Source organism: Pipra filicauda, unplaced genomic scaffold, assembly GCF_003945595.2.
Source record: "Pipra filicauda isolate LSUMZ 115617 unplaced genomic scaffold, ASM394559v2 scaffold80_size11013439_pilon, whole genome shotgun sequence".
Taxonomy (NCBI): Eukaryota; Metazoa; Chordata; class Aves; order Passeriformes; family Pipridae; genus Pipra; species Pipra filicauda.
The window spans coordinates 5,050,394-5,122,482 of record NW_024104987.1 but is presented as its reverse complement, the minus strand read 5'-3'; the positions used below and the strand labels follow the sequence as shown (position 1 = coordinate 5,122,482).

Below are 72,089 nucleotides of genomic sequence, written 5' to 3'. Positions count from 1 at the left end.
GGTCCAGTTCTCATTAGTTCCTATGGAATTACATTTGCAAGTGAAGGGTAGTTTGACCTCATGGTTATCATTATTCCTATTCACTCTGCAATTACCAGCACAGATCAATCTGGAAAAAAGCACGTACCTGCTTTAACTTTCATTAACAGCTGAACCATACCATGTTTCTAAAGGGGTAAGGACTAGTAAGCACATTTCTTGTCTCTCTTCTACTTTATTTTTAATGTCACTTGAATGCTACAGACACCTCAGTAGGTAATCAGGATATCCTTAATTAGAAGATCTACTTAATTGGGATGTCTTCCAGGAAAATGAATTAAGCCTAGTGGTATTTAATTATATTGCTTAGGGAAGCTTCAGTTTTTCTTATCTACACTTTCATCAACAGTGTGTTTTTGGAAATTCTTCCCATACTCCAGATAGTGCTGACCTGGGGCAAGCTCTGGTGATCGGAGTGAGCGAATCCTGCTCGGAGGTTCTCTTCAGTCAACCTCTGCAGCTGCCAGAGCAGCTCCTTCAGTTCTGTGCAAACCAGGATCCTAAGCTAGGTCTGGCCAAGGTAAAATTCACCATTGAACAGAGAATTTGGAGCAGGGTGATGCATCCCCTCGGTTCTGAGCGTGGCTGAGGGTGAAGTGTTGCACAGGCTCCTGCAGCTCTGGGGTTTAGCTGTGGCACTATGAAAACTTTTCTGCATGAGCTGACTTTTTGTTCCTTAATGCCATTCCTCACCAACTAAAGCTGTGTGGAGCATATCATAGTACTGCTTGATCTGAGCTTTAAATTGGATCAGAAGGTATATACCTGTTTGATACATAAAATTACATTCAGATCCACACCTCAGTGTTTTCCAGGGTTGTTGATTATGGCACAGGATGATGGCCCATTACTGGAATGGAAAGGAGGGGAAGGGAAAGGTTTAGATGTGCCACTTCTGACACTAAAGCCACACATATGACAGTGAAAAATGAGAATTCGAGCACCGGTGCTACTGCTGGAATTAATTTGTGGTGCACAGTGTGAGCTGTTGTGTGTGATGATTTTGTATTTATGTTAAAAATGTCATTGCAATAGAACAGTGTTTAGTTAACTAGGTCCATTTTCAAACGAAAGCATCAAACTTGCAAATCAAGCAGTTTGTTGTTAATTGCTGCATTTTAATGTCTCTTCTAATAAAAGATATTGTCTCTCTCTGCATAATTCAAAACTTTAAAAATGCTGAACTAGAATGTCTGGAATATCTGCCAGCATTAAGGCTTGTTTTTGAAGATGTGGTGCTAAAATAAAATAAATCTGAGCTTTCCTCAAATTAACATGCATGCATCTTAGTGATGGAAATGTTATTTGTTAACTGAGATGTATATACTTCAAACAAACTTTCTTTTAATGAGTCTTGTGGCATCCCTGCTTTCTTGATTTCTTAGCTTGCCTCCAGCCAAAAACTTTTTCATAGAATCAGTAGCTTGCAATATTTGATTAATTTGCATCCTCTTGCTTTTTAAGGACAAACTATGTGGTCAATTTTGACTGAAACCTCTTAGTTTAAAAAGTTAACATTTACAAAATCAAATACCAGTGACTTAGTAATTCCAGTGTCATTATTTGCACTAGAACTCTTGTTGCTCTTTCTCTCCCAAACGAGAGAGAGCAAAAATCAAACACTGCAACCTACAGCAAGTGCATATGAATTAGGAAATGGAAAAGATCCAAGATAGTTACACACAAAAGTGAAGCCAATTAGGCTGTTTCATTTTCTGGGGAAGAGTAACTCAGAGAAGTTAAGCATCATAGCAAATTTTCAATTAAGTACAAGACTTACTTTTCTGTTTTAACAGTCACTTTTGGTACATGACTGGTATAATTAGTGACATACCTGCCATTTTAAAGAGTGTCACGAGTAATGTAAAGGCCTTTATTTCAGCCTTCCAGTTGCAATACTTGGCTTTTATTCTTAACGAGTGCATAAGATCGGGTTTTGTTAGTGCTTCGTCTGCAAAACAGGTGGTGCTGCTCCTTTTGAGGAACAGATGTCCAGCTACACTAAGTGTTGAAGTGTTTTGACCTTAGGGGTTCTATAGCAACCTCAGCTCTGCAGCTGAGGGCACATGCAGAGGTAGATGAGCACAGACTCCAGAGCTTCCAACTCCTGAGCCACCCTCAGGAGCTTCCAGGCTGGTGAGGTGCTGCTGCTTCCCCACGTGTGAGCCACACTGACCATGTTAACCTGGGTTACCCACACAACAACCGCTCCTTTCCACCTCCCTTTTACACACGTGCTCCTCACAAAATCTGCTCCTGCTGTCCCTGTGGGTTTTTGAGGTTACTGACAGGAGCAGCCTAAACCAGGATGAACTCAATTTAAACTGGCATAGCCAAAGAGCAGGTTGCCCTGAAATGAATTGGATTTTTAACTGGCTTAAACCTTGCACAACTGCTGAGTATAAAGAAAGCTGGGAGTCAAGCTTGAGTTTGTGCTGTTCCATTTAGAAGCAGCTCCCTGGGAGCACAGCCTGCCTGTTGCAAGACATTTCTGTTGATTTTTCACGGAAATTGTCCCATTGATAGTAAGGGCTGTCCTGCCATCATGAGGTTTGAAAAGTAGCTTGAAGTACATTCAGCAGCAGGCAAGCACTGGAGCCAGGCAGTCAGCCAGATTGCTCCATCCATCTTTAAACAGAAAGCCATATTTCCCATAATATTTTGAGTGAAACCATTAACCAAGCTCAATGTTTTGCGCTTTGAAGTACCTTGAAAATCAATCTGCCTCTTAATCTTTTCATTCTGGTTTTCAAAAGCTGCATTAAATGCTAGTTTTGGAGATGAGGAATTGCAGCAATTTCCTTGGACCTGGCCATACCTGGAATCCTTTGAGACAAAATCCTAAAGCAGTAGAGGAGGGAAGGGGCTGGGGGGGTGACACAGCTGGGCTCAAACCTTAGCCCAGGCTCCCTGGGAGCCGGGGCAGCTCCTGCTCCCGTGGTAAAGATTTCTGGCAATCAAAGAGCACAAACGCAGAATGAATTTGGCTAATTGCATCCTTGCTTATGCACAAGTGGTGCATAATAGATATTTACAAATCAGGCTGCTTTTCAGACATCAACACAATTTTATGTTTGGAAGATGGAGTTGTGCTAATTTCATTTTGTGCTCCAAAATGAGAACGAGTAAAATGAAATGAGGTTCAGAACTGATTCTATGCAAACCTTTCACTGTAGATTGTTATAAACAAAAGAAGTACTTGTAACCCTGTTTGTTTGGCCTTCGTGAATGAGATCTGAAACAGCTTTTTATACATTGGAGTTTGTGATGCTGGGTAGCACAGATGTGCTCTAATTCAAAACAGAGCCATGAGGGGGTTTTGATCACGGAGGCTTTTTCCACCGCTGGTTTGGACTGTGTTGGGGAGCAAAAATCTTTAGGTTAAGCCTTGGCTTTGATAGCTATTTACCTGCTTGTTCCACTGGAAGTGTTTCTGAAAATATATATTTTTGAGATATGCACTATTCCACACTGGACTGGGGAGAAGGGCGGGGGGGGGAAGCGAGATTCAAATTATTGATTCTTGTAAGAGTTGTTTTAGTTTCACTCTGTGTATTGAAATAGGGCACTTGACTACTCCCTCTGGATGTACTGCTTGATTTGGCCTTTGGGGGTTTTCTGACAGAGGTGATCAAATCCTGGAGGAAGGTGGAAAAAAAAAAACCCAAGCCAAATGCACACAAAAAGAATTGGCAACAATTCTGGCATATTAATCTTAACTATTTCCTTGAATCTCCACCGGAGCCACTTTGGTGGCCCCGGCAACTTGTAATTCCTGTTTCCTTTCTCTGTGTGTTCAAGCAATCAGATTTTATTTGCACAAGTGCCTAGCAGAAGCACTTTTGCAGCTGTTTTAGACATACTGTGGTAGAACACGGGACAGGGACACTTTCTGAGGCAGTAACATCATCTCCTCTCTTCTGCTCAGGTTCTTCTTGGCCTCATCCCACCTCTTCAAATCCTACTGACCCCATATCACACAATATTTGCTCAGGAAATAAATTCTTTTGAAGGCATAAGGCAGTCCTGCTGCTCTGGGTTGCCCTTTCCCCTGTTACAGTCTGTGAATAACACCCCTGGAAGAGAAGCTACTCATCAGCTGCGGTGGCAGAGTGGGGTCCCAGGGTTTAATCCAGTGGCTCAGTGCATTGTGATTTTAAAAGGCTTCGAGAGAGAGAGAGAAAATTTTTTTGAAAGTTTAATACTTTGTAGAGATAAACTGTTCCTTTTAAAGTCATTGTTGTCCTGCTCTGCTACATCATCTCGGAAGAAATAATTCAAAATGCTTTTGTGTCTGTCTCTGTGCTGCCTGCAAGTGAAGTATTTAAAGCAGGTTGTGTGCTCTAATACTAAATGCAGAGTAGGGACTTTTGTGGGTTTAGAGCTCACATCTCACTCTTTTTCCCCAACTATTTTTGTCCTCTCTGTGTTTCCTTTTTTACTCATATTAACCTAATGTTACAGGAGGTCAGAGCAGACATGAAGTACCCTTTTGAGAGACAGTTATTCAGCAAGGAATGATGTAAACCAACAGCAGCAGTTCTGTGAGGAACTTGGAGCTGCATGAGGTGCTGCTGGTTCTCCCCTCCTACCCAGAGACAGCAATAGGAATGTTAGAAAGGGCCCAGCATCAACATTTCCTAGGATATTGTATTAAAAAAAAAAAAAAAAGAAAAATCCAAATGGAAATGAAAGCAAAGAATCTCCCATCACCTGTAAAATTAAATAATTTTAGGTCTGTTGGAATATTTAACATAAGCAGTGTAGTTGTGCCACAGAAGAATTATCTGAACGGAGCTACTTGAAACAAGAGAAATTACTTCTTTGGAGGAGATCAAACTGAAACATCCTAATTTTTACCAAATCCTCTTATTTTTGTCCTGAAGGGAAGTTGCCTTGAAACACTCACCTGCTGGGGGAGGTGTGTTTCTAACAAAATAGCTTAGAAGAGGATCTTCTTATTGAGTAACCAGAAAAGATTTTAAATATAAATGCAAATATTTATACAGTCTTGTTGCTGTAGTACAGAAGTCAGCTGCATATTGCCTCAGTTTAAGGGAAAAATCACCTCCCCACACAGCTGATCCTTTAGTCTATGTTCTCTGGGATGTCTTACATGTACTCCTAAAGCCCCTGGCCTTGACTCTGAGCTGGTTGTGCCTCCTCAGTGTAATCCTGGTTCCTTCTGTCCCTGAAATAACCTGAAAAATAGGGAGAAAATGTGAAGTTTTATTATTTATTATGGTGTTCTGTATCCACCTGAGCCACGGTTTTGAAGGTTGACAAGAAATCCTTGTTGTGCGTGGTCAGATGATCAGATTGGCAGTGCCACAAGTGTGTCTGCACCCAGGAACTGGCCTGGATTCCAAGTCGTGCCTTCAGCCAAAATAAACTGGGAAGTTTTGGGTTTCTCCATGAACAGTTATGGCCAGAGGTTGAGATGAGTGGTTTGCAGGCACACGAGCAGATTTCCAGTGGGTAGAACAAGCAGAGGATGGAATGAGACCAAACCTGAGTAAATCCTTTATTAAGGATGTGCATCTTAAAATGCACAGCACCTGAGGTCTTGTTCAACACTGGGCAAGTTTCCAGCAAAAAAGGACAATTACACTATTCTGGCAACCCAAGAAAGAGGAGAGACATCACTTCACTTTCAGACTCTGTTTTTCAGACTTGGGAGCTGAGAGCTTTTACATTTGATGGGGACTTAAAACCCACGGGTGATGTTTTTTTCTGGCCTTTTTTTTTTTTTTGCACTAAAAGTTTCCACATACAGTAAGCTTTGAAAGCTGCAGAGTTTTGCTTTAACAGCAAAATCACATTTAAATTGTGGGGGCATATAATAGCCCATGGAAATGTTAATGCTGTTTTTCTGCTGTTTAAATGGCAGCCAGGAAAAACTGAGCCAGACACTTATGGATCCCCACTGAGCAGCCCAGTTTTTTTTTTTTTGCTCTGGGCAAGGTACAATTTTCTCACTAATTTGCTAAGAAGAAAATCATTTAGGGTATAAGCCCTAAACAGAGGACTTAAACTCAGTCACAGTAAGACCATAATTGTGCATACCCTGTAGTTTACAAACAGTGGGGTGGGCAGGCCATATTTTAGGGATTCATCAGTGAAAATGAATCCTCTTGTGCATTAGAAAAATGTACTGGACTAGGAGATAATCACAGAAACCTCTGTCTTGACATAGGACTGAACACAAACAGATCAGGCTTACAGATGACTTGAGTTCCTAGTTTGGGGCTGCTAAACTAAACCTCATTGGGATGCACTCAGCCACGCCAGTTGGAAGTTCTGCAACACAAACTTCGGCACATTATTCTTTCATGAGGGTATGACTTCCCTGTCAGGCACAGAATACAAGCAGAAACCTCAATATTAGGCACAGGAGCAGGTAACTTAAATGTTTCATGTGCCCTTGGCATTTCTGTCAGTCCCCTGTCGGCAGCTGCAGGCGAGGGCTCGGAGAGACACCAGGACAGGGCATGGCAGGGTCTCAGTGTGCCCTGTGTGTTCTTAACAGGTAGGATGTTGCCAACCCAAATAATTGAAGACTGAGCCTGGTCTCCCTTTCTATCCCTAAATAGATGGTGGGTTTTTTTTTTTCAAACTCCAACTTCAAAAAAAAAAAATTGTTCTAAGACTCTGCTACTGTTTAGGCTGATTTTATTTTCTTTTCACTTTTTTTTATCTTGTATTTGTTTTATTTTTCTCAAGGTACTCTAGGAAGGAGTGTACGTAAAACTAACTGAACAAAAATGCAGTGATTTAAAAAGTAGGAGGCTCTTAATGGCACTCTTAAGATTCCTGTGATCCAAGTTCCATGATCCTCTTTCTTCTTTTATACCAATATTTTCTTTGATTTCCTGAAGCCTTGCAGCCACTGGACTCAATAGACAGCCATTAGCAGGAAGGGAATAAAATAATTGGGGTTGGGACGATCACATTTGATTTTTGTGTAATTAGAAATAGTCTTTTTAAGAGTAGGAAGTAGTAGAGAGTAGTTTTGCCACACTCCTACGTATTTGTGGTTTTATACATTCTTAAGTCTTTTCCTGTTTTAATAAATCTTCTTTAAGAAGAAAAAAAATTAAATCCATGGACTTTATGTGAAAAAAATGAAGTCCACAGACACCCTCTATGTGGTACCTCTATTCCTTGTTAAAAATTCCTTGTCTCCATGAAGGTGTATCTTTTTAAAGCTTTAGAACCTCTTCACACAGGAAACTGAGACAGGCCTGATGAATCAGGTCAATGTTTCTGCCATATATTTGAAAGCAGTGCATGTATATTTAATATGCTCCTTTGCATACCTGACTTAGCTGGGCTATGTGACATAACTCTCATTTGATGCCCGGTGCCACTGGAGCTCACAAGAGGTACAGATGGGTGACATCAGCTTAATAATGCATAATATCTGTGAGTCATTTCTAAAAGGAACTGGAGGTGTTCAGAGGATGGGCCTCCCTTCCTGTCCTCCTTCTACCTTCAGAGAAGCAGGCTTTCTCTGAGTGATGAGCTGATGCTGGGTGAGGCTTGTTCCCAAAGCAGATGCTGTTGGTTGGTGCTCAGGTCCAGCAACACGCTGGGGGTGAAGACATTGCCAGTGTGTGACTTGCTTCAGTGTCTGCTTGAGCAGGGAGGATGAGAGTGCTGTAGAAGGCAAGAGATTTAGTGGTGCTTCCTGTTACTAAATCCCTGGTGCATCGATCCAGGTGCTGCCCTAACGTGGCTCCATCAGCCAGTGAACATGGGATAGGGCTGGGGGCATGAAGGGATGCCCTGTGTGACCCGTGTGGGCACACACACCACCCTCTTTGCCCTGTGGTTTAGGTGCACAGTGCAATAACCATGAAATCCCCCACAAGAGTTGGAGGAGACTGTTCCCTCTTCTCCTGGTAACTGAGGCCCTGAAATGGCTTCTGCTTTTCTGCTGCCTGGGTGCAGCGTGACAAGGAAAGAGCGATTTCCACTTGGATGCCTGGAATCTGTGGCAGTTCCCATTGCAGTGTCCTGATTGCTGGCATGGCAGTGCTAAAGAAAACAGCAGGTGACAGGTAAGCATTCAGGTGCACTCCCTGTGAGGAGGAGGATGGGTCAGAATCACCTCTGTTGTCATTTCCATCACATTAAATTCCGACGCACCTCGTGCACCTTCCTCCAGTGCTGATCCTGAGCATTAAGGATGAGGCTGCTGGGACCTCCTCAAGCAGCTGTTTGGTAATTCTGGCTGGGAAGCACCTTCCCTGAAAGCAATATCACACTCTGCTCACTTTGTTAAATATATAGAGAGGGATTTACAGGCTCAGGCTGGAAGAGATTGGTAGTGTAGAGCTTTATCATGCAAAAAAAAAGACTGTGCCCCTAGATATAAGAATCCTTTCTAGAGTTCTGTGGTACAAAAGGATGTTGGGTTCATGTTTCCCTGCTGTCAGCCAGCGTGCAGAGTAGAATGAAGCATACTTGCAGCCTTTCTTATGCTCTTCAAAGAGAAAAGACACAGTATAAGCAGGAAAAGTGCATATTTCTGTTGGTGATGTCAGTTGATTCCTCGCTGGCAAGACTGGCAATTGTTCTCCAGGGAGAGAAAATTTCTGCCTCATTTATTCTGGCCCTGCTCTGCCCATGTGCCAAACTGACCAAAGCAGTGGTTAGACACTAAAAACCAAATTCTGCCTGAACTTGGACATACATTTGCAGTTGACAGGTTGTATCTAGTAGCATCTCCCTGTTCAAAGAAATAATTTAGACAAACACAAACCCTTTCTCTTTGTTTTGGGAACTTTCTGGGGAAGTGGCACTGCTCAGCAAGAATGAACTGTTCAAATCCAGTTCCTCATGTAACATTAGAGCACCAGGGGGCCAGGCAGGCTGTTGAATTGAATTGGATCTTGTGCCTTTTGCTGTTCTCACTCAAGTAATCAAGCCCCAAGTGAGCGTGTGCATTTGCCAATATATGTGCTGTGAAAACACCTGTGTAGCTGTGTTAAGAGGAATTCTTCCCTTTCATTACAGGTTACAGTTTTTCTCAGTTGCTAGTAAGTTTTTGCTGAATCTTGAAAATAAGGATCAAATTGCCAATGTGGGCTCTGCTGCTCTAACTTCTTCTCTTTCCAGGTCTTTCCTTGAATATTAGCTGAATATTATTCTCTTTAACAAGGCCGACACTGTAAATATATTCTTTATTCCCATGCAAACAGCCTTGAAAGAAAAAGTATGAGGCACTGATGATAATAGGAAGGCAGTATCATATGTGCTAATTCCAGTTTACTTTTAACAGTTGTATTGAAAAAGCAGCGGGCTTTTTATTTTTGTGACAAGGCCTCTGACTCGGCAGCATAATTGGTGCAAAATAGACTGCCTGGACAAGCTTGATTTAAATAGGATCTAACTCTAAGAGGTAGGGATGTTACACTGTGCAGAATCTAGTTTTTAAGAGTTTTTGGAGAAGTCTGAAGCTGAAAAACTTTCAAAAGTGACTGGTGAATCACAGGGTAATACTGTTTTTTTCTTTATGTCTAAGAAGAATTTAAAATTAAAAAGCACAAAAATAACTAAGCCCCTTTCTTCATCCTTTTCCTTTGTCTCTGATTTCCACAGCTGTGACTTCCCAGCTGCCCTGGCTGCTCTGAGGTCTTTTGAGACTGAGTTCACACTGAACTTCAGCCCTGAATTGAATCTGTGTTGCTTCTTATAGGAAGGGAAGAAAAAAAATGCATAAGCCTTAACCCATGGCCTTAGGAAATGCCACCTGGGGATGAAGCTTAAGTATTAATCTTTGAGCAATTAAGTGGCCCTGGTTCTCAGGACATACAGGTGACCCTCCTGCAATCACCCTACCCAGTAGGACACATCTCTGCTTAATTATCTCTCCCTTCTGTCTTTGAGCTTTCCCAGCCACCCCCAGAGCAACAAATCCAGTTCATCCCTAGGGCTGTATGTGCAGTGATTGAACAGGTGATGCACTAAACACTCCCCTTTGCTGCTCAAGGTGGAGCTACAGGAGGGCCCTTGAAACCACTGAATGCTTTTTCTCCTTTTCTTTCATGTGTGTTCCTTTTTTTTGTCTTTGTCTCCCACACACTCTCAGCAAATTGCTCCTGACTCCCTGTCCCCACTGCCTGTTGCTGCTCTGGGGACAGTGAAATGTCTTTGTCCCCTCTTTGCAAAATCCCAGTTGCAATGAACAGCCACCTCCAGCTCCTCTGGAAATGCTGCTGTTGTGAGAGCTATTCCTGGCCTCCAGCAGCAGCTGGAATTCCATGGGCTCACTCTCTGTGCAGGTACAGGTCTGCTGGGACAGGGGAAGGGTGAGGTGCACCCAGGAAGAGCAAGGGGAAAGGAAAGGGCTGCCCCAGGAAGCCCAGGCTCAGTGACTCCATCAGCTCACACCAAGAGTGTAGCTGCACTTTTAGCATATGTTTAACTACACGATCCACTGTGGTGTAAAGACACCTGAGCTGGCTCTGATTGAGCTGCTGCCTTCATTTCCTCAGTCCCAGCTGCAGTGCAGCTCCATTAGCATGGCAGAACAGCCAAACTAATGAGTTTGGGGAAAGCTGATGCTGCTCTATTGCCTTCCCTTCTGGTGTAGCTCATTTCCAGCCAGCTCAGGTGTCTCTTAAGTGCTGTTTTGCATAATATAGATAAACCCTAAATAACCTGTGCAAGGCAAGCATGGAGTCCAAGTCCAGTAAGATGCAGATAAATCTGTGTTTCCTGAGCTATCCTTCTGATCCCCAGAGCCTTCAAACCTCTAATATACCATTTTACATGTAAGGTAGGTGCATTGTTGTGTGCAGCCATTGCACTACTTACTGTCTTGTCAAGTCTTTTAGAGGTTACTGACCTGAGCAGAAAGGAAAATTCTCAGGTAGGAAATCCTGGAGTTGAAAGAAGAAATTTTTCTCAGTGCAGTCAGTTCACTTTAGCTGGAGGTTTCTCTTTTTCCTTTTTTTTTTTGTTTTCCCTTACCTTTTTTACTCTCTCCCCTCCTCCATCCCCAACACACCTACCAGATGTTGAGAGCATTTACTGTTGTTCCTTAACTAACTTGAAAGCCTCAGGTATTCAAGTGCTTCTCTAGGCAGTAAATCTGGGAAGCCCCACTGGAAATAGCAGCTACAATATGGTAGCAATGACTGCATCACACAAAAAGGTGAGATGAAAAGGAGATGTTTCCTTGATCTCACTTCAGAAGACTGGCATGTCTCTTGGCAGAACTCATTTGGATGTTACTCTCTTAATTAAAGAGTGTATCATCATGCACACAGGGCAAGGGTGAAAGAAGGTCTCTGAAAAGCTGGATTCAAGTTGCCCAGACAACCCTAATTTTGGTATTGCCTAGTGTTCGAGTACTTGACTTGTAACTTCAGTAGTTTCCCTTTTAAAAATTATTTATCAGCAGTTTCTGAGGGGCATTGATTTTTTTGTTTAACTTTCAGCTGCCATTAAGTAACACGTAATTCTTGGTCCCATAAAACATCAGCAGGGTTGGACCCACTTGTCACTCGGATTGCTGACAGACTATCCAAGGCTGCAGGTTGCCATTCCATGACTGGATCCATGTTAATTTGAGACAGGCACTTAGCCCCTGAGTTTAACAGGTGGTCAATATGAAAAGTCAAGGTCCTCTGTTTCCATTTTTCATGTGGTTTATTCAAACTCTCTCATAATTTTTTTTGTTCCTTTGATATTTTGGATTATGGAAAAGTACATTCATAGTTTAAGACCAGGAGTTATGAACTTTTTTAATTAAAATACACTGTTTTTCTCAAATGTGGAAGAGCTATTTTCACCTCTTCCCTTGTATCTGGTTTCACACTTTAAATATCTGTCTGAAATGTTTATGATTACTAGTGCAATCAGCCCTCTTTCTTCTTGGAGTAATTAATTAGAATAATCCTCAGTATTTTCTTCTGGAAGAACAAAAACAACTTTGGGTAGGTAGAAACCAAGGGAAAAGAGATACCAGATCAAGGCCTTCTACACTGCAGTCATACCATGTTCACACATTTACAAGGTACACAGCAGTTCTTTCTGCAAGTAATAAAGTTCAGTGTGTAAGCACAAGTTTTTTCAGGAGCAATATATAGGACTTAAAGCTGAAAATATGGCTGGAACTTTGTCTCTCTCTATTGCCTTACATCAGAGAGATTTGCCTGTACTGTGCAGAACCTGTTTCCTGTGATTTGGTGGCTGGTTAGTGCAGTTCTGCCTTGTTGACTCATGGCAATATCTGCTGATATCTCACCAATGAGCCCCAGATAAATGTGGAAATACAGGATGGCTGCGGGAAAAAACACTGTGATGGAAATGCAATCAATATGTTTATGCTGCATTGTTTAATCTAAATTCCTGAATGGAGTTTTGATCATTTCTCACTGTTAAATCAGTGCAGGGGTAGGGTAAGGCAGGGGAGGACTGAGCTGGGTCAGGGGCGACATGCAAAGGGCAGCAGAGAGATCCAGAAAGTTTAGGGACATGAAGTCTGGAGTTCTACTGAATTTTTTCAGTTAGGATCTTCTAGATCCCTGCATAGGAACGACACAGAAAAATAGTTGTGAACACACACCCATCCTGTTGTGTGAATAGTTCAGTCCAAGGCAATGTAACATGTCCTACGTCATCCCCTTGTATCATGTGTAATCAATGATATCGTTAATGCAGCACGACTTGTCAAGTGATTAACGACCTGGTGGGGCCATTAACAATGTAAAACTTTATTTGCATTTACACTAATGACTTTATAATGAGAGTTTTATTATATTGATGAAGACTGCTGAGAGAAGAAGGGGAAAAACAAAGCTGAAACTCCCCTAATGTCTTTCTTCAATAGAGAACCCTCTGCTAGCATTTTGTTGACATAGGTGCTTATTTGCATAAAGGAAAATATGGGCATTTAGAGCCATTAATTATGGAATGCTTGATGTACTTGGTGGTAATTATTATATTAATTGGATTATTTTAGGAGGGAGGGGTATGGAAAATTTATTTACACAATAATGCAGAGAGGAGAGAAAGTTAAGATAGCTGCACTTGTGTCTTAATTGGTACCATATCTCAGTAACAAAATATGGAATAAAAACACCTGTGAGAGCAGCTTATCTTTAGGCAGATGCATCCAGAAATACCACGAACTGCTGTCCCTGCTCTGGGCTGTTTCAGTGAGTTACAAACCTTTTTAACTGGAGCAGAATACTGGTGGAGGTTGAGCTGTTGGCTGTTAAGTCCAGGCACTCCTAAGAAAAGGAACTAGCCCTGAATATGATTTCTGGAAAGCAACATCAGCTGCTTGGTACCACTTCCAGGTGTTGCCTGAAGGAGAAATTTAAAAACAAAGCAGGAAAACCCTGACCAAAACAAACTGAATTGTTGGATGGAGTACACTTTTGCTGTAGCAAATGTTGTCTAATGATAGGCAATAATAATGTAAGGAATTAAAAAGTAGCTCCTTGTGACTTGTTGGATTTTTGCAGCTCTGAGGCTGCCTTCATGTAAGCACCTATGCCAGCAGTTTCCATTATTTTCATGAGATAGCTTTCCCAAAACTCTGCTCAAAAATAAGAGATCAAAAATGTCATCTTTCTTCCTGCTGTGTCAAGTGTAACCCTGGTATGAAAAAATAGAGATGTTAGTAAAACAGACAACCACTCTGAGAATGTAGTAATAGATTTGATTGTTTTAAGGCAAAAATATTACAAAACCTACCACTGTTGTTTTCGTTCTATTTAATGGCTTCACCTAAACTGTCTTGCTTTGATTTCTCTCCGCCTCCTCCAATGGACTGGCACAGTTACTACAAGCAAGCTAGTTTTCTGTAAATGATTGTTTATAGTAATTAGGTTTCTTGGCACAGAGCCCTAAAAGTCAACTTGCTGTCAAGAGACTTAATTTCATTGCATGGTACTCTAACACACATGATGCAACCTGTGTTAATTAAGGTTGCTATGAACAGAGTTGGGAATTAAGGATGCAGTCAGGCATTGGGGGACCACAAGGATCTCCAAAGATCCAGAGGTTTGTAGCATCAATGTCTTGGCAGAAGCGGGTAAAAATATCAGCTAAGTTCTCCCAGGACCCCTCGTTCTTAAATATCCAGTGCCCTACAATAAATAACTTGGGTGATGCTGCTGGAAAAGACAGTTCAGTGGGGGAGATGAGTGACATTGGCTGGAATTGCAGGAATGGACTGGCTGTTGACCAGGATCTGTGGTGGCAAATAGCAGGAGCTGGAGAAGAGAGAGCCCAAAGTCCAAATCCTTTTGAGGTCTTTTCTCAACAGCATAAATCTTGATTCAAGTACAGTGGACTCTGAAAGCTGTAGCTCAGCTTCAGCTATGACATATATGATTTATAGCTCTGAATCAAGTATTCTCTAGATATGTCTTTCAGGGACTACTAAAGTGAAGTCAAAGACAAGAGTTGAATTCAGAAGTGTTTTTATCAGGCTTTAGAAGACAAGAGAGACCCTCACAACCAAACTGAATCTAAAGAAAGTAATTTTGTTGGCCTCTGTGGATAAGAATCCTCTGTTCTTAAGTTCTTAAAGTTTTTCACATCTGAAACAATGATTTTAGGCAATGACATGTATTTTCAGAAGAAGTTAGTTACAGCAGAGAATCACTGTTGGACTAAATGAGTGGAATTCTAGAAAGGGTTCTGTTGAAGTATTTCCTTCCTGTGAGTGAAGGCTGATTTTGTTATGGTGAATATTTTAACAATGGAGCAGCATGAAATAGTTCCCTAAAAACAGGTTTAAGTGGCCTGTTTCAAACCACAAAGATCCCTAGCTGTGAATTTGCAGCACCTTTTAATTCAGCTTTGCATCAGACTGATCCTTCAGCAATTTACCTCATTACAAAAATCTTATGTAGGAGTTTTCCTGCACAATTTACCTGAAACAGGTCACAGTTCAAAACTTTAACTCTTCAGTTTAATGAAAGTGAATATTTATAGTCCTGAAAAACATGTGTTGTCATTTCTCATCTACAGCTTTGTATAAACACAGCATTTTAGTGGAAATGCAAATGTTCTTTCTTCTGCACTTCTGTGAACACCTGAAAGATATATAATAGCAGAGGATTTCTTGAAATCAGTTTAAACTTCTCTAAAGATTCTATCAGGAGACAGCTGAAAAGAAATGAAGAAGAGTTGTGCCAAGGAAATTACATTACTGTCACTGTTAATTTGCTTTAAATAACTGTGAAAAGAAGCAGTCTATTCTCTGTTAAAATTTCCCATTGGCTTACAACCAAGTGGTGAATATTATATTTTATAGACTATGACATGAAGACTCTGTTTAAATATTTATCTTTTGAACAGCTATGTTTACAGCTAAAACCTTCCTTCAACTTAAACTTTGGCAATACTGTGATATATTCCTCTTCATAAGTTGACTTGGGTGAAAATATATTAGCAGGTCAGGTTTTATGAAGTTCTTCAGGTCTCTCAGATTGTTTGCTCCAATGGAGCTCTTTAAAGGTCAAGGTGCAGTGGATCACATTCACCCTTTCTTGTGGATTTGTAGGAATCCTTTAGACTTCACCATGGAGCACCATTTCTTATTGACAGTGTTGCATATAAGTTTGATTGCTGGTTTTTGAATGAATAGAAGAAATAGAGGCCTTGTTGGTGAATTTTCCAGCTTTCAGAGCCTGTTTGCCCTTCCTGAACCTTCAAAGCCATCAGCTCAGCACTGCTGACAGGGTGGATGGAGGACAGGCCATTGCTGGAGGGACCAAAATACGTGGCTGTGCTTCTGGCTCAGAGACAAACCAAGCTCAATTTATTGACTTAATTTCTTCTCCTTAATATTTGTGGGTTTTTTCCAAATTGCAAAATATTTGTGAGTCCTAAGAATGAGTTTTGCCAAATAACAGGAGTGCTGTCCCCTCTGTGCCGTGTAAAGGGAGCGTTGAAAAGTGTCTCTGTCACATAAAGGAGCCTTTAAATTTATTGTGTCTATGATTGTGGTTCAGGGAACAGGCTGAAACAGGTATAAATTTTGGTGGAGAGTCAGTTGGGCCTCATAAAGATGCCACTGGGAAGCCTGCAACTCTTGAGTACTAAACTTGTTAGTGTTATAATATCGAGGGAAGATATAAATCTGTTTTAGGTGCTGCATCTCTCCCATGTGTCCCACGAGTTCGTTTGCCACTGGATACTGTGGTTATAGTAATGAAACTGGGAAAGATTAAGCAGGATAATATCTGGTTTAAAAGGAGGAGTCCCAGCAACCAAGTTGAGAAGGAGGGATGAAGTACATCATCCTGTGAGTCCTGGTGGGATGGAACATGTCCAAGGTGGCAGCAGGGCCAGGGATGGTTTGAGCCAGACCATCAGTTGTGGCTGAGGTGGAGGAGGATGTTTTAGGAAGACAGACCTAAGTCCTCTGTGTTTCCGGGCCTTGGTCTCCAAGAAGCCTTTCCCAGCTACAATTCCAGATCCTCAGAAGCAGCTGGGGGACTGTATTTAATATCTTTAACTGGGACAACGAAATCAAAATGCATTTTCTTATTAGGCTTCAAATTCTGCTTTTGCATGCAAAGGCACTTTTCCCAGTTGAGAATGTTTAAGACCAAACACCTGCAAGATTTCTTTTGCATTTCCTTTTTTTTTTTTTTTTTTTTAAAGTGAATCATGCTGTTGAAACTACTGGGTGATTTACAGTATCAGCATGTAACAAAGAACTACTCTGGAAGGCAAGCCCTTACTTTGCTCCAGGTTTTTTCATCTCCACTGCTGGTGAAACAAATTGATTGATAGCAATTAGTCTTATTAATAGCACAAATGCTAGACATACACTGAATGGGCTCTGCAGGCTTTGTCTGATTGAATTTATTTGTGTCTTTCTAGGTTAATCAAATATTTCAAAGAAAGGTGATTGGTGAATACTAAATTGTTTGAGTCTATCAGTATTCTGAACAGCTGTTTCTAGCTATCCAAATTCACTTGAGCTGATGTACATGTATTACAAGAGATATTTATTGCCCAAGTAGATTTTTATTTTTTTGTAAATGCATTCTTCTTGCAATTAATAAAGCTCTTAGTAGATGCTTTTTGTAGCAAGCAATGTCCTTCACAGAAATTCCAAAGTCATTTCACGAAGGAATTTTAACACTTGAGGAAGATATGGAAGAAAACCCCCAGCCTGATGCTTGAAATTTCACTAAGTAATTTTTTTCTTATTGTGTATTTTTAATTTAGATATTTCTGAATTTCAACCCAGTAACTACAAACAGATCTTTCTAAATGCATCTTATGTTTTGTTCTGATCTTGAAAATTCTGTTTTACAATATGTCTTTAAAATGTGGAAGTATGTCAAACTATATTTCAAAATAAACAGTTTATTCAATAACTTCTGAGAAAAGAAATTACATTTCCTAGATAAGAATATGTGAAAGTGTTCCCTTGCTGACATGTCACAAGTATGATATTTTAAGGATTGTAAAGGCAGAATCTAAGTAAAGTCACTTTTGATTAGAGGTGCACTTGCTGTAGTGGTGCAGATAAGTTTGTAGAGGAAAAGCTAGAGGTTGATTACACCCCCCCCTTCCCCTGGAAACATCCCAGCAGCACCTTATTATAGAGGGGAAAAATTCCAGGCAGGCCAGAGGAGAGCTGAGGGTTTGTTTCCCGTTCATCAAGGAGCTCACTTGAAATGCCATTCTTTACTTTTAATGAGTAAGAGTTAAGTAAGAAAATAATTTTATTAATCTCATTAAGCTTGCTTCGTTTTAACAAGCAATAAAAATTATAAATAATTAAACAGCCAAGGAAGCCATGTGCTGGTGGGTTATTAATGCAGGCCCAGGGCACATTGCAAGTCATGATCTTGAAGGCAAATTGACTTTAATCAAAAGGCCTGCGTTAATTACTTAGTCATTCTAGGCCCTTTTTCTTGCTATGATAATATCAATTTTATTTTATTTTTGTTTAGTTTTGCCTGACATGAGCAAACTTGTGTATTTTGGGGACAAACAAAACCCCTAGAAAGTCCGCAGTATAGATTTTAATTTAATTAAATTTACTGAGATCGAGGCTCTTACAGTCCCCAGCCACAGCACGTGGCTTTTCAGCTTCAGTGCACGGAATTCCAGGTTTTTTTGGAGCCCCCTCCAATCCATTTGGACTGTTTTTGTGTTGTTTCATGACACAAGCTCTAGCTTGGATAGAACTCTTTGAAAAACGAGATTTTTCAAGTGTACTGACTTTATTTTTTTAACCATGGGACATTGTGTTTATAGTGCAGGCCAATTGCCCCTGCTTTCCCTGAGATACTTGAAATAACATATATTTTGTATGCCTTCCTTCATGTATAGATGTGTGCATCTAAGTGTTGTAGCACAGATATTAACCTTCCTTTGCAATGTCCCAGGTCACCACTCTCATTTAATATGTTATTCTGATCCTCTTGAAGAGCATGACAGGGAACTGGACATGCTTGTGGTGAAGCAGCCTGATACAGCCTTAATTTATCTGAAAAGAGAAGAAAAGAAACATATCAAACTCATTAAAACTCAACTCCCACTGCAGCAGTCAGGCTTGAAATAGTGGCTCCAGCTTTTAAAGGAGAATTTGGATATTATCCACATTGTCTCTGGTCACTAATGCTCTCATGTCAGCACTGGTGATGTTTCTGTTCTCCATACAGTGTTGGCAAGGGATGGTGTATTTCCAAAAAGGTGCTGCTGCTCTGCTTCTGTTTTTCTTCTTTTTTTTTCCTTCCTCTTGTAAAAACTATCCCACAGCTCAAAAATCTCGCAGCTAGATTTATTTATTTCTTTTAAATGTCAGTTTAATTACATTTGAGATACTGAAGGGAACAGAAGGGGAATGACTTTCAGGAAAGCATGTTTAGGTGGGCTCTGTATTCACAACTGAGCCCTCAGTACCTGCAGAGAAACATCTGGCCATGTCATTAAGGTGCTTAACCAAGAAATTAGCTCTTTTGAACATCTAGCCCTAAATTCACAAAACATGCTGGTCTTCATAATTTCGTTTTAACCTAGAAGGCAATTTTGTGAGACTTTTCTCCTCTTCCTTTCTCTCCCAGCATTCAGAGGCAGTGAGATTGTCCAAATTTTGTTGTACCTAAGACTGAGTGGGGAGATGTTGGCACTCTGGGAAGGTTACCTGTCTGAAACAGGTACCTGTTACTGCCATCAGCTTCCTGAGGGGAATGTAATAAGCAGGGCCTGAGTCCACCTAAAGAGTCTCTTACAGAAAGGCTGAAAGAGGAAGCATTTAGAGTTGTAATTAAAACAAGGAAAAGGTTCCTGCTGTCCCATGAATTCACCTATGGAGTTGTGGTGCAGCACAGAGGAGAACCTCTCCTTCCTCCCCAGGGTAAAACCTTGGATTGCCTTTAGCTGGCACCAGGAAAAAATTTGGGAAGAGCATAAACCATGGAATACTCTTTAAGCTAAAATGTGAGTCTAGTTCAAGATTAGTGTGAGTCGAGGTCTCTTACCAGCTGCATCTGAGGGCAGATCAAAGATAGTGCAGAGGAGAAAAATAATTTGTCTGTCACGAAGACAGACTGAAACTCAGTGAAACAGCTCAGAGAGAACCAGAGCAGCGGGTAATTATCCTGGAGCAAAGATATAAATGTAGGAATGATGGTGAAAGTTACCATGAACTGTGATACCAATAAAGAATTAAAGTATTTAAGCAATATGTGATGACAGGCAGTGCATGTCTGGATAAGTACAGCATGCCTCAGGTAATGCTGCAAAGTGTCTTGACAGCGGGTTCACATTTAGATTCTCCCAGGTCTTACACCTTTATCTATCAATCTCAAGTGATTTTAATAACCTAAAAAAGCACTGCCCAGAGTATCCTGTGAAGGAGCTTGAGACAAGTGATTAGAACAGGGAATCTGCCACTCTGCCTCCTGTGCTCTGCTTCTGTTGTCAGCCTGAAATATATTATACCTTTACACATAAAAAATGGATGTTATGGTGTGCAGCTGTTGGACTATTTCAAGCAGCCAGGAAAAAGGGCCAGTACATTTTTGTTGAAGAATGTATGTCATGGCTGCACCCTAAGGACACGTGTCTAGACCAAAAGCCAGCAGCAGGTTTGCATAGGCTGAGGATGTGTGTGTGTGTTGGAGCTGCACCACAGTTTCTAAGTGCAGATTCAAGAAGGAGAAAAGGAGGTATTATCTCTCTCCAGTGTATCATGTTACATAAAAAAAGATTCTTTATGATATATTTTGAAGATATATTTATGCAAAAGAAAGGACATGGAAGACCATCTGGAAATAAGGCAGAAATGGGTTTAGAATCCAAGTTTCTTCTGCAAAAAGGAGTTGATGCAGTCTGTGCCTGATCCATGGCCTGGTTGCTCAGCCAGCTGGACTTACTCAGACTAGCAAGAGGGTGTCCAGCTCTCATTGCAATTCCTTAGGAACAGGAACATGCTTGGACTCCTTCTTTGAAGGCCTATAAACTTTTTTTTTTCATATCCTGAACTCTTATACTGTGCTGCTGCTTCTGGGCACCTTGCAGTCAGCCACAATGCAAATTGAAAAGCCTCTTCTCGGTGCTGTGCTGCTTTAATTGCAAAATGAGGACAAGCACCTGACAAAAATGTTAGCAACATGACTGGTACCAGACACAGAGATGCTTATTCATTCAGAAGAGGCAAGATTCATAATTAACAGGAGCGGGTTTGATTGGGAAGGCTGTTCAAGTGAGCGTGTCTCAAAATGGCTTTGCAGAGAAACCAAACCCTGCCCTTAATTGCTAAAAATCTGGGATGCAACCCAGTGAATTTACCCAAGCTTGTGATGGATATATTGTCATAGTATTGCTTGACTCATAATCTCTGGCTGATTTGGGGTAACTATTGGACATGGGCAAAAAGGGTTTATTTAATATGTACAGCTATTGGATCTGGACAATAGGTGTGAAAATCATTTCTGCATGGGGATGGTGGCAAGTCATAACAAAAACACAGTCAGGACTTCTAACCTGATACAGAGTGATGCTTAAACCAGGAGTTAGGCAGATATTAAGCCAAGTATAAAGGCTGGGTTTCAGCTGAATATAAATTTGGAGTCCTTGCTTACAAAATATAATAGTCTGGGAAAAGCTTGCATGATTTCCAGAGTTTGATCTTTTTCATGCAACAACATCTAAAAGACAACAATCAATCTTGTTTTTGTAATTTTCCCTTTGGCAGGGGGGAGAATGTTAGAACTGCTTTAAAAAAAAAAAAAGGTGACACATCATGGCTCTTTTAGAGTTCCCTCCACTTTATTGGAGTTGTCACAGCCTGCTGAACACTTAATAATAGACAAATTGGTAAGTGAATTAGATAGCTAGAGATCCTCTTACTGACATCCAACAAAGCTTTAAAAACCCTCCCTACTTTAGACTGTAATAAAAACATCAATGGAGATATATTTTGCAGTGCCTGTGTATCTAAAATGGGGTAGACTGGACTATTTCATTTTTCTGAGTTTCTAAGGAATCTGCATTCTCATATGCATATTTTACAGCTGTTTTGACAGGCAGTGCAGAAACATGCAGAATAAATACAGCTATCAGCTAAAGAGTATCTCTAGACATTGTCATTTTCATTTAAGCTCGCTGATGATATACAAAATAATCACAGGAATATATTTACTGCAAGTAATGCTGGTTGCTATGGTATATTAAGATTAAAAGCATAAATTCCCTCATATGGGGAAAAGACTGTAATATGCAAATACTTCAGACAAGTGGGAAAAGCTGTCACTGTGTTTGCCAGTGAAAATGCTTCACCAGAAAGGTGTTGTCTTCAGATGCTTGACTGCTTGAGTAGAAGGAACTCCAGGGGCAGTGTCATCTCTAGAACTCAGTCCTAGATGGTTTGTGCCCACTGCCACTTTCCAAATGTTACTGCAAATCTTTATTTTATGAATTACTTCTTGTTTTATCCAGAATGCTTGGAAATTGCTAACCTGTTACTAGTAAACCAGTCCAGACTATCCAGGCTACTACAGAAGATTCTGATATTCCCAATTAATATCTCAGGTGCAAGCAATTACTCCCTAAAAATGTGTGAATGTATTTAATTCTGAAGAGGTTTTCTATAAAGCTGAGGCTTCGAGAAGCACATACATGGCAGAAAAGGGCAAAGGAGTAAACATCGAAGATGTATATACATATTTTTCATCTTTCTGATTGCAAGGAAGCAAAGTGTTTGAGAAGGTTTCCATAACACAACAAAATAAGAAAAGGTGCATGGGATCCAAAAATCCTATGTTTCTTCTGACTAGATAGAAAATAGTTTAAATATTGGCACTGTGACTTTTAGTGCATAATCCCCAGGAGATCTAAGGGTATTGTTCTGTTTCCAAAACAATATTAGCTTTAGTTTATTATAAGAAGTACAACCATGTTTTTCTCAGTTACAAGGAGTGTCTGTTATAAAGAATGCCAAATACATTCATCCTATGCTCTAAATAATGGAGGAATTCCATAGAAATTGTACTAAATAACGTGTTAATGCCCTGCCAGCTCATTCTGTACCATCTACCACAACAATGTAAAGCCAACATCAATAGAGTCTCCAAATGAACAAAGGCACCTGTGAAGGAGAGGGGAAAAAATCTAGAGCTATTTGAATGCCACTAAGAAGGTAAATCTTGCTTTCATAAATAATTTAAGGTGACAAATCACTCTGACTTTCAGCTTGTTGCCTGGCCATGGGCACACAGAGGCATTCCCCTGAATTATAGACTTGCAGCACAGCAGTTGTTCTGTGGCAGATCTTCCCGTGCACGTCCTTTCCTGGGGTTTGTCTTGTTCCTCCTGGAGGGTTATCCCCCACCTGTCAGGCTCAGATGCCACCCCCATTCCCTGGAACACCCAGCTATGACCAGGAAGAGCACAGAACACTACATGGCCCTTCTGTCTGATTTGCTCAGATGGCTTCTAGAGCTGCAGCTGAGAATTTTGCACTTAGCACACATTCAGCAGACGTGTAAAATCATCACATGCAATGTGATTTTTAAATCTTCAGCATCTTACTGTAATTACTGTACGAGCTTTTGACAGAATGATTTCTAAAAAAAAGAATAACACTACTGGACGCATTTGGGGGCACTAATATAATAGTAAGAGGTTGATATTAAATGCACAAACATATTAGTAAACTGAAAGCTTTAATTCTTCAGTTGGATAGCACAATCTGTTATCCTAAATTAAATTTCCAAAGGAGTATTTTTTTCAGATATTACATACCTCATAGCTGACAGGGACACTATCTAATTAGCTATTTATATGCAAGGCATACCAGGGGATAATTAGAAACATGGATTATGCAAAGGCAATCAGACTGGCAGAGGGCAAAGGAAGCTAACATATTAAATCAAATTTGTATATATGCTTATATAGTTTATCATGTGTCGTTTGGGTTGTATTACGTTAATACTTCATTTAATATGTTGTTACACATATTACTGTAATCCACTAATTTGTAAATTAAACATGTGCTGTCCTAAAAACAGCAACTATTGGCCCAATGAATCAGTTTAGCCTGCAGGAAAAGGCTTAATTAAGCTACACATGTATTCCAGCCCTCGGGAGATGCCCTGAGCATCTCTATTTGCAGGTGCCTGTGGTCACACATAGGCTCTGTGGGTCACTGCTGGCCCCTGCACATCTTCTCATACCCAATATTTGTGTTGCCAGAGCGGTGGTGAAGGCACTGGGAAACAGGGGGGTGGTCTCTGGGCAAGGCAAAGAGAGGGTGAAACAGGAAAATGTTCTTTTCTTGAGTCAGGAAGAGGAGACACACCACGTGTCAGAGTTCTGGTGGGAAAAGAGGGTCCTTTGCTGGGCAAAGATCTGTAACTCGCACAATTTATGTGACTAATGGGAGAGGGAGGCTCCTAAATTACCTGCTCTGAATCCCTCTGGGAAAGTGGTCGATTTTTTACCATTTGATAGGAAGTCTCATGGGCTCGGTCAGCCAGGTGGTGACCAAATGAATGGCAGGTGGAATATATTTCTCAGGTGTGCAAATAGAGAAGTTTTCCCCACTTTGTGACCACCTCAGCCAAATAAATGTTATAAACAAAGGGTTGTTCAGGATGTGTCAAGCCTATATGCTTCTGCAAATCAATGCAAGTCTTTCTGAACTTCTAAAAACTTGGCAAATTTAACTTTTTTCATTGGCAGTTGTCAAGCTGACAGTAGAAGCAGGCACAGCTGCTGAAATCTGGATGATTCCCCTACTGTAAGGTTAAAAGACTGTGTCTAGCTGCTTTTGCTGCCTATTATTAAATATTCAGAAGAAATTGTCTTTCCAGTTTATGGTGAAAGGAGGGTCAATTCTTTTAAGGTCTAATTGTAGGAAAATCATGTAACAAAAGCAGAGGACAGCAAGAGATATGAGTAATTGTGTCTACAGCACTCGTGAGACCGGTGGGTTTTTATCTGGGAGGAAGGGAGAATCTGTATTGTGTTTTGTCCTGAATGACACTTGGGGTAAACAATGGATGAAAATGCATTTTGAGTTGATTAAGACCATTTCTTCAGAGGAATTACTGTTGTTCCCTTTCATTTTCTTCTGATAAAGTGTAGCAAAGCACTTAGGGATTATTAGCACTGGATGTTGGATAGCCACCAGAAGCTTTTTTTCTCAGAAGGAGCTGATACTTTCATATAATAGTCCAGATATGGCTGATGTTGAAATTGCATCTGAAAAGCTCCTTAACTAAAATTTCTTCCTGCTCCTGTCTGAATAGTTCTAATCTATTGTGATTCCCAACTCCACATAGATATTTATGAATTTGGGTGAGGGACAGCAGAGGTTCCTCTTTACAGCTTGAAATTCCTCTGATAGCTCATGTCCTCCAGCAGATTTCTCATGGGAATTGGTGGTGTTCTGCTTCTGACACAGAGAGCTTCCCAAACATCACAGACTCTCCTTTTATTCATGCTGTAGCCCTGCCTTAAATAATGTTAGTGGCATATGAACCTTGGCATAGCTGAAAGCAGAATTTACCTCCTGGACTTTTGTATGCTTTTAATATTTATTCCTTGGTCTGTACTAGAAGAGTATTTGTCATCTTAACTGGATTTCTGGATGAGAGTCAATGGATCATTAATTTTAATTATAATATATCAGTGTCATGCTAGTACAATTTATATCTAATGAAATTAATGTCGGTGATATACTGTACTGTCATCACTAAATTCTTCATGATAACTATGAATATTGAAACCTGTTTTCTTTATGTTATTTACAGATTGATTTATCCAGTGCAGTCTAATCAAAGAGGCACCATTTTAAAAGGGATTGCATATTAATGTTGGATGAGGTACAGCCATACTGGCCCCTCCAGCTCTGAGAAGGGAGCATCCAATGTAGCAAGCAATATATAGATCATGTGGTGTTGGATGAAGGATTGGACTGGGAATCAGGAAATTGAGTTTACTTGCCTTTGAATCTCCTTGCTCATGGTTTTCTGCTCTTGAAGGTTAATTAATTTTAATATGCTCTATAAGAATATTTCTGTCTTCCGTTAATGAAATCTTCACTTGGATGGTTCAGAATATCCACTTTGGCAGCTACAAATATGGAACAAGGCACAAGTGTAGTCGGGTTTATTCCCTGAGTTTTCCTGAGAGAAGTTTGCAGGTGTCCTTTGCTGAGGAAAACTTATAATTAATATTTGTTCTTTTCTTTGCCTTTCTCGGAAATGTCTCCAAACTTTGCCTTCCAAAGCTTCACAAGAGATTCAGGCAAAGCAACTGTGAAATATGGTGATGTACTTTCTCCTCACCCCATCATATAAGAAATCCCATACAGGAGCTCCCCTGCTCCCAGTCCAGGACTGATTCCAAGTCTGCTAATACTGGAAGTAAGTCTTACTCTGAGCTCAGTGTTGCTTGGGACCAGCTTTTTTTCTGACAATGCTGGTGCTATTGCCTGTCTTCCAGACCAGATCAGGAGAAAGAGGTAATGATCATGACACTTGTTCTTGTTACATGCATTATTCCTTCACTTCTATCTACAAAATATCCTCCCTAGTTCATCCTGTTTGGATGTACTCTGTTATGGTCAATAATCCAGTGCTTCAGACACCTGATTATTGAGAGCAAGGAGCGTTGACATTTCTCGTTGGCAAATGGAACTTCCTGCTGGTTTTCTTCCTTTTCTGCTTAGGTGAAATATTACAGCTTCATAGATGGTAAATTAAATGTCAAATATAATTTGGCGTCTAAACCATGAAGTCTATTTCTGTCCTAAGAGCAAACCTGACAGATGCCTTCCCGTCCTGGCTGTATAGGGAGCTACACAGGACAATAAATCACATTTTAGTGTGTCATCACAAATGGTTCAGCATAACTTCCTTATGGAAGTTTAGGATGTTTATAAGTGCTTTAAAAAGAAACATCTTTTCAGGCAGCTAGTCAAGTTTAGCCCTGGAGCCTCTTTAATTAGTCTTGACTCTTTTTTTTTTTCTTTATTTTTTTCCCCCCTTAATCATGTAAACATGCATCCAGTGAGATGATTGAAGTGTGAAGTGCTTGCTTGCCAAGGTTTTTGATCACAACATTACTATGTGAAACAGCCATAACTTCTTCTTAGAGCACCAGTAAAACAAGGTAAAACAGCAGAGTGATAACTTGTACAAGGACCCCAGAATTCTCTTACTATGCAGGAAGAATGAAGCCTAACTAGAGTTCATTTCTGATTCACATCCCAAAGGGCATTTTGGCTTTTTTCTTTTTGCTACCATGGCTTCCACAGGGCTGCCAGTGCTGCATTTTCAGGTGTTTCCTTGCGTGCCCATGCAGAGGCCAAAAAATGTTTATTAAGGGGAAAAAACATCTAAACCACAACACCTGAAACTGAAACACTGGTGTCATAACAATACTTACAAAACATAATGAATATTCATAATGAAAGAGGTGCCCTTCTTGAGGAAGATGTAGTTGACCTATGGTTGGACTCAGTGATCTTGAATTCCTTTCCAACCAAAGTGATTCTATGGTTCTATGACATAATGGTTGAAAATCATGCCCGTGGTCATCTGGTGATTAACTCGCCCACAAATACATTTGCCATAACAACAAAAGGTGTGCTTGAAATAACATCTGTCCATGCAGAAAAATATCAGTGAGTGTCTGAACCAACAGTGGCATTGAGAATTGCAGTAAACTACACAGCCAACCCAAGGCGTTGTGTGTGGGTAGATCACAGCAGGTTTGGTGACGTGCAGAAATCCTGAGCTATCTAATGGGTGGCAGAAATGATTTTTCTTTAGCCCAGTGTTTATTTTGTCATTGTTTTCTCAGCCACCTTAAGCACATGTCAGCACTGGCCATTAGAGAGATAAAAGGGCCTGAGTAGATCAGTATGGGGCTGGAATTCTGTCCTCAGTCTCTCAAAAGAGAGAGATTAAATTTGTGTGCTGGGTCGTTCATGCGGTAAATACGATGAAGGAGGAAAGCAGAAAGTTTTATATAAAATTGATAGTATTTTCAGCCCAGAAACATGGGAGTTAATGTATTGGATCAGTGCAGTGTCTATGTAGCCCATATCTGTCACAGAAAGGGTTTAAACCACAGGCTTCAAAGGCAATACAAACAAAAGGCAATTGCAGTCTGAGGAACTCAAGGGGAAAATTTTTTCCCATCTTCCAAGACAGGAAAAACTCTAGAAACTTTCTATGAAGCACTGCAGTTTATATCCCTTCTAAAGCATTTAAGGGCTGAGGTTTTTGTCTTGAACTTATAATTACAGCTCTAGATATCATTGATATTCTTGCAAATGTCTGATCTCTATAATTCCTCATGAGCTTTCGTGCTCACAGATACACTGAGTCAAGAAATCCCACGGTCTGACTGTTCCTTTTTGCCCTGAGTTTTGAGAATGACATTTGCTGCTGCTGGAAAGAGGAATGTGAGTTCATCAGCTTTGTTCCCTCTCTACAAAATGGGAGTTGTAGTGCAGATACCACAACAGTGTAAGAGAGAAAAGCCATGTCCTTGATACATCAGCCACAGTGACTCCTAAACTGTGGTTCCACCTGGAGGCAGGGGGAAGCAAAGTGTCAGTCCTGAATTTATGCCCCAGGTCAGTGGCAGCACAAAGAATGGCTGCCCATTTGACCCAAGTCTGCACCAGCTAAGTGATAAACATGGCAAAGAATATAACCTATCCAGTAGCATGCAGTAAAGGACTGCTTTAATCTCGATTTTTTTATACTGTGTGTGAAATTAAGGAGGAGGAGTAAAAGCAGTGAATATGATGCAGACCTCTATCTGATAGATGGTTAATAATCAAAATGTAACATACCCAACAAATGTAACTAGGGAGAGTCAAGTGAGTGTCTTTTTTTATTCATGTTCTTTGTAGCTGCCTTAAGGTGTTTGCTGTAGTGAATTGCAGATTGATATTTCCTGGCAACATATTTACATAAAAGGAAGTTAAAACAAAAAGCTTTGCCGGGAAAATGCTCTGTGCCCAAGACTACTTTCACATTCATTTTAACTCTTTTGCTTGTGACTGAATGGGTTATTCCAGCCTTGCTCTCAGTAATTGATTGATGACTGTCCTCCCTTTCGTGAGGATGTAACATAAGAAGCTGGGCAAAATGGAAGAAGCTTTTGAAGTGCCAAAGTGGCATGAGAGGAAAACCCAGTCCGTGATTTGGAGACTGCTGCAGGTGTTTAACCATCTGTATCTCTCCAAGAAGTGAAGGTTGCTAAGTGACCAGTGCTGCTGGTCCAATAGTGAATCAACCAAAATGTTCATTCCTGCCTCTTTCTACTGCTGAGACCAGTTGGGTGTTTCATGAGTGGGTCCTGAATATGCTCATTTCTGCCAGTCACGATGCACAAAACTCAAGCCAAAACTGAGCTTGGCTTGTAACTTCAGCCAAGAGCTTCCCCACAGATTTTCTTGGAGGTTGCTGTGAAATTCATGGCAATCGTAGCTGGCTCTCATTATGCTAAACAGCCTTTCAACAAACACCTGAAGGCAGCAAATAGCTCAGTATGGGATGCCACTGTGGGGGCTGGAAAGTGCTGTGTTTCCTTAATGGATGGCCTGGGAAGGGGAACTATGATGCACTGCTACGAACCAGCAAAGGTTGTTTCTTAAAGTAATATTGATAGAGAAAGTTCCAGCCTATTCACGTTCAACTCCATCCATATTATAAATGGTAAAGAAAATAGCTAAAGTGAGAACTTTATATCTATATTCCCACTGTCACAGTATGCATTATAGGAATGCTTTGCATTGGCAGTCGAGTGTAGTAGCTAAATAAAGAAGGAATGAGGATCTGACTCTGCTCCAAGCTGTGCCATGTACAAATGACCTTGTACTCTGCACAGGAAAAATGAATGCAACAATACCTGCCTTGCTAAAACACCTTGAGAAGTCATGTAAAAGAGTAGAGCATTCATACTCCTATTTGGTAACATACAAACACAGGTTTGTTTTAGAAAACAGTGAAAAAAGAGAATCATGTGCCTATATTTTGATGAGGGGACAAGTTGTGGCTGCTTTTCCCTAAAATATTCATTACTAGATGTACCTTTCCCATCAAGTGGCTGTAAAAGCTGATGTAATGGGGTTCAGGATTTCTGAATAGCTGTGTAAGAGGGTTTTTTTCCTCAGTTTGCAGCTCACTGGGGGTTTGTTTTTAAACTGCAGGTTTAGGTATTTACAGTGCAAAGCAGGTCCTCAGTTGTTCAGAGATGGTATAATGGTGGCTGAATGTGAAAGATCTCATAGCAGTGCATTTGGGGAGAGAATCAGGGTTGGATAATTCTGGAGAGGGTTTAAGACTGGGTTGAATTACTGGTTCTGACAGGGATCAGCTCAGGTGCCTGTTGCAAGATATGGGCTCTGCATGACTTAAAATTGAAGCTATGCACTAGAGCAAGGTCCTCAGGCAAGGGATGCTGCTTTCCATTCTTTTAGATGATGTCATGCAATGCCCATTGTCAGCCTGTGTGCAACCTGTGTGAGCCTATTTGGTGATTGTACTTGTCAGTAATTTCTAACCTGTCATTTATTTAATCTACCAGGTCCATTTCCATCCTGGTTTGTTGAGGCACATGTAGGTTTGGTTATGCTCAAGTGCTTAAAATTAACGGTTTCTCATAAGAAACTTGCAGCTGTAGTCATGCCTCTGGTCTTGATTTTGGCCAGTTGCTTCCATGCACGTTCCTTTCCTTTAATACTTTCTTTTAGTTTCTGTCTTCTAGTGTTTTTATTATTTAGCACACTGCTCAGCCTTCACTGAAGTGCCTAAAAAGAATCTGGCTTATGGGAATATCTTGTAATAAAACATACTGGAAAAGGAGGACTTTGACAAGTGTACAAAACAAGAGTGATAGTTTTATAATCTCTAATTAAAAAAAAAAAAAAAAAAAAAACCACAGTAGAAGGTAAATTATAGGAGCAACTGTACCCCAGACCCCAAAAGGTGACTTGAGCTCTGTGAAGAGATTTTCTGAGTCATGCTTGATGTATCTACAGTGTTAAACCTCACTGTGGCTGTCTGAAACATTCAGCACAGCAGGGTGGAGTTCAGCCTCTCTCCAGCATTAGAATAACATCTGCTCCTCATCCTCACACCCTACAGAAAGTACCACGTGTGGTTGAGGGTGCAGCGTTCTGAACCTAGAGAGCAAGTCACAAAGCTGCTTCTTCACCCTTCAGTTAATGAGCAAATAGGGCAAGATCTCTTCCAAAGGCACATTCATTATGATTCTAATTAGTAATACGTATAAAATTGATTTGCATACCTAAAGGAAGAAAAACTCCCTCTGAGAAAAGCTAGAATTACCGGCTTAGGAAAAATAAAAGATGATTCTCTAAAGCAAATCTCATATTTTCTGCTGCAATTAGCTGGGGTGTTTTAAATTGTTTATCCTAAGCCTTTAAACATCTTTTAAAGTATCAAGTGGCTGACTCTGTTCTTGGAATCAAAATACAGCTGACTTGAAATCAAAAGAGTTTTAAGATTCTACTTAGATCCACCAGGTTGTTCTGATGATGCAAATCTTTGAGCTGATATTATGTCAAGATAAACTGACAAAAAGCAAACCAACACATTTTTATATTCCTCTACATTGTAAAGTATACAAGGACAGGAAATCTGTCATTTTGTGTGTCTGTGAAGTATCAAACACTTTTTCATGATTCATAAATAATGAATAGGAGGAGTGTTTTTTAAAATTATGTTGCAGCAAAAATCTCTGGCATTCACATAATGTCTTGGATGATCAAGTGCTTTACAGATATTAATTAAAGCTGATTTGAATCAGCAGAACAATATTGAGAGTGGTCTATTAAACAGGCCAGAATGAATAATAATAGTATTGAAATTATACATACCAGTACTTCAAATTGCATTGTAGGAATGATATCCATGATCCATGGCTATTAATAGTCTTTACTGGCCTGAGCAATGCTCTGAGTTCCAGTTCTGTGTAATTAAACCCTGGCACTGAAGAGAAGAGTGTTGTTAGAACTGTTTGTTTTATGCTAAAACATATGTTGAAACAAGTCATATTTGCAATCCAACATGCATTCAGTGTTTTAAAGCAAACGTGTGGCAGAAATATGTCTAATCTAATTACAAGTGGCTCAGAATTCAGCAGGAGAACTGCAGATTCAAGCAGTAGCTCTGGAAAGATGCTCTGAAAATTGCTTGAGATGATTTTTTCCTTCTAAGCTTTTGAGTGTAGCCACAGTCTGGATGTTTGACAGCCTTGGAAAGCAGGGTCCTGCTCTTGGCTAGCACTCTGTGGAGCTATTGTCATACAAATAGGTTATTTAGAGGCATGACTTCATTCAAATTATGTAGATATTAAATTCTTTGCTGAGTTTAGGACTCCTTTAATACCTGTATTCAAACCTCACAATTGAAATGCTGCACAGCAGTGTGCCTCAAAATTCCCAGTGACCACAATGGACTTTCAATAAGGTGATGTTCTTTCAGAGGCAAAATGATCATTTAGCCCATAATATGGTGGACAAAAACTGTTTAATTTAGAAATTAACATGTGTGCGTATATATGTACATGTGTTTATGTAATAATCCTTCAAGTGTCAATGAAAACACAATCTATTGACATGCTGTAATTGTTTATGTTCTACCATGCAGAATAATAGCCCTTTTTCTAACATATATACAACCATTTCTTCCCCCATGTATCTTGATATATAATATGTAGCTTCTAATTGGAATAGAATACTTAGGATCTGAAAATTCAGGCAAATAATTTCCATTGTTTCTTACCAAAATGTGCACCCACTGCTGCAAGAAACATAGACAGTTTCTGGCAGGGAAGATAATTTTCTAGCTCTGCTAGAAAAAAACTGTTGCTAGGTTATTTGGTTGTTTATTTAGGGATATCTCTCAAAGTTAATTTTATCAGATAATATCAGTGAGGAGGACTGAAAAGAGTGAGAATTTCTTTTCAAAAACCCCAAACAAACAGCACAAATACCAAGCCCACCTGCAGCACATCCATATTTATTTGTCACAGTGATGCTAAAAGCAGGAAGCAGCCAGTGCCTGAGCCATCCATCAGTTGGACACATCACATATTTATCGTTATTAGGAGAACGTGGATTGATGGCCAGCGAGTACAACTCTGAGTTATCAAACTTCCACTGTTCACATCTTTGTAAAAGGGAAGCACCAGTTCCTCAAGGTTGTTACACTGGTGACCATCACCACGGTCTGAGTTTTGAAGAGGAAGTAATAAGATAATGTTGACACTGGGTACATGTTTAGGAGGCATCACCTGTCCTGTACAAGGGGAGGGAGAAAGAAAATTAGCTGAAATTATGTTGCTGTTGTTTTGAGTGCCTTATGTCTAGTCCTCCGTGAACAGCTTTTATTTTTATAAAGCAAGTTTACTGGGAAAAAAAATTACATAAAATGTGGCTCTTGACCTTCTGGAGGCACAGCAATATGATTTACCAAAGGCACTTGTGAAGCACAATTCTGGGCTCACAAGTTTGTCATGTGCTCTCTGCTCTTTCCTCTTAGTTCTTCTTAATTCTTGGAGGAAAAGTACAAGTATTTCTAAAACCATAATTATTCTATACATGATTACCTAAAATACATATTGTGATGAGAATAAAGCTCAGAGGCTGGAGACTATCCAAGACCACAGGAACAGGAATCCATAAACAAGCTCATCCAATATATTGTCATCAGGAGACATATATTTATGGTGAAATGGCTTTCAGAGTAGAAACTATTGGATCCTCTTTTTTTTATCTGTTTTCTGGCAGAGGAATGATTTAAAGTGAACCTCAGCTCACATTTCAAATAATAGATGACAGGAGCTCATCCATTTCAATGCAATTCATTGTACTGCATATGTATGGGGGAGATTTCAAAAGAAAACCAGAGACTGTTATTTCCAAGTGAGCCACTAGATTTTTAAATGTGGTATTTCCTCCTCACTTTCCTTCTTATTAAGGTTATTGGTTTCCCTGAGTAGAAGACTGCACTGTTATTTTGGATATTCCTCTTTGTATGCTCTTTGACACCAGCTCCAGAGCCAGGGATAGGATAGGGTACTTTTTTTAGTTTGGTCCTCTGAATGTTCTTTGACAGCTTAATTTTTTGGTTTATTGTTTTGTTGTTGTTGTTCTCAAGTGTTACTTTCCTACTTCATTCACCTAATGTACAATTCACTGTCCTGAAAAATTGTCAGAGCTCTGATCTCTGTCCTCCCAGGTGTCTGAAATACATGAACTTCAATTCTCTTCAATATCATAAAGTAATATCATTTATCTATTATAGAGTTCAGGGCTGAGTCTGGGGAGGGGGTGAGGAATGTTTTTACTGATCTATTTTATCTGAATTCTGGATAAAGACATTTCCTATTAAAAATATTCTTTTGTTTGAGACTCACAGGTCAGACTGAGTGTAGCTGAATGTTTCTAGGAAAGCCAAGCTGAGAGTGCTGGGTAATCTGGAGCCTGAAATTTTCGTTGGACACCAATGTCCTGACTGAAATTCCAGGCATGGCAGAGGATGACTGCCTCACACAAAGTGAATCAGAGGCTGTTCAGGGGGTTTTGTCCTAATTTTTAATGGATGAGTCCCCCCCCCATCCATTACTTCAGAGATGCTTTAGCACTGTTTGGACTTGATATACCAGGTCCTTAATGCATATGCTGCATGGAAACCGAGGCAGATTCCAGCATAAAATGTGGCAGAGTTGCTCTAGGAGAAAAATCAATCTTTTGTGGTTCCAGGCAGTTTTCCTCCATGAACAGAATGTTTTATTTTTGGAGACAACTGCTGTATGACATGAATGACAGATATGATTTCTCTTTGAAGGAAACAAAGTGCACAGTCAGTGTTTTACTTTCCAGTGAGCTGCAAACTTATGGTGATCTTCAGCTGATGAAAGCAAAAAGAAATTATTCTAAAATGATGAGGGTCAGGGCATTTTGGTACAGTAGAATTGAATGCTCTTGCCACCATAAAGTGCTGCACATTAGTGTTGACTGGAAAGGCTTTCATCAAGACATTCACAAAACCAAAAGACATCAGATTAAACAGCAACCTGAGACCTGGCAGTGAGTGAATCTTGGGGCAAGAAGGGGATATATGTGCCAAACCAGTTTAAGTGACAGGATTCTCTTTGTATCTGTTTGTTTATCACCTGTTCTTCTTCTTAATTCCCCTTTCATTCAATTAATTTCCCTGCTCTTGGGAAAAGTCAAATTTAATAATGCCAACCTGCACAGAAAAAGTTATGCATATTCATGAAAGCTCATGAATTATTGGCAAGATCAAGTTGACACAACTTTGATAAAGGCAAAAGGCAATTAAAGGTACTTGTCTTGCAAAAAAATAGATCTCAGCTGAAGATTTTTGTCTTGATCACGTGTCATTTGAAATATATTTTGATGAAAAATGAGACATTGAAGGGTATCAATTAAGGATCCCGTGTCTGTAGAGTTCTGTCCCTGTTCTCAGAAGTGTAATGTACTTTAAATCCCTAGAAATTCAGGAATTTTTAAAAGGATCTCTGGGGTTAAAATTTAAATTCAGAAAACCCAGGAAGTTTGCAGGGCATTCAGTTTGTCTAATTCTAGGGAAAACATCTTCTGCCTCTTTTTTTGTCATTTTGAGGGAATTGACTCACTGACTGTAGGGAAGATTTCTGTGACTGTCATGAGATCTTCAAAATGTGATGACTGGCATGGATAAAAATTCTTGACACAACAGTGTCCTGTCAGAAAATACAGATGAATCAAAATGTGTTTCTCAGGGATACATAAAATTCTTCCAAGTTATAGGTGGAAAAATATATAAGTTAGGAGATTCGACTTTGTCATTGCATTTCACCTCATTCCACTTGGAATTTTATATGTTGTCCCTTGTTATTACCTTTCAATGAAATGCTTCTGTGCTACTGGGACTGTATCACTGAGAATTTCTGCTCACCTGAAAATGTTGAAACTTGCTGGTTTTTTTTCTGATCTGACACACAACAAGTTTCCTTCTGTTCCTTTCTGGAATGGAAGTTCTGATTTCCAGCTGTGGCCTTGGATTTCCAAGCCTGTCCTCAATTTTTGTGTGGTCAAACTAAGCCTGTGGAAGCTCAATCCACAGCATAGCAACTGTTTTGAGAAACCCACCAACCAATGCAAAACCATTAAGATGTTGCAAAGACTTGTCTGCAGAAAAAAAAAAAAAGTGAGGAATTTTTGCCTCACATATGCCTTTAAAAGATCCTATTTCTGGAGTTAAGCCCTCTATTTCAGTCCCCTGTTTCCTTCTCTTTCCATTCCTATATCAGGCTCCTAAAATCAAAGTCGAGCTTGAAGGAAATAAGAGAATTTTTCTGGTTGTGCCAAAGGAAGGATCTGTTATCCCCCTGCTCAGGGAAGGTAATCCTGGGGCTGGTGAGCTCAGCTGCAGTGCAGGAGCTGTGCCAGCACGGATGGATCATGGACAGCTGGGATTAGGGAGCTCTGAAGTGTGGGCTTCCTAAATTGCCATCTTGTGGGCACGCCAGGAGCCTCATCAGATTGGTGTCATTGGGCACATACCGGATATATTGCACTGTAGCTTTTGAAATAGTAACAAGAAAATCAGTTTGTAGCTTCTCCTAAGAGTACTCCTTCAGGAGGATGTGTTCTGTTTAATCAGGTAAACCCACACACTCCTGCTGTGTTTGCATTTGTAGGGTAGAAGAAAGCAGGATGAAATGCATAGCAATTAGTAACTTCCCCATGAAAACATGTACAGGAACCTTTTCAGTTTTAGTGCTGGAGCTTGCAAGCAAGTCTGGGAGGCGTGGAAGGGCTTTACATAAGGTATGATCCCAACAGTTCATACAATTAGCAAAAATTAACATATATTAACATGGTGCTGGATTTTTCGTTGCTGCTTTTAACAGCCTGTATTCTGGAGAAAACTGCATTCTCTAATTGAGCATATAAATGTGGCGTTACTTCTTATTCATGTTGTCTTGGTGTTTAACAGAAAGATAATTTTAATCATGCAGGCTGGTATTTGTGAGCCTTTTGAGAGCATTCCTTGGGTGCCAAGCCTCATTGTTTCTCCTGCTGCCGTTTTCCTTGAAGGGAAAACTCAAGGACTCCACGCTCAAGGATGTATTTTCTGCACTGATGATGCTACATCTCTCCCATACAACAGAAGCTACATTCCCATGGAATTGCTTTTGGTTTAGGTGAAGAGCATCACAAAATGAGAAAGAGGAAAAACTGCTGGTGGGTTTTATTGTTTGGTTGGGTTTTCCCTTCACAAAAGGACATGGGGTGAGCCAGGTGCTCATCATGGGGCACTTGGCAGCGGTGTCTGGGTGTCAAGAGGATGGGGCCAGGCTCTTTTCAGTGGTGCCCAGCAACAGGATAAGGGGGCACAAACTGAAACACAGCGAGTTCCATCTGAATATGAGGAAGAATTTGTTTACTGAGGGGGTGACAGAGCATGGAACAGGCTGCCCAGAGAGGTTGTGGAGTCTCCTTCTCTGGAGACATTCAAAGCCTGCCTGGACATGTGATCCTGCATGGCCTGGTCTGGGTGACCCTCCTTCAGCAGGGGGTTGGACCAGATGGTCTCCAGAGGTCCCTTTCAAACCCAACCATCCTGTGATGCTGTGACTTGGGCAAAAAGCCTGTAAACTATTCTCTGACAAGATAAACTGTGATTTGCATCTTTTTTTTTTGAATGGAAGTAATTGACCGTTTCATGAGATAAATGTAATGTGCCCCTACCTCTCTTCTGCACCAACTTCACTTGCAGTCAGTGCAAAATGGCTCCTTGTCCCTGTAACTGAGACAAATCCTTGGTTATTCCAGCCCATAACGTAGTGGGAGCAATGAACTGGTTAATCAGCTGCAGTTATTTTTCAAAAACAGATTTTAAACACTTCCTGAGTTGTTGTTACAGAAAGTAATAACTTTCCTGAGAAACAACTAATCAGGCAGTCCAGTGATGGATTTTCTTCTTAGTTTGCTACCATTTCTCCTCACTGCTCAGCCTTGCTGGGTATTTGATGCTATAATAATTGCAGTAAAAGTTCAGCTGCTTTTTTGCAAAGTACAGCACTGTGCTGCATCTCTTTGTTGCTCACCATTTCTGCTTTTTAGAGCATCCCACTGACAGGAGCTGGTTCCCCTCCATGGCACAGAGGGACCAGGTCTGTGAGGGTTGACTTGATTTCTGTGTTGACTTCAAGGTTTCCAAGGACAAAAGGGCTTTCCCTGTGGCAAGGAGCTCAAACTGTCTTAGATCAGAGATACAAAACCATCCACCTGAGGAGTTCTGCATCTGGGTTATCTACAGTGACAGGGGGGGTTGGTACCCCTGGAAACTATTTTTACAGCTCTGCTTCTGGCAGCCCCCAGGAAGGTAAAAACGATAACCCAGGGGAAAGCATCTCCAGGACTGGGAAAAATTATGTGCTAGTAGATAAAAGCAGGGAGATCCCTTTGCAGAAAAAAAGAGCAGAAGGGACAAAAAGGAAAGCAGAGCCTAAAGAGGGCTGTAAATATCAGTGACATGTTAAATATCAGGTCTGGAAAGAGCAGCCCCATTGTTTTTGCAGCATGTCCTTTCTGGACCAGGAGGGATCAATGAAGATTCCATGGAAAATGCTGAGCTCTCTTCTTTAGCAGAACTTTAGTAACACCTGGAACATTGACAAAGTCATGAGGCCTCATTTAATGCTTGTTGAGCCTGTCTTTCAGCACGTGTGGCAAAGCCATTTTTGTAGGGCTGCAGTCAGGTTTTGACTCATCTGCCACGCTAAACCAAGTGAAACAAGAACATGAGCTGGGAATGAGAATGTAAATGTGATTTCATGGCACTGTGATCAAGCAGATACAGTTGTTTATTGATACAGGCTTGAGAGAAGACAGTGTCAGAGGAATGAAAACAAAAATAGCCTCAGATCTGTTTACATAGAGATTTTTCACCTCCATCAAACGTTGGAATTGATGTTTCATGTGCCAAACTGAGCCTCATGATTCCTGCAGACAGGCCATGTCCATGGAAAACTTCTTCCATTTTCCTGGGGTTTAGTCACCCTTGTAAAAATAGAAAACTTTTATTTTTGTTTTCCCCACAGAGATTATTACTAGCTTTTAAAACTTTCTCTATGAAATTATACCCTCACAATTCATTCTAGTGCTGAAGGTGTCATTTTTTTCAAATGTATAGTTTAAACACTCGAAAAGTATTGAAAAGTCTATTTGGACTATTATGGGATCCTTTAAAAACCTTTTTGGAACACAAGCTCATATTTTAAATATTGCTTTACTGATGTGAATAGTTGATTTCTTTTTGAATTTTTGACATTGTTTTAGGGGTTCTGAAACTCTTGACAGTCTAAACTCAATACCTTGGGTCAATAGTTAGTAGACAGTGATATATTTTTGGCTGATGAGCATTTGCATGACAGAGGTAATGTTAAATAGGCCTCCTTGGTATAAGGTGAAAGGGAAGAGGCAGAGGAGGTGAGTTCTGGTGTTTGTCTGAGCCTTTGTGAAGCAGATTTCCAGCACACACAGCTCCCGTGAGTTGGTTAAGGGTGTGGCAGGAGCCTTTTTTACCAGTAAGTGGATTAGTGGGATCAGGACTTGATGGCATTTGCTTTAGTCAGGTTCTTTGCAAAGGGAATATTGGAGGATCCAAATCTCAGGCAGCTGCTTTTCAGTCACTCTGAATTCCAACCAAAAATGGGGTTTTTTTCAACCCTGGGCAATCAGGACTTTGAGTGTACCAGCTTTTCTAGTCTGCAGATGAAACAAGCACTCCAGATTATTCAGAAACAATAGAGAGTCTGATTGTTTAATACACTGATAAAAATGTGTTTAAAAAATAAATTATCTACTAGCTGCTGGGATTGCTTGAAATTCCATTAAACACTAATGAGAGGAGGCATCACAGACAAATTAATAAACACCCTCTGCACCAACCTAGAAAATGCCAGCCTAAAACCTTTGATGCTAAACTGATTAAAATGAGAAACATATTTCATGTGAAACCGCTCAGCATATTTCAGTGTATTAATTGAGGCATAATGAAAATGGAAGATACGGCACAGAAAAGGGAGAATACACATTATAAAACAGACCACAGACCTGCAAAACAGTCACATGGAACTGCAGCCTTGGTTTCATGCATATGAGCAATTCCATAGCAGTGGAAAGGTCACAGAAGAAAGTTAAATATATTCAGATTTTAGTGCATTTTCTTGGGTAAAATCAAAGAGAGGGATTTTTGTTTTCCAGTGAATTTTTGCATGAGTTACAGGATCATAAATTCTTTATACATATGAAAAATCACCCAATCCTGTATCTCCCATTGGTTCTGTAGGATAACTTGCACCGGGGGTGAGGGAAAAGTTGAAGTGAAACAGTGTTGGATTTAAAAGGCAGATCTCACGTATTATACCTTGCATTAATAAGAGTAAGTTAGAAAAGAGAGAGAAAAGAAAATTGTTTTCAGGGAAGAAAAAGGGAAAAATGTCCAAGACAGTGTGTGTTTTCAGTGCTTTGCCCTTCAATGAAAAGGACTTGCCAAAACCACCAGCACGCCTTGCAGAAGCTGGAGATGATGGAGATAAAACAATCTCCTGAAGAAACTCAGCTTTGTTGCACAGCACGAGATAAAAGCATGTGCAGATCATGTCATTGAATCCTAGGGCACAGATATTTGTCCCTCCTGGACAAAGAGGGAGGCTGGGGGGGCCTGAATTTATGTCTCCTGAGGAACAGAGTTGGAGGAGTAGGGATAAACCTTTTCAGCAGAGAGCTCTGGCCTCTCCCTGAGCTCCTGCAGGGAAAATACTTCAGGCAGGAGCAGCACTGTGCCAGTCAGACGTGGTCCTTGGAATTCCTGTGTCTATTCATCAGGTGTCTGTCACCTGGAGTAAGCAGTGCTGTGTGTTAGCCTTCCTCCAGTGACAAATATATGCAGAGATAGTGTATGATTTAGTATGGCCATGCCCTACAAGTAAAAGTGCCATCAGGTGGTGATACAGAGCACATGAAGTGTGATTGAAAATCTGCCATGCCCACAGTTGTCATTATCTGGGGTGACAATCTCGCTGGTGTAGAGAGACAGGGAGTTTATGGGGAGACTCTGTGATGTGCTATGAATCATGCCCAGTCATCTTCACTATATATTTGTGATCTATATAAAAATTGGGTCCTAGATAGGAGTAGCTATGAATTGAGCCCTTTCAAATGAGTATTTAAAAACCAAAACAACCCAACCAAATCCCACAATGCTTTTTGTACATATATATATATATATGCACACAAGCATTTCTTTATTTGTATTGTTCCTAATTTTTTAAGCAGTGTTGGGGCCTCTCTTTCTGCAGGAACAATTTGAACTAAACAAAAGGTACTTTTAAACAAAATTGAGCCATCTCATTTGTCTGTTCAATGTCAGCAACAGAGGGATGGATTAGTTGGTTACCATGAAAGCAATAAAATCACAATCTTCATCTCAGTCAGGTCCAGATCCAAAACCTCTTTAAACCAGCAGGAATCTGTGAATTAAATTCACTGGATTTTACAGCAAAGTAAATAGCTGCTCCACTTCACCTTGTAATTCTTTTTGACCACTGTTACAAAGTTCATATTTAACTATATTCCTCCAGAAATGAAAAACAATTTTTTTTCCAGCTTTTGGAAAACTGGTATAAAACATGTCTGTTGTTATCTATATGAATCAAACCTGCATCAGTGAGGTGTGACACAGAGCACAAAGACTTCTTTCATCGAAATCAGTTGGAGAAGGAACAGCCCGTTATTCACTTTTGATGGAAAGGGAAGAGAAATAAAAACACCACAATAAAAAATAAAGCAGTAGAAATTAATAACATGCACCCCAAACCACAGGTGCATGCTTGGAAATGTCTGAAAGCAGGTTCTTCCTCTGGTAGTCATGGATCTTACTTTTCCCCTGGGGATGTAAGATGGTAAATATTTGATGGTATATCAGTATACCATTTATATTAATTTAATATACTCCCAAACAAAGCATTTCGGTATCTATAGTTACATATTGCCATCAAGCAGATTGCAGAGTATCACAGTGTATTTACAAGGCTAATTCAATCTTACCCTTAAATCTTTTTACTGTCTGAAAGATGAGGAACTAAGTGTGCTTTAATATTTTGAAATAAAGCACATAAATCCCTGGCAAGTCTGATGTGAGCTCTCTGGTTGTTGCATTCTTACCTTAACCAAGCTTTCTGTATGTTAACTGAGAAATCCCAACACTTCTGTATTGAAAGATATCCTGAATGTTTTATATTGCTCTAAGGAAAATTTTTGTTTGTGGATAGGGTGTTTTGGTTTTGGATAAGACTTCAAATGTTATTGAAATATTTAAGGAAAATCACAAGATATGTTAAAACTGAATCCTCTTGATTTCATACTAATGGAGCAGAGAGCTTTGAGGAGTAAAGGAACTGAAAGTGTAGTGTAAGTGTGGTAGAGAATGCTGATCTGTGGTGACCAAAACTCATTGCTCCCAGAGCCTATGTCAATAATAGTTTTGATTTGGGTGGGCTGAATCTATGGAAAATAAAGGCTTTTTCCCTTAGGATTGGTTTGTGTCAGTGGTGAAGGTGAGTTTCTGAGCACGGGCACACTGACTTAGACAAATGAAAATTGTTTTCCAGTTTTTCACCTTCGCCCAGTTCTCTGGCAGCTTCTTTGGAAGGCTACTGGTTATAATTTCTGTACCATTCCTAATGTTTGTATGGCTTTGTTCTTCACTTGATGAAGCCAGAAGCATAGAAAAGCCATGAGACCAGGGCTTGTGTAATATGCAAAGCTTTATTTGAAGCTCGAACTGCACTAATTAGCTTTTGTTATGGATTCATCCTGGTTTGTGCTGGAAAACTGACACTAGAGCCAACCCTTCTTAGGCATCATTATTATCAAGAGCAGCACTAAGATTTGGTTGCTAATGATACATTGGTTTGCTTGGGGAGCAGTGCAGTAAAACCCCTGGTGTGGAACTGCCAGAGCAGCTCAGAGGATGAACCACCAGCATTGCAGGGCTCTGGAACAAACAGTTGTACATTTTTCTTACCTCTTTCTCATTAACTTTTTAAAGCCTCTGCTGGCTTTGTGGGCTTATTGCTGGGAGTTCCAAATGATGGATGGAGGGAGAAAGGAAAGGCAGGTTGTGCTGCACAGTCACTGCTCTGTGGTGTTGGATTTTTATCCTGAGCTCATAAAAAGCCAGGACAGGTCTGAGCAAACAACTTACTGGTGCTCCTTCCCACAGCAGGGCTGCCCATGATTAGTGACTGCCCTAATGCTGTGTCTCTCATATCTGTTTGCTGTTTTCTTGCTCCTTTCAGCTGGTAATTCTGCAAAGGTGGACTTCCCTGAGCTCACACCTTCCAGAGGTTCTGTCTGGGCTGAACTGATCTCCCATGGGGCAAAGTTTAAATCATGACTCTGCCCAAGTCAGTGGAAATAACCCTATTCCAAGCATGGTTTTTGTTTTTTTAATCCAGTGACTTCTCAAGCACAAGCTTTACTTGAGTTCACTAATTATTTTTTGATTCATTTTAATTCTATTATTTAGTTGATTTATTTTAATTATATTTTAGTTTCAAGGCTGCATTTTCTTCTGTTTTGCCTCTTATTGCTCTGCTGTTTCCCACACATAGAGGCAGAGGACAGCTTTGTTTTTTTCCCCACCAGTCCTGCAGTTTGCTTTGAACCGTAATAAAAATAATAGTACTATCTATATATATGACAAATGGAGTTTTATATAGGAGTGTGCAACTTTTTAGATGTCATTCCAAAGAGATATGTGCTGCCAGAAAAAAAAAAAAGGTAGAAGAAAGATATTAAAAGGTACAATAGAAAATTAAGGAAAAGGGGGACTAATATGATATATATTTGTCTGTAATCCATTTCTGTCTGGATCTTATTGATCTATGATGTTGATATCATAGTTCAGTCTCTATTGGCATTTTAATCAATCCCATTCATGTGTTTTTGTCACATTCTTTGAGAGATGTTGATTGAATGTTAATTTGGTTTGATGTGGGAGATGGGAAAACAGAGCATTGGTAACAGTCAAAAGTTCAACCAAAATGCATTTATTTCCAAAATAATGAACTTGTTTCAGCCTCACAGCTATGCAAGCACAAGTAGCTGTGATGGATGTTACAGCAGTGATTCTGCTCTCAAGCTTTACTGGCAGCAAGACAACCCAGCTGAATTAATAATAAACTATGGGGTGTGATGCACGGGGGTGTGGAAGCCACACTTCTTGTGCCCTTTCCATGCTCACATAGGGCAGACTGAAAGCAAACAGTGACACCACCTGAGAGGTACATGAATGAACCTGACACCATAGAGGTTTGGTCCAGCCTGACCCAGGAGCTCTGCTAACTCAGGAAGTGGAAGGGAAGTTGTAAAGTTTGGGTTAGAAATGTAGCAGCATGGAATGAGAGGAGCCTGTCCAGCTGTGTGGAGTGGGTGTTCTTGTCTTCTCTTATTAAATGCATCCTACAAGCCAGTATGAATCATCACACAGGAGTCTTTCTTTTATTCTGGTGGCAGGTAGCTGACATAAAAATTTACATTTTAAATGATTTTTTTTATGATCCTTTTTAAGCCAATTTGAGTTTTAAATATTTTTTTCTTTAATAGTATATATCTTTATAATAAAATATGGTCCAAATACTTTTGTCTAGTACTTCAAAATAGTCAGGTGTGCAGGTTTGATCCCCATTTACACAAATGAACTCTGCAATTCATGCACAGTCACAGGTGGGCTCCAGGCATCTTACAATGTCCAATATGATTGCCTCTGGTTCTCTTCATTAGCTACCAGCAGGTTGTTGCCCCTAGGTTAGGCAAAAAATTAAGACCTTATTCTTCTTTTCAATCTATGATAGATTTTTTTTCTACTGTACCTGTATGGTACTCAAGTCAGTTTAGCACAATTTTAAAATTTCATTATAATTGCAAGTAGGTGAAATCAGTCTGTCAGTGGTGATGCAATCTGTGTGTAGTTGTTTTGTGAGATGCTGAGTTTCTCCAGGAGAACTCCTAAAAGGAAAAGACTAAAAATTACCTAACTCACTCAAGATTGAGGATATTAAGGATTACTGGATGCAGGCTGTGTCTGCCCAGCCTCCACCCAGAGCACAGGGCTTTCCCTTCGCTCTCACCTGCTCTCTGAGCTTGTTGGCACAGCAAGCAGCACCATCTGCTTCTCAGGAAATCACGTGTCCAGACATCCTTGAGCACCATTCAGGAGATCAGCAGCACACCTTGGACAGCCTGGTGTCCTGGGCAAGGGACATGCAGTGCCAAATGGTGCTACTGGACACAGCCAGTGCCTTCCTGATGGACCCCAACAGGAGGGATTCTCCTGGCAAACTCGTAGGAGCTTAAGCAGTTTTGATATAGAGTTCATTTTTCTCCCTCCTTGTTTCAAACAGAAAAGGCTTTTGTTTAGTTAATCACAGAAGTGCAAGTCAGGAGATGTTCCTGCTTTAAGATGGTATCAGTAACTGGGTATGAAGAAAGAGGTACCATATCTCCCTTATCCAGGGCCTATGAACGCGTGCATTTCCTTTTAAGATAATACCTGGTGTAACTGGATATATGATGTGGAGGCTTTCATTTTTATATTAAGAGAAGTTTTATTCAATATATTTGAACAGTAGGTTTGAGGTTTGGCAATCTCTTTTTGGAAAATGTTTACTACTTTTTAAGGTGAGCTCTGTAGAGATTTGGTTTGCTTTTCAATCCCTGTCTGGCAATAACACCACCGTCTTTCCATCTGTACCTCACCTTCATTGCTGAACCCACACGTGTACTCTAGGTGCTTTCCTATGAATCCAAAGTCAGGGACATGATCCAAGGCCCTGGAAAGTCAGAAGGAGTTTTCCTAGCTAGTAGGCTTTGGAGTAAGCCTCTGGTGGGTAATTTAGTCAGATGCTTGTTGAGTGGTGCTTCATCCTCTGAAAACATTGCACTGTTTCACTGTTGTCCATCCTCAGGCTGCCTATTAATTTTTAGAAAGAGTTTAAGTTGTTGATTATTGGCCTGTAAAGCTCTTAGAGGTTTGGGAGCTGTCTGAGGCTCCCTCTTTGTGAATCTGCTGGGCTGGTGATCAGCCCCAAGGCATGAGAATGGTGGCATTTTCCAGGTAAGATACTCAAGACTGAAATTCTCTGTGGAGAGCCCACGTGTTAGAACTCCAGCTGGGCCAAAATAGCCTTTGAACGTGTCAAACAGTGCAAGGGGAATCTATAATTAGAGTTTTAGAAAGGATGATGGCTGAGAAGTGTTCACTGTGGAGTGGCAGGGAGCTTAGCTGAGTCAGGGTGTGCTTCCAGTTTGTCATGTCTGAATCCAGAACGTGCTGAACTGGTCTTAATCCTGGTGTAATGGTTTGACTCATTCTACACTTAAGTGGACATGCACATATTAGTACTTAAAGGTTGAAAGACACCTCTTAATAAAAAGTAGCCCTCCTTGGTGGGAGTGTGTTTGGGTAGGCAGTGATTCTCTTCTCGTGGTTTCTTACATAGAGAATCATGAATTTTCCTTCTTGATCAAGGTGTGACAATCTCTGCATTGATTCCCTTGATAAATGTAGGGTGAATTCCTGGTAAATCACAGTCATGATCATTTGTGGTGCATCGCCATGTCTGTCTGTTATAATATTGAACCTGGATAATAAAATATACTTTGTATCTCGGTGTTCCTGCCAAACCTATTTAAGCATGGGGATGATTTGCTGACACATTCCAGCAGCAGGCTCTCAGGAATGTGTCCCTGTAAATCCTCCTCTGTTGTTTGTTTGGCCAGTGATGCTGTTTGTAAATGGGGTGCCACTTGGTGCTGTCTTGTGATTGCTCTTCAAACCCTGGGACGTTTGCTCCGTCCTCAGCTGAAGGAAGCGAGCAGCCCAGGGAGTACTTTGGAAGGCAAGATGTATCTCTTCAATATTAAAGTCACAAATCTGTAAGGAGTGCAAATATTCTGTCTCTAGGATGCCAATTCCCTTTTATGACTCCCTCAGTAATTACTTAGTAATATTTATTATGGGACAGTGTACTAGGGAAAAAGCAGTTTTTTTGTAGATGGGACCCAAAGTGAAACTGAGGTGTTTGATAACAGTGAGATCTGCACAGTGCGTTCGTGAATGTAGGGAAAATGAAGCAGAGATGGATTTTAAAAGCCACCTTGTAAAAAAAAACAAAACAAACTACAGTCAAGAGCATTTGCAACTGATGCTAATTTGAGATGCAGAGCACAACTTTCTGCCCCTTGCAAACTTGGCTTCTGCTTCCCTGCTGCTCCAAGTGCACTCCCTCTGGCATGAGAAAACCACATTAAATGGACTGGGTTTCTATCAGACTGCTTTGATTTGGACAGTTGATATTGGAAACATTTACGTAGGTTATAAACTCCTCAGAGTTTGGATGAGATGACTTTGCATAGGTCGATCACAGCATAGTGGGACTCATCCCTGTCTCGAGCTTCCAGGCACCAACACAGCCAACAGAAATGCCTTCTATTTTACAGGTGTAGGGAATTTTTAAGGCCAAGGAGACCTTTAGGTTATCCAGTAAATGTGCTTGGCTGTTATTGTCCTCCGTGGACCTGCATAGATGAGGATGATAGTGCTGGATTGGGGATGAATCAAACTTGGGTCACACCAAGCCTGGGTGCAATAAACACCTTTGCTGAGGGGTAAAATCCCTTCTGTGTAGTTATATTTGTGTAGTTATATCTGCCCGTTGCCGCTGACCTTGGCTGGGATTTCTCAGTCTTACAATAATACTGATGTTATTAAGACTGGCTACAATCTTTAGAAATACGTGCTGTGAAAGTAAGCAAAACCTGACTGTATCTACCCATCACTCACAGATTTCCTTTCCAAAGGAAACTGTCTAATGAAAACTCTGAGTGCACTCGTGCAAATATGCATATCCATTCCATATATAAACTCATATAGTTTATATATATATATGTATTTTACATTCCCATTCTACATATATATGAATAAGTGAGGGTATATATATTTATACATATTTTTCCTTTTTTGAAATCCCAGCAATGTGAGTCATAGAATTTTAAAAGCTTTTTAAAAATAAAGACCTTGGGCAAAATCAATAAAAGCAGCTTAATTGGAAAAGAAATGACTAGATTCTTATGCCTAAGTGTAGATTACCACAGTTTTTCATTTTTGCTACTGAATGGCATAAAATTTGAAGTGAAAGCTGAAAATTTCAGCCTTGGCTCAGAACTCCCTGGCAGACTCAAGGCATTGAGATATTTTTCACTGTTTAATTATATTTAATGTTTTAGGACTGACTAAATTGAATGGGTATGGTAAGCTTTTAAAATTAATTGATGCTCTCTCAATTTAATAAATGCAAGGTTGAAATAATGCCCTAAGCTTCAGCCTACATATTGGTACTTCACTCTCAATATCCATGCCCATGAAGACAGCAGTCTCATTCCCCTCCTTCTATAATACATTAATATTTTATGGAGCAGAACAACAGAGAGTCAATAGACAGTTTAATATTATGACCATGGTGACGTAAAGCCCAGTACTTGGCACGTTTCTCATCTCTAAAACCTCCAAAGCCTCCTGCCTGCGCATGATCCAGGTTAGATCTTGTGGCTACGTCCTTATTGTCTCCAGATACTTGGCTGTCTCACAGAGTGACTTTTGGCAGAGAAGTGGTGGAAGCTTGTCTGGCTACCAACAAACCCACCCAGTGCTCAGGTGCTCGTGGTCCCACGTGATCTGGCTGATACACTGGAGCCAGGCATGAAGGTCCTGCCCTCAGCCCCTAGAAGACATTTGTGTGGTGGAATGGCTGTTTAAATGAGAGGGAAGAAGTTGCTTATTTGGGTTATTGATGTTAATGTGATGTGAAATGAGTTGGGCCACTCGGCTGCATTTATAAACATAATTACCAACATTTAATGAAGGATACTTAAGAAGAGGAGGAATTACTCCAAGCTTTGGAGTGCCTTTGTTTGCAGAATGAAGCTGAGAATTGGGATCAACAGGGCTGGAAATGAATTAGGGTCTGAAAAATACAATATAGTTGCTGTAGGTGCCTGGGTGACCTGACAAGCCAGTCGTTCCATCTCCTCCTTGGACGACTCCAAGGAGTCTTCAAGTTGCAATGGTGAGAGAAGGAGATTCATTCCTTTTCTGGTTTGAAAGTAAAAGCATGTTGAAGCAGAAGACCAATGTGGTGCCAGTGCCCTGCTTAACCTGCAGTTCATGCCTGCCTTGAGAAAGGGAGCAGGACATAAACTGTCTGCTGGTTCTTTTCACCAGGATGAAGTTCCAGCCAATGTGTTGAACTTCAGTCCCTATTTATCTGACCAACAATATGTAAGAACATAAGAGCTGTACTTGGGTCAGAGCAGAGGATTCAGTAGCTCAGGTATTCCACCTTTGACAGAGACCAGCAGCAGAGCCTTTGGAAAGAAATACAGGATTCAGGTGAGCAGGGAGAGAGCACCACACAGTGCAGACCCTCACAGCTTTCTGCCATGGCACAATGTTCTGTTCAGATCAACCCAGATATTTCACTAATATATTTTTAGCTGTTGAACATGACAATGACATGGAGAAATGAAAGGCATTTCCTGTGCTCAGAAAAGGGTGTTCAGTGCAGGCAGAATTAGAGATCTCAATTTCCCTGCTTCCCCTTTCATCCTGGCTCTCACATGGCTCAGTGAGCTGTCACAAGGACAGCAGCCCTTTTATTTTGCAAAACAATTCACAGTTGTTGGGTTCAATTTGATATTTGGTTTTTGCTTCCAACAGTTCTGCTCTGCCACTGTCGGAGGCTTCTTTTCTGCAGGGCTGCAGGATGTCTTAACATTTTGGGTTTGGTTGTGGCATGTGTGTTCTGTGATTGATTGTGTTCATTAGGCAGGTTGGCTGTTGTTTGTCTCACTATCAATAGATAAGTTAGCAAACAAGATAAGGACCAACCAGCACACTTGCTGTAGTAATTACTGTAGGTTCAGATAAAACATGTAGCACTGGAGCCACTCTGTAATGAATCCTTGTTGACATGAAGCAGGAGATATATTTTATATATATATATATTAGACTTTGAAGTCTTTCAGAGCCAAATGGGAAGAACTGCAAAAGAGGGAAGTGCCTAGTTCTTGAGGGCAGTGTGTGTAGCACCTCAAATAATGAGAGCATAGTTAGTGTATGGCACCAGTTTTGAGCTGAAACACTTTATTTTGTGGATCCAGAGGCATCAAATTTTCTCACAAAATTGGATCAATTTTGATGAAATCTTCTCATTGGAAAACACAGCAGCAACAAAACTTAATACTCTCCAGCACAAAATCTTTGGACAGTCTTTCTTATACCTTCCCATTTTGAAATATCCTTCCCTCTTACTTAAAATGCAGTTAGGTCCTTAAAATTAAACCAAAATATTTTCCAGGTACCTTTAATGTTCTTCACTATCCTTCCCATGTGCTATGTTTCAGTTTTTTTCCCCAAGCCTGACTCAGCATCCCTCAGGCCTGTTTCTTTGTCTCAAGCTGTTTCTATCCACTGGCTCCCTTGTTCTCTCCCTGCTGAACTGGAAAGAGCAATTGCAGAGGAAGTGCCATTAAACCCAACATGCTCTGAAAATCTCTGCCAAACAAACAGCTTTGGACTTAGCTGTTCTCACCAAGCACTCCCACAGCCTTAGGTCAGCCAAATGGGAGCAAGGGGGTTGTTTTATATTAAAAAACCAGCAACATGTACCCACCAAGACAGTGACCCCTCATATGAGGGAACTGAGGTCCCCCTGTCCTACAGTGTGAGGGTCAGAGAACCTTTTAGATGTGATAGATTAACTTCTGGTGCAGTGAAAAGCTCTTACCATTAAATATTGTCTGCTCACAGCTCATGGTTCTGTATTGGTTCAAGCAGTCAGATTCCCAAAGACTGTTCGTACCCCAAAAGGAAATAAGCAGCAATCTTCCTTATATCCAAAGATATAATTTGAAGAAGCATAAAACTTTTGTCATGATTTTAATTAAGTAACCTTTGCTTGGTATCTGCCAAATAGACCCCCTAGTCACTGTTCAACTGATAGTGCAGGGGATGTTGATACCTGCAGGAGGTGATGTAGCTGTGTGTTCCTGAATCATTTTAACAATTTCTAATGCGTTTGATAAAGATTTTTAATGGCACTGATGCTTTAGAAAGCTGTTCTGGAAACTGTGCAACAAGAATTTGCGGTTCCATGTGTGCCACATGGGAAGTTTTTAAACCCGGCAGGCAGAAGAGAAAGTACCTTAAAAGAAGTTATTTTAACACCAAAGAGGCTCTTGGAAGCTATTTGTGAACATTATCCAGCTATCTTATCTCAGGCATCAATTTCTGCAATGAGGTGCAAAGAACAGACAAATGAGATGAATCTTAGTTACCTTCAAAGGGTGGGGAAAGTTTCACAAGGAGGATTAAATGTAAGACAAATGAGAGAGCCCACTGGGAAGAGATTTAAAAGCATTCAGTACCCACATCAGAGGTGAGAGGTGAAGTGGTAGAAGTTATTTTGCCTTAATTGAGACTCCCTGATGCCACTGCAGAGTCGTTTAGATCACTCACCCCCTCACACTCCTCGTGTAGGAGTGATTCTGAGGGACTGTAGATGGATGCAGGGCATATGCTGAGCAGCCAGAATGAAGGATATGTTAGGGGTGCACTATAACTTTAAAACCAGTCAACTTTGATGCAGCCACACCTTATTCATGACATTATTTGCAGCCATCCAAACTCCTGAGCCCCCGGCAGGCGAGTGACATCAGCTTTGTCTTGAAAGTGTTGCAGAGGTGTGTCATGAGCCTGTAATTTAAAATGAATGGGTCTTAATGAGCCCCAAATGATTGCTTATACCTACACATGTGTGGAGTAAGAGCATATAAATCAGAGTTGTCGTTCTGTGTTTCCTTGAGGTACAAATCAAACCAGTGGGTCCTAAAACAGAGGTAGGAGCTGCATTGTGGTGCAAGGCAGAGCAGGAAGAACTAAACAGCAGCAATGGAAGGAGGATCTGTGAAATAGTTTAGAAAAATCAGTAGTCACATAGTAGCCTGGTCTTGACAGTTAGAGGGGCTATCATGCTCCTGTGGTTTGTTTGGGATCAGATGGAGGGAACATTGTGAAGTTTCAATTATTATTTTTGTGGATCACCATGAGAAACACAAGCTGTTGAATATCTACATATTGAGACTGTACTTGAATTATGTCTTTTGTGCAGGGGAGGGGTTTTATCTCCTGCTATCCTTCCTTTGTTTAATAGTTTGCCACGGGTGAAACATTTGTTAGGACTGCAAAGGAACTGCTCTGGCTCCTTCAGCAGCATGGAGGATTGACTCAGGGGAATAAGTTGCCCAGAAAAGCAATGACACAGCAAGTCACCCACCACTATATGTTTGCAAAGAGAATATGATCCACCTCACACCTGTAGCAACACAGGTTTCTTAAGAAAGAGAGAGAAGCAGGTGTCCAAAATTGACATATTGCACTGAAAAGTCACCACATAATGCAGGAGTGAGAGGGGGCTGATTTGAGGGTGGAAGCACCTGTAGAGAAGGTGTGTCTGGATGGAGAGCAATTCCTTCTGGGTGGAAAACCTTCATAGGATGGTTCAACAGAATGACCTTTGTAGTCACCTTGGGTCTCCAGCAGAACTGTGATTGTATCTAGGAAGTCCCCATGTGTGCAGTGGTTTTCAGATTGCCAGGACAGCATTCCTGAGTTTTAGGTGTGTGTCCATCTGGTGTTTGGATAACTGATGGACCAGAAAGGGCACAGCAGTACCCCCACTGACTGTAGGTGACTCTGTCTTAGGGTGTCTCTTCCTTTCTCTGATTTTCTGAAGTTTGTCTAGCTGCGGATTTGAGCTCTGTAGGACTAAAGTTCTGTAATTGGCTTCAGCTCTGGCTTGAGGGAACGAAGCTCTGAAGAAATAGCTCTGTATCAAAAAAAGATGATCGTCTCAAACTGTAGTACCTGGCATGATCCCTGCAGCAGTTTCAAAATTATGTACCATCAAATGCCATGCCACGTCCCTCATAATGGTCATTAGCAATTATGTCACATTGAATCACAGAAAACACCATGAATTTGGTGCTAATAGAGCAGAACAAAGTCTTTTCTGGCTCCTGAGTCTTATTCTTTAATCTCTATAACTGGACGCTGCAGTTCAGCCCTGGCAGGGAATCTTGTTTCTCTGTAGCTCTGTGCTTGCTTTTAGTTTTAAGGAGACATCCAATTCTGGAGAAAATTCTGCCACTGTCAGGCTTGTAAATGTGGTAATTTATGCAGGACAAGCACATTATCTACAGAGAGCAGCCCTCCTCTGCCTCGTGTTCACAGTGCCTGTAAAATCCAGGCAGCAGAAGCCCTGGTGTGTGGCCACCCATGGCCCGGGTCAGCACAGCTTTGCTGCTGCAGGAAAATCTGCTGTGCCGTGGAGGGGAGGAAGAGGTGCCAAACCTCACAGGTCTGAGGTTTTTCTGCAGCAATGAATATGTACTTGCATTGGCAAGGACTAGCCTGGCAAACAGATGTGTTCGTCCTATCAGGGCTCCCTTATTGCCAAGTCGTGGAATAATTCTGCAGATGCCAAGAAAATAAATATGAGTTGTCTGTGGGGGGATTCAGGTAAGAGCCAGCAGACTGTCTCTTCTGTGCTGCAGTGACATTGTGAGGGAGGGAAGAATTATGTTTGATGGGAATTCTCAGAATGGCTCAGAAATGGGAGCAGGAAGGAGAGAGTGAAGCATCAGTGTGGAGTGGTCATTTTTTAGGAAAAGCATTACCTGGGAGAAAGGGCAGTGAGAGGAATGAGCAGTAACCACGCCCATGCTCATCACATCATAATCGTGGGGAGAAAATGAAGCTCCTGTTTGTGTTAAAGTCCCACCAGTGATTTGATGAATAAGAACACGAAAGACAAATAGCAACACAACCTAAATACCACCCCAGAGAGAGGGGAACGTTTGTTTTTAACTATTGGGTGATCTCACCAGACATTGGATGAATTCTCCTTGTCTCAGTTTTAAAAGTTAGACTCATAGCTGAGCCAAATGAAAGTCTTAAGGTTTGTGGGTGCTTTTAATTGTATTTTGTTTACAAAAGTAAGCACTGTCTACCCAACAAGTTTGAGCTGTTGAGTGATGAGACTAATTTTGTGTACACGCTCTGCCTACAGGCCAGGGCTCTAATGATGTTTAATTATCATGTAGAAAGAAAAATAAGCACGAACTATTCTAGTAACAAGTTTGTTACTACCAAGTTCTAACTGATTGACATTGGATATCAATCCAGCTGCACTGGAGTTTGTCTCCTCACAAGACAAACCTCATTTATGTTGGGGATGATCCATTAAGCAACAGACGTTGCCCTACGAGTCTGTTAAATCTCACAGGAGAGTTGTCAGCTGAGCTGGTCACTGTGATTTCTCTCGAGGTCTATGGAAAGTAAACTCAGTTGAAATTGGGATGAATCATCTCTCCCTTTAATTTGTTTGGATTTTGTAAGAATTTTCTCTCACATTGGACTACAGTGAAGTTCAGGGGTTGTAGAAGTAATGTTACCTCCAGTGTTTTAAACAGTAGCACGTCCAGCTTTGAACCACATTGTTTATTGGGAGCTTGGCTTCCTGTTTGCTGAGATTTCACAACATCTCTACATCCCATTGAGCATTTGTTTTGAAAACCCAGCATGACAAAAAGGACTTCTAATTTTAGACCCTCCAGATTGGTAACTTGCCCTCAAAGCAGAAGTCATTGATTGGCATGTATCCTTAATGTAACATAATGCACATTATGTTCTTCAAAGACCTGCTTAGCCTACTTTCTGGTAATGTTGCTGCTGTGTTTTTCTATAGCTATTGTTCTTTCTTTGTGACACTTCTAATGATCTCATGTAAAGCTGGTCATTTTACTTTACTTTGAATATAAATTATTTAAAAATAGCCATGATTCTGAATAAGAGTCGTACTGAGCTCTATAAAGTATCTTTTTTTTTTTTCCATTAAACCTGCCATCTGCAGCTGTTCTTTGGTGTAGGCTTTGCTTCACAGAGGTAAAAGATACATGTGAAACTTTTTTCAAATTACTTAAAAAAATGAAAAAGTCCAATACATCACTAGAATGACCCCAATATTTTTACAAATTCAAAACACTGTTGGGCTGTGACCTGTTTCATCTTGTCACCTTGTTTCTCCAAAGTGTTCTGACACTTTGATAGAATGTATCTGCTCAACTGTTTTCTCTAAAGTGTCAAACCACCACTGTACTCAGTTCTGTCTTAATCATGGAATCACAAAATGGATTGGATTGGAAGGGATCTTAAAGATCATCTCGTTCCACCCCCCTGTCATGGGCAGGGACACCTTCCACTATCCCAGACTTTTTTCTTCAGGTTCTTTTTCCCTAAAACTCCATCATTTTCTATTTTCTTTCAGCACTGTATCATCTTAATATTGTTCCTTGTTAAGATCCTGTGCTACTTCTGAAAGAACTTTCTTCTTCTCTTTTTATGAAAGTGGCTCATAAATGCCACATTTCTCTCTCAGCCAACCATATCTGCACCCACATTTTTCCTCCCTTTTTGAAATAGTAGAACTTGTGCAATTGTTACATATTTTTCATTTATCAATTCCTTCTAAATACAAATTAAATAAGTAAACGAAACCCAGAATCTGCCTTGAGATTAATTCTGGGTTTGCTGCAGTGTCATTCAGTTTATGTTGGAAGAGTTATTTCTGATTTGTATGAGTGTAAATTCATAATCAGAACCACACTTTGAGGCTTCAATCCAGCTAAGCATTTAATTCCCTTATTCTCCATAACAAGTTTATGCAAATAGTTTCTTGGTTGGCTGGTTGTTTTTGTTAATGAATGTGATGCAGCCCTGTGTGTTAACAGGCAGCTGTTTTTTTGTAGAGGAACTTCAAAATATGTTGTTAGTGGATCTGGGCTGGAAATGGTGATCCAGGAAAGCTGCATACAGCATAAAAACAACAACCACAGACCACAGGACCTTGTCAGCTGTGAGGAAGCCAATGAGTTTTTGCCAAAACTGAGAGGAGAGAGATGGAAAGACTCACTTACTGAAATGTGCAATTACTGAGTAAGAGTGGGGGGACCACTGTCAGGGGGACAGCGTGGGAGAAAATTCAGAAATGCAGAATGTTCCAGAGGTGGACTTGAGGAAAATTCTTGACAGGTTTTGAAGAAAAAGTGGAGGTAAAAAAGCTTTCTATACTTTATATTTACTACACATAGTCCCTTCATTTAACCTCTGCTTGGTGTGGTGTTTACCTGCGGGCAAAGTAAGTCAGGATCCTTGGGCTTGAGGAATATTTTATAGTTGCTTTAATCAGAACCATCACAGACACTCAGGGGGAAGGTCTGGGCGAAGCTCAGGTGGGACTCCCCAGTTCCAGCAGCTGGTAGAAGGACCATGGACTGGTACTGCTCGGATGGGGTGGATCTTCCAGTCACACAGAAACCTAAAACCACCCCCTTGGCTTTAGCCATTGCTGTGGACAGGCCTCGTGGGAAGGACTGAAAGGTCCCCAAGGCATAGTTAGGAACTTTGCATGTGCTTACTTTTAATTAACTAATTCCTTATCTAAAATTTGATAAAACTAGTTTGAATTTTTGTACTTAAGTTTGGTCTTTGTTAAGGAGCCTCTGAGGCTTCCTAATATCTAACCTAAAGCTGCTCTCTGTCACTTTAAAGCCATTCTCCCTTGCCCTGTCACTCCAGGCCCTTGTCACAAGTCCCTCTCCTGTTCTCTTGGAGCCCCTTTGGGCGCTGGAAGGGGCTCCCAGGTCTCCCTGGTGCTTTCTCCTCTCCAGGCTGCACAACTCCAACTCTCCCAGCCTGTCTCCATAGCAGAGGTGCTCCAGCCCCCTGAGCATCTTTGTGGCCCTCTGGACTCTCTTCAACTGGTCCAAGTCCTTCTTATGTTTGGGGCCCCAGAGCTGAACACAGCACTCTCCAAATGCTTTAGATGTGGAGGGCACAACATGGTTGATTCCTGTATAGAAGTCGCTCACATGTTTAAAAATTACTTTCCAACTCACAATAAGCTGCCTTTGGTGACCATGAACTGAATTATTTGGTGCAAAAAAATAACAAATAGGGGAGGCCTTTGTTGACATTGTCACAAGATCAGAGTTTTTTATCAGTGAGCCCTTCCAAGCTCTGCAGGCTCCAGAGAAAAGCACAGGAACATCTGCAGCCTCCTGGGAATGAGTGAGGAGGGAGCTGCAGTGCCACCATCAGAATGTCTCTGTGGTCGATAGGTTCTGGAGTCTAAAGAGAGTGTCAGATTTTGGGGGACTCTCTGGTATCTGGTTATTATTTAAATAATACTTGGATATGAAACTAAATCCTGATAACAAGCCACAAATTAGCAATTCTGGTCCTGGCTGTATCTTCCTTTTCTGTATTGAATTTTTGTATAAATTAGAAGAGCATTTGATCCAAGCTACACTTGCTGCTTGTCTGCTTCTCACAGGCTACTCTTTTTACTGACATACCCTTGGGGATTCAAGTTAAATATGTGAAATATCAGGGTCCTGCTGCTGGAGTGGTTTGTTTGAAAGTCTCAGACTTTTGAAATCCATCCCCGAATTAGTAGAACCTACTGAAATGCTACAGATCTGTAGGGTGTGGGGGTGTTTATCCCCTCTTGGATTTAAGTGGCATTTCTTATTGATGATTGAGTGCAGGAAGTAGGAAAGTGGGGACAAGACAGAAACAGCCACAAACTGTAAGGGTGGGAGATAGACCAAGTGATGCCATTAGCAATTTATCTCATGCCAGAATTAAGAAAAGGTTTTCATAATATTTACATTTAAATACATGTATTTACCATATTTGAAAGCCAAACACTGCATTAGTTTCCTTGGTTCTTCAATCCTCAGATGTGGTCTTTGTCAGAGCCTGTTATTAAATGGTGTACAAAGTATTATCTGACTTCCTGACTGGCTGCAACAGGAGCTTTAACAATGCTGGCAACATGAAACTAAGACTAAAACTAATACCATAAGACATGAATATGTATAAAGATATTAAATTCAGTTCTGGTACGGCTTTTTTTGTGTGCTTTGAAGACTATGGTGTGGTGAAATAGAGATTTTCTTGCAACAACTTTTCAATTTGTATTTAATTGACTTTCTGTAAAATCATATGTATTTTCATGTGATTTTTTTCTCCTAAAAATCAACATGTGCATTATCTGCATTTTTCTAATAAGATGATAAATACCGTGTGTAAAATGAATAAATATAAAAATTAGACAGATAGGAACATCTGTTCATAGAAATTACTTACTTTCAGTTTGCTTATTCATTTTTTTTCATTTTACCAGGTCTGGTTCTTCAAGTCAGTTCTTTTAAAAATTGGCAGAGGGTAGAAATAGGCGACAGTATGAGAGTAACTGTTTCCTACTTACTTCTAATAAATAACAATCTTATAAATATAATATGTAAAGTGGAATAATAAGGAATTTATTCTTGTTTGCGCTAATCTGGCTGCACAGAAATAGAGATGAGATTTCTCTTCGAAAGAGATAAAACTGAAGCCGTTTCAGCCCCAAAGATGAGTGAATAAATTGCTCTGTTAGTGGGGAAAAAGAAAAATTCCCCAGTGAGTTCTTCCACACGTGGTTACACACCCGAGTCATCCAACTCCACGTGCTCAGCAGCACAAAAACAGGTGTGCTCAGGCAGCCTGGCCCCAAGCACAACCTCCCCACCCAATGTATTCATTGTCTTTCAGCAATTTAGTCCAAACAGATCCTTTTGACTCTGGAAGCCTTGTAAACAAACAGAAGTCTCTTTGGTTTCCTTGTTCACAGAGCTCTAGTTCAGCTCAGGGCGTCAGCACAGCAGAAAATTTGGATGGAATAACAACAGATTTCTCTTTTGAATTCACGGAACCTTCCCTTAATGAAATTTATTCCAACATCTCGAAAGTCACAGGCTGGGGTTGTTTACTGGCAGAAAAGGCTGCTGCCCTCAGGAAGGTTTTATTTCCATGATCTGTTGCAGTGAGAGCTTTGAGGTCTTGGCTCCTGTGGTGGAGCAGGGTGGTTAGAAAGCGTGAGAGGGAGCTGGTGAGACCCTCCAAGCATTCCTGCCCCTGGCCAGCCCCACGGGGTTCACCTTCCTGAGCAGCATTTTGAAGGAAAACTGAGGGGCAGCATTTGGAAGGAAAGAAACAGCTCATTCCTGTTCAGGAGAAAACAGTTCCTTCCTGTAGCCCTGTGTGAGGAACCACTGCAGGAGAGCAAAAGTGCTCCTTGTCACCTTTTTTTTTTTTTTTTTTAATTAATGAAATATCCACAATGAAATTAAACAAATAAATAAAATTCCCCTCCAGTGAAGCCTAAGCTGATTTTCTACCAGCTTCCCTATGCTGCCTCATAAATGCTTTCTGTTCCATAAGACACACACACATCTATGTTCCCTCTCCCTCCACCCTCCTTTGACTTTCTCCCAGCACAAACATGGAGCATCCAGGGTCTTATTCAGGTGGTGGGTAAAAATGTGAATATTGCATTGGATACCTACAAAATGAGTATATAATAAAAGAATGTGTTTATGCACATAGACAATTCCTTTGGTGTTTGCCAGGGACTGTTTCAGAGGTGCTGCAGTTGCTTCAAAGGCGTCTGTAATAGTAAGAGGGGGCAGAGGAGCAGGAAGGGATGGGGTGAAGACTCAAAGCAGGCTTCAGCTGGGAGCAAAAGTGCAGGGAAGCAGTTCAGCAAGATGGTACTCCGACCTGAAGTAAAAACCTCAGTGACATCCAAGAAAAAGGCAGTTTTCCTACCGTGAAATAATCTTTCTCAGTCTAATCCATGAACATCTTCCTGTTTGCTGTGGATAATATCCCTCAGTAAGGTGTTAATCAAAAGAGATCTTACTAAAACCCAGCCTTTTGACGTGTTTATTTTTGTTGAGTATTCTGCTTTATTAACTAACCAAAGAGAAATCAGAGGAAGCATGCACCCTGCAGGGCCATATATATGTTATGTTATAAAAAGGTTTTTTATAGAAGGGTTAGAAACCTTTTGTTTCTGATTGTTGGTTATTTGGAAGCTATATGTAGAACCTCTAGAAATAAAGGGGATGATTATGTTTTATAGGCAAGAAGGGATTAATAAAACTCATAATGCTCAAAGAAACAGCTGTTTCTCTGTTCTGTAGTGCTTCTAAACCCTCATCTAATGCTGAGTGAGTCAGCTGGGAGACGCCACTAGTGTTAAAAAAGAATTAAATGGAAAAGTAGTGGTTATTATTTGAAAACAATTATTCTCTAATTGTGCTTTGAGGAGAGGAAAAGAAGAAAGAAAACTGCTGGTAAAATAATTTATAATTGGAACAAAGTACAGATTAGGAAGAAAAGATCTTTTAAAATAAAGACTTCCTAATCCATAAGCAGAGATGAAGAGACAGCAATAACAGCTTTTATTAGTGTGTTTTTAAAAGGCTGCATCACTCACAAGTGGCGTTGATGCAAACGAGGGGAGTCGGGCTTTCTCCTGGGGCTGCCGGCAGGGCAGGGCAGGGAACTCCCCCCGCATTCCCGGCTCTGCTGTTCCTCGGAGCCGGGCACGGCGTCTCCTCAGCCCTTCTCCTCGCCCATCCCAGCCTTCCCTCTGTTTTTTTAGCTTGGCCCGGGGTGGGTTGAAGTGTCGAGGAGTCAAAGCAGAGGCTCTTTTGATGCACAACGTGTGCGGTGTGTGGCTTCAACCTCAGTGGTTATGGTAGGAAACAGTTCACTGGCATTTCTGTGCCTTTCTTTTTCTTTTCTTTTTTTTCCTGCTGCCTGGAACATCCATGTGATTTTGCTGTCTGACTGGCAGAGGGAGAAAATAGAGCTTGTCCATTATGCACTTTCCATTAGAAGTGTATATATTTAATAGCTATGGTTTGCAGTGACCTTAAGCCACATGATGTAATCCTTTATTCAATTTTTAATAAAGGCAGAATTCCCATCAAGTTTGAGGGTTGTCAGTGTGAAAGAGATGTTGAGATTTATCCAGTAGATTATAAAATATTCTATCCTGGTGCCTTACCTTCTTTCAATAATGTATTTTAATGGCATCTCTGGAAATGCAGGAATACTCTTTGATTTGATAATTAATGGGCTTTTCCATTAGTCTTTGTGAAGATCTTTGATCCCATAAAGACCTCTAGATTTACAAATGGTATCTTCATAAATATATCCAGCATGACTACTTTTACTCCTTGTCCTTTTGTTTAGTTTTTGTTTCATTTAATCTTACTTTTCCATTATACCACTCTGGTCTTTGTTCAAGCCAAACCTAAACCATGACAATAAAGGCAGACAAATCTCTACTCCTAAGTTTTCTAGGGAGTTGGCATTCAGGACCTCAAAAAAGAGGAGGGAGAAAGAACCCAGTAAAAGACACAAACAGCAGTTCCATCAGCAACCGGAGAGCCAGAGGAAGCACTGGGAAAGAAATGATTGCTTCATTTTCCATTTTCCATTTTTTCCCTTTTCAGTTACCTGTAAAAACTTGCCAGAAACTAGATTTCGTTTCTGGATGAAGAACCTGACACGTTTTGTGTAATTGCAGGTTGTGTTAAATGTGTGATAAGATAATGAGACAGTGGTAAATGAGACAGATACTGGGTTTCCCTTTTTTCCTCAGTGGTCACTGTCTCTCTCTATTTTATCTCAATTTTTTTAGACAGTGCTGCAACGTGCTACACTTCCCAAAGTTCACTCTGGAAGAGGTTGAAAATAAATGAAGAAGACCTTCTTGAGGCCAAAGAAAAGTAATTTATTAGTCCTTAAGGCTGAAGCATATAAATTTGGAAGGCCTTCGAGGGGCTAAAGAAAATAAATTAAACCTAAAAAGATGCTACTTCAGGGACAAAGATTTATCATGTGGAGGCATATGAGGACTAAACTCATATTCTGAAGTTTCATAAGGGAGGCTCTTTGTTTCTTCCCTGAAAAACCCATTAGCTTCAAAAATACCAAGCCCACTCCAAGATTCAAAGTACCTGATGTTTCCTCGCTCCTGGAATAAATTACTGTCCCCTCTTTCTGTGAAATTAGGCTGCTCTGACACTTCTTTTACAGAATATTTTGCATAGAAAAAGTAAATTGTGCTGTTCCAGCTCTAAAACTGGTGGATCTGATTTATCATACATTCCCTCTAGCACACTACAGGAGCATTCTGGGGCATATGGTGCAGATGTCCTTGTGTCACCAGAAAAACAGGGAGTTTAGTTAATTTTGTGGCATAAATGGCTCTTTGTGAGCCCAATGCATGTGATTTGTTTTGGAGCAGGAGCTGGAAACCAATCCTTGTAGCCAACAGTTCTGTGTGTGCTCCTGGGCTGGGCAGGCTGGCAGCAGAGGAGACAGAGATCTGGTGGGATGCAGAGAACTTTGTGCCTGACCTTTCCTGCTATCCCTCTTTCAAACCCAGCGTGGAGTCAGGGGGCTGGAGGGATTCTGCAGAGCACAGTTTTCGGTGTTATATCTGTCCCAAGGCTTTTACATTCCATGATGTTGCTGTAGCAATAGAGGTGTTGATTTTAGAACAAAGCTTTGCTTGTTATTTGGGATATTTCTTCACTGACAGGCTCCCCGTGGTTTGATAGAAGAGAATTTTCTCTAGAGTTTTCTGTTTTCCTAAAGAAAATTTTATTTCTACGGTATTTAGTTTGTTGATGGTTGCACTTCAGCATGGTTGACTTTTTTTCCTCTTTTTTAACCTATTTTCTGGAGGGAAGAAAAAAAATCAGCCCCAAACCATCTGCCAAATTCCAGAAAATTCTGTAATCCAGAGGATGTTTCACTTAGTGTGATGGAGAGAGAGAGTCACCAGGCTCGTGCTGGGTTTGTAAAGTGTCCCCAGCTCCTTCCTCTTCACCCTGGGGAGCTGCATTCCCTCTGTTGGATGATCAGAGGAGCTCCAGCTCCAAGAGGTTGGCCAAACTGCTCTGGTGTTTCTAACAGTTACTCAAAGGAGAGGCAAAACCAAGTTAAAACTACCAGCCCTGGATCAAACAGTTCAGCATTTACTTTGGTTGACCTTCCAGTGTGTTCAGTGGGCTCTGTGAGACACGGCAGCCCCAAGAACACGCCTGGGGGGAAAGTCAGAACTCTGCTTTGCAGTTTTGCCTCTGGCTGACAGCTGTAAAAAGTGTTAACTAATGAAGTGTTCTAAATGGGTAAATAACAAAGAAAAAAAAATAGAAAACTAAAGACAGCTGCCCATGAAGAACAGAGCTTTCTACATGCAGAATTCAGTTTCTTTTCATACTTTGACATTGATTCCCTGGTCATCCTATAAACCAGCTTATGAGTTCAGAGCAGTAGGCAGCAAAAAATCCTCATTAAGTCCCTCATACTCCTGTTGTTTTTCTTCTGATCTCAAGTTTTCCTCTCCCACAGTGACATGTGCTGTCAGTACCTGGAGGGAACAGAATTTAAGATGTTATACTGAAAGTTTTACCTTTACTGATGTACAGATCAGGGCTTCTAAAACTACTAAAAATCAGAGAGGGAAGCCATATCTGTGGAACTAGCCCTGGCTGGTTTCTCTGTAGACTGAATCCGTAATGCCACTGGTGGTTCTCCAACAACTGGAGAGCATCCTGCACCAAGGCACGACCTCCTCCAGAGCCTCGTTTGCTCTCTCCTCCAGCTTCAGAGATCCTTCTCCATGCCCTCTGTAACATCTAATAAGAAGGGCCAGAAATATTCCAGGGAACTGAAACATTGCAGTAGCTTGGGATTTGTGGACCTTGTTGTTTGCCAGGCTCTGACATTGTATTTAGTGTGGTGTGAGCAAGAGAAGAAATGTCCCTGTGACCAGAGACTGTTAAGTCATGAAGGTGACAGAGGCCTGGCAGGACTTGTAGGTGTCCTACCTTGGTGCTGAAGGGATCAGAGGCAGCAGAAAAACCCAGAAAAGTGAGGTTTTCCCTCACAATGTCATCCAGAATAATTGTGTTGCCATAGCGATGGATAATTAAGCAAAGCTCTCTCCCTTCCAATATGTCACTTTCTTGCCTGAAGGAATTTTGTATTATTTTTTCAGGTGATATCAATTAGATTCAGCTTGAGTTATGAGATGTTATGTAAGGGAGTATTCCCTACTCCAATGGTACACTAGAGTTTGGTTCCCTCAAATATTTAATTTGGCCTACAGGGCAATCCAGGAATACTGCAGGCCAAGGCAATGGTTTGGTTTTGTGAGTTGCCAGCAAGAGAAAACATGTTTGTGATCAAAAAAGTATTGTAGCCTAACAGTGGGATTTTATTCTGTTCCAGAGATGCATACAGAGGTGTAATGGGTGAAGTATTCCCACTTAATATTTTCCATGTAGTCACAGAAAGGGAAGAAATCTCCACATGGCCATTCCATTCCTCAGTTGCAGATATGGAAGGTACACCTGGAGTTTTAATTCTAAGGCAGCACCGTGTAGCCCAGGCAGAGGGGAAGCAGAACAGGAATGCAGCTGGTACAGCTGCTCCAAGCACCCCTTTCTCCAGCCTGAGCCACCCTCCATCCTGTTCTGCTCCTGGGGAACACGAAGGTTCTGAAGAAGGTTTTGTACTCCCCAAGATCCATGACATGCTTCTTGAAACAGCTGCCATGTCCATTTCTGACATTTGCTGAAATAAGACACTTAAGTTTCCAGTTTCTCATTTTTGTGACTCTGCGCTCATCCTGGGCTCTGAAAGTCAAGCTGGATTTTTCCTGGTTTGCATACTGTTCCTGCTAGTAATGATGAATTATTCAGTGGGAGCTAAATGAAGGAGCCTATTGATGAGTGCAAATCAGAAATTAGTGTAGTTAACTTTCCAGGAGCTATATTGCCCAGAAGAATTGTTTGATATGGAACAGACCTGGCCAAAAACTGTTGTGCTGAGGAAACTTTGTGATTTGCTCAAAACTAGATTTCAAAAATATTTTAGTGGATGAGATGCTTTTGCCTGGTTCCATTTCTGAAAGGATTTGCAGTATTAAGATAGATATCTCTTGCCATAAAAGTCAGGCATTCCTCAGCCTGTGGAATAAAGTTGCACTGAAATAACTCAGTAGCTTGGTTTGACTCATTAAAAAGTGATGACCAGTGCAGCCACTGAGTCTTGTGATTTGTGACTGTGCAGAGCCCCACCAGAATAAGTGTCTGTGCACAGTGGTGCAACCCACTGCAGTGGCACAAGGCTTTGGATTTCCAGACAGAGCCAGGAATGTTGCAGCAATAGGATTAATAATAGTCCAAATGAATCTTGGCCAGAAGAGCAGGTTGTTCCTGCTGCGAAGAGCGCCCAGAGCTTTCCACTACATCTCCTTGTAGTGACAACAGCTATTAGACATGCAGTGCCACATTTCAAAATCCAGCAACAACACTTCCATCTGAAATTCCTCAAATACTGACTGGGTGATTTAAAACCTAATGTTTTTTTCTCTGTCTTGCAAACTCTTGCTAATGCTGACTTTCTTCTGCGTGCCCAGTTGATTTATATGCACAGACACAGCCATGTGGAAAGGGAACTCTTTTTTTCAAATGGAAAATAAGACTAAATATATTCTTTCTGGTTTTCTGATAAGACCATTAGCAAAAGCTACAGCTCAGAAAAAAGCCTTTCCTAGTTTTTCTTTCATGAATCATGCCTTAACATTTGTCAGATCTGTGTGTGGATTTAAGAATTAGGACACCTGTAGTCAGACCCAATGTTATTTACTGGTTTAAGGCAATAAGTATTGGAGGGGTTTCGTATATTCTCTGTCTGAAAAATGTAGCGCAAATATCTTCATCTGTTGCTATTTGTTTGTTGAACACAAACAGTTTGGCTTCCCCCCAGCCTTTTATTTATTACCAAAAAAAAAGCATTTAGCCACAGAACAGAAAAAATCATTTAAAATTCATTTCCTCTCCAGAAAAAAGCAGATGTACAGTTATGAACTAGTAACCTATAGGGCAAAATGAACTTTTGCCTTGTAAGAGAAGATCCCTGCTGTCATTCCTCCCTCTTTCCCTTGATGTGTTCAATACTTTCCGGGGATGCACATTGTAAAACCTACAGAAGATCAAATCTCTCCCGGATTTGGTTTTATTACATAAAGGCAGTGCATTCAAGTAATTTGTGTCATGCTGCTACCCTGCACTCACTTGGCATAATCTGCTCCAGAAGGCATTAACAAAAGCACAAGTGTGACATCTATTGACGGCCTAGGACTCGGAGCTGGCAGGGCACAGCAGCCTGTTTGCTGCAGCAGGAGCAGGGGAAGGGCTCTCAGAGCCACTCTGCTGCAGGGCTCATCTCAGAGCAGTGGTAAAGCAGAGGTTTGCAGCAGAAGGCTAATGTTGGGTTTGAGTTGCACGTGTTTTTCGCGTTCAATTTAACCCGGGTCTTGCTCAAATTTCTAAAAGAATAATCCGTCTGAGAGTACGAGACACAAAAGATACCAGAAAACCCTTGAGCTGCAGGAGCACAGCAGGGAAGTAATGCTTTGTGCTTCTGGTGCCCATATGCTCTTCCCCAGCCATTGGCTATTGTCTAATGATTAATGCATCCATCCCTGGAGGTCGGTGCTTACAAATGTGTGTTAGCCCTGGAAATACCACAGTTATCCGAGTTGGAGCAACCTGAGGAACCATCTCTGCTGTAATGAGCCATCTGCAGCTCTGCTGTGTGCTGGCCACTGGCCAAATGAGGATATTGGGCAAAACCAGACCTTCCTTCTACCCTGCTGCAGCTGGTCTTGTGTTTAAGCTGAGCTGTAGGAGCGAACAGTATTTACAGTGTTACAGGCTCTGTATAGCTGATATTTTGTCTTTCGGTGTGGCTAGAGACTACCTAGAAGTGTCAAACTCCCCAGGTGCTTGACCTCCATTCCTTGGACTGCACAAACAGAGCATTTCCTGAATCATCTTTTGAAATTTCCCTGAGCCATATTGCCCTTTTCCTGGTAGGACCCAGATTTTCTGGCAGTTCTCTTAATTTCTGACAAATCAATGAGGTATTTGCACTCTTTCTAAGTCAGACACTTCATAATAGGCAGGGAGGTGGTTTTCTCTTCATGGTGATCTCAAGCATCACATTTGGATTAAAGGCAAAGTTTTCTATATGTCACCTCAATTCAACTCTTGCAATTCCACTTCCACCACAGAGAACCTGCTGCCAGTTTAAGAAGCCCTTCCTTATGGCCTGACACAGCCTCTAGACAACAGCAATTTGAGTTTGCACAGGGAAAGGTAGTTTTCAAAGGGCTGTAAACAGTCAACTGGGAATTAATTGCCAAAGCTGCTTACTAAGATCTCTGACACATCTCCCTCTCTTTAAAGGGACTCGTGTGCCTTTGGTCATTTGAATATTTCTGAAAGTAAATCACCTTTTGAACTGCATTCTGATTTCAGTTTTCTAATGTGTAATTCCATTGACTTTGGAGAGGTGACTCACATTTTGTATTTATTTAAGAATGATTGCAATCAGGCTTCTCATCTCCAACAAAACCTATTCTTGCTGAACCTTTGAAAAGGGTTATTAAGATGGGTTCCTAATGTTTTCAGTGCTGATAGCTTCGAGATGAATATATAAATCTGGATAGAACTAGAGCTTTTACACCTCATTCTCCACTACGTTCCTGTCATCAGAGGGGTTGGGATTTGAGTCTTAATTTAACCAAATTAAACTGTTTTCATTAATTATTGTAGTTATGATCCTTTTATTAGATAACACAGCTTTCCTGGCTTAACTTTTACCCACATGTTCCTGAAAGGAGCTTTTTAGTGTATCCTCCACTTCCACCCATGACAAGAGCCCAACTGGGGCTGCTGCCTTTTACCAACATGTGTAGGAGTTATTCCTTGTCTTTAAATCCAAGGCATTTCCGAAGGGATAGAAAGAAAGTAACCCAGAGTCAAAGGTAGAAGTAAAACGTCCTCTGTTATCTCATTTTCTTCAATGTCATTGATTCTTAAGAAAAGAAATATATCCCTTCAATAAATTAACTCACGGCGAAAATTCATGTGAGAGAATGTGGATAAAATATGTGTAATTTCTAAGTTTGCCAGTTTTCTGAGCCCCATATGTTTGGTACCAAAATAAAATTACAGCACAGGGGAAATGGGATGATAGATCCAGGCCATGGTGGGAAATATATGGCTATTAATTTGTAATTTTGTTTTGCTAACTGTGAGACAAGAAGGCTTTCTGCACACTAAATAATGATGGTATTTGGAGCGATAAATCTGAGCATTCTTGTGCTGTCTCCTGCTGCTGAATAAATCTGTTGGTCTGTTACAGGCTAACAGTTCTGCTGATGGTTTTAACTAGGCTGGTTTACAGAGAACTGGCCTCTTTCCCCTCAGCTCCACTGAGATCCCTGAGGAGGCATGAATGGAGCTCTGCCCATAGAGGAGGAGCAGAGTCAGGCTCTCAGGATGGTTCTGACCTGTCCTCAGTCCTCTTTCGCTTGGGATTCCTCTTTCTTAAGCTCCCTGCTCTCACAGCTGAGCAGAATGGTCCCTCCCGCTTGGCACCGTGTTCCCTGTTAGATGAACCCTTCCTTCCCAGGAGAAAACTCAGAGCAATCTCACTCGTTAACTGCTTACATTAAAGCCTTTACAAAAGCCAGGTTGGAGTGGGAAAACTCATTTTCACCTGATATGAGGGATCATTAGGTAGCTGAATGATTACAAGAAATGTAAGGCCACACCAGCAAAGAAAGGCTGGCAGGAGGATTCCTGTAAGTCCAGGAGCCATTAACTCCATTTACAAGGAGGGGATTTCTTGTTTGTTTGGTTTTGGGTTTGGGCTTTTTTTTCCTCCCAAGCCCCATGTTTGATTTCCTAGCACCTGTTGTAATATGTAGCTGTGTGAGTTTAAAGAGTGACACTAAACTTGCACAGGCACATAAACTGGACAATGGCAAAATAACCTTGTGCTGCCTTCATCATCTGCTCCTTCACAGCCTAAAGTGAGACTGTCAACAGAAACAATTCAGGAGTTAAATTCCTTCAGGAAGAAGCAGTAGTGGCCATAGCTGGTCCTACCAGTCTCATGCAGGCAAGGCAGGAAAAGTCAGACCACGCATTAAAACAGTCTGTTTTAGAGAGGCAATCACACACGTTATCTGCCAGCAAAACATTTGTTCAGGGGGCTTAGTTATGGCTTTCACAGAGAAAATCTGTTCAGATTGATAGGTAAATAGGATTCACAGCTGTTATTTTGGCCTATTAAAGGTCAGTGGCATTTGGTTAATTTGCTTCAGATGTAGCTCGTGGGAAGGTGAGACGGTGATGTCAGAGTGAAAATCATAATGAGTCTTTCCAAGCTTGACCCTTGCCTTGTTGCTTGACCAGCTACAGTGGCAGGGACTGGGCTCGCAGCCTTCCAGTGCTTTTTTCCTTGTTTCTTTTGTAAAATTGCTCCTCTGTTGACAAACACTTGAAGTATCATATATACATATCATATATACATGTGTCCATATACACAGTGCTTGTCATGACAGCCCCCTTCCCAGGATGAATGCCCTAATCTTTAGGCTATTGAAGGGACCTGTCTATACTTTAAAAAACAAGGCCAGTCCATTCCCAGTTGTTTAGAGGAGTGGTTGCAGAACCGTAGATTTGAATCCCAAGGGAAATAGGAATCTCTTTAGCACAACAAAAACCGGTGGGGAAGGCGCAGGACTTTGGTCTATTACTCATCTTGGACTTCTTTTTATTGAGTGTGTTACGCTGGTACATGTTGAATTTGAGCACCCACCTACATTTGCTGACCCGGACAGTCTTCCGGGGGCGACCATATGTCTGCTAAGACAAGTCATATGTGAGCAGATGGAAGTGCTCTGTGGGATATGGAGATCCTGGTGGTACAGCCTCGTGCCTCAGCCCTCCAGTTCTCGATTCTTTTAGTTTTACAGTCAAATATATGAACCCAGTCAAAACTGATGGCCACAAATTTAAACCGTGCAAAAGAACAGAGGGAACAATCGTAATCAAAGTGAGCTGATCATTTGAAAACATGCCAAAAATGCTCTCTATTGTCTGGGAGTCATTTGCTAAGATTTTACCATAATTAGAGCTTGAACACTCATTATTTATACTGAGTTCATTCAGAATAAGTCAGGTAATGGCTGCTTTTCACAGTTGCTCATGAAGGATTGTAATTAAAGAGCCCTTGCCAGTCTCAGTCAGACTGTTCAAGGGACTTGCCCTGCACTGAGTCCCCTGCAGAGTTTTGCTTCCACCTCCGTTTCAGAGCTGTTAAAAACTTCCTGTAGCAGTGTTTGAGGGAAGAACTGATCCCGGTATTTTTTCCTGTTTAATGCATTTTTTAACTTGTTCTGAGATCTTTATTATACAAGTGTCACTTAAACGTGAGTTGCACCAGAATTAGTATGTTATGGGGGATGGGGGGAACAAGCCCAAGAAGTATATTTTTATCTTCTAAATCCCCTACATTTAGAGTTTAATGTATTTTATAAAAACTATCTGTTTCTGGATTTTGGAAAACTCTGCAGTGCTATGCAAGATGGGGAGAATCAGAGAGCTGGAACACAGTTAAAACTTTATTTCTGGTGACAGAGCTATTGCTAATGGAAGAAACTTGGAAGAAGTCAGGTGGGCAAATTATTATTATGGAGTTCTAGTCCAATGAGCTTATTTGTGCCTTCCTCTGCAGCACCTGGATGCTGTAGAAAATAACAGGTCAGACCACTTTTTTTTATCTCTGTGACAGTTCCCTTTTTTCTGAAGTTACTGGCTCAAAGTGTAAATTGATATTTTTGAACTGAAAACATGTCTGAGGTCTGTCTCGAGCATGCTCACTAATTTGCAGTGTGATTTTCTGGTCCTACTGGAGATGAACACTTCAGTTTTAACTATTGGAAAATGAGACACAAACTGAGTTTGATCCATAAGCTCTCTAATGTCAGCAGAGACAGGCAGGCGACTCCAAATGAGAGGGTGAAATTCCTTTTCTTTTTTTAAAGAGCATTGGAAAGAGCAGAGAAAATTAAAAAGAATCCAGGGCACCTTCCCTGTTGTTGAATTAACTCTGATATGACAGTGATACAGCTGCTCCCTTCTTAAAGTTCATACTCCTGCTAATTCTCTCTCTCACTATATCACTTTAAAGAAGATATTATGGCCTATCAAACCCGTAATTCACTGGCTGGGACACCTTAAGCACATATTTGCATTGTTCTTATTGTAATGAATTCTAAAGGAGATGTTATAGTTCAACATGCCTGATCACATTTAATCAACAAGCCATAGATAAAACTCCTGGAGCGCTATGAAATGGATAAAAGATCATAATCATTCCAGGGGTGTTTTTTTAATAAAATTATTCTTACAATAACAGGTCTCTCAGGCTCAAATCTAACAGAGCACAGAGGATCAGGACACTGCTGATCATGAACAGAATTGCTGAGAATGATACAATTTGCTTATTCTAAGGAAACTGCACAGTAAATGAGCAAAATGGTGATTTTATGATGTGCTCTGCAACAGGAAACAGTGGGTTGCAAGAGACTTTGCTGAACAATTTCCAGTAGCAATGAGAGTTGTTCTACAGTGATCCCGTGTTTCTCAGTCCCCATCAAAGTGTAGGTCTTTCTGAATTCATGTTGTTGTAGAATCCAAATATGCCTGGGCAGTGTGTGGAGAATGGTGCTGCTAAGTACAGCAAAGGTGGCCAGATCTCTCTGTATTGTCCTGCAGTACTTTGGAGTCCTGTATTTTGATATTTTTTCCCTGAACTTACATGGTGCAATACTAGTTATGGTTAGCCACACATGCTTTTTGAATGGTTTGCTGTATAAATTAGGCTTGATGGTATTACCTGAATAGAAGGTTGATATGTGTAGATCATTATTAAGGTGATGGTTATAACTTGCAACCACCTACTATTCTTTTAGCTTTCATTTGTCTTTGGGGACCCACACAGAGGCTTGAAATGCAAAGAGGAGATGATGAGTCAGCCCAAGAAGGGTCCCATGGTACTTCCACATCAATTTGACAAACCCCAGAGCTTATTCTATCATTTGGACAAGTGTCATCTGTATATTTGAATGCCTTTCTGAGACAACTCCCTCGGGCAGATGAATGAGATTCAGCCATTCCTACCCCTGAGCCTGGTTTGCTGTCATTCAGGCAGGAAGGAGTAGGAAAGTCCACTAGAAATAACAGCCAGAGCACTATAGGACCAGGGATAGATTAGAAAGGAGTTATTGCTGGCACTTCCTATTCTCTCTTGGCCCACACAGCTATTTATTATTCACTTTCCTCTGTGTCTGCATTTGTCTGATGACTGACATTCCAATACAAATTGAAATTTAAGCTTTAGCTATATGTACATAGTTGCCTCTTCAGGCTGAGGCAGTGTGAGTTAACAGTTAGTCCCTCAATGTCAAACACAAGAGGAGCCAGACTGTGAGGGAAGAAAGTGGTATTA

The 72,089-nt window shown here is 40.8% G+C and overlaps 1 long non-coding RNA gene across 1 annotated transcript; it reads left to right on the top strand.

The window, feature by feature from the left end:
- Window positions 1-27,137: 27,137 nt before the first annotated feature.
- On the top strand, window positions 27,138-61,420 carry LOC120325056. Its single transcript, XR_005566863.1, has 4 exons — window positions 27,138-27,175; window positions 27,873-27,961; window positions 36,247-36,376; window positions 61,342-61,420. It is a non-coding gene; the product is annotated as an uncharacterized LOC120325056 (long non-coding RNA).
- The last annotated feature ends 10,669 nt before the right edge of the window (window positions 61,421-72,089 follow it).